We start from the raw sequence: 72,089 nt of genomic DNA, 5'->3' as shown, positions 1-72,089 counted from the left end.
ACAGTTTGTTTCTGTTCTGAGGTGCTTGGTTCAGGCCTCTAAGCTCATTTGTCTTTAATCAGTGCCTGTAAAAACCTACAGTTTTAAGGGAGCCATTATTCATAGAGAATGCTTTTCTTTTTTGTAGAAGGCTGAAAATTGCAACAGCAGCCATACAGCTCTCAGCATGTACAAAACTGAAATATATTGCAGGTTTCTTGGTAAAGTAACTGGGTTTGGGGGGCTTTTTTTGGTTGTGTTTTCACACGAATGCACACAAGAGGTACAACTCTTGAAGGATATATTGCTAAAATAACTCTGAAAGCCAAGGGGCAGTATTCATTTAGACTCTGTCTATCAACTAATATTTTGACCAGTGTAAATTATAGTCTTCTACTTTTTGCACTGTTTTGGTAACTTTTTAGAATTAATTCAGTGGATTTAAAGGAGACCTCTAGCATTCAACTAAAAACTTGAAGGCAGGTGAAATCTAAGCTCTAAGGAATTACATATTGGTTGTAAGTAGTTTATTATGACACCTCAAAAGCTGTGTTTGGATGAACTTAGTGGAGCTATTAATTACTTTCTGTACTTATTACTATTAATATAATTGCTATAAGCCTTGGAATTAAAAATGTAAATAAGGTATTAAGCTGCCTGAGTATTTAAAAGGTTTAAGGGAAAAAAGGCTTATGAGACTGTTTAGTGTTTAAGTGACCTCCAAAGGACAGACAATAGAGTAGACCATCAAATTGAAACATTCATTGCAAAATAAACTGACTTGTTATTGTCACATATTAACACATTGCATATCTACCAAATTGTGATTACATGTCTGGAAGCTGTAAAAAAATGATTAATTTCTCCATATTTTCATTATAATGGAACTATATCCACACAGAACAGGGTGATTTGTTGGTGGGTGGGTACCTTGAGTTCTTTTAGACTGCAGAGTAAAAGCACATTGAGAAAGACAGGAGAGACTGCACAGCAGAGGCTGTGGATTTGGAAAGGGTAGAATGCATTAAGAAAAGGCGGCTAAATCTATAAAGGCAAAAGCTTTGGTTAGGTCCACATCACATTAAATTTTGTTGCCAGCCTAGTATATTTTCCATACTGAATATATTTTTTAAATCTGTACTTTTATTCATAAACTAAGAGCTATCCATATAAACTGAAGCCATTCCTCTTGCAATGGCCGCGCTTCAGAAACACCCCATCCCAAAACTGGAGGGAAGCATTGCACAGCCCAGCTAGATTAAAGCAGATTAAAAAACGTGTCTGTCAAGCAGAAAAACATTTGGAAATAAATTTCAGGGTAGTTCAGTAACAGCTGCAGGAATCCCTGGATGAATTTATGACCGTTTATGCAAATCCAGCTAATGGTGCGACAGTGAACATCCAGTGAGGACACTGGCACTGGCTCGTGGTGTTCCTCTCAGGAATGTGCCACCTGCTCCCTGGCTGTGGGCTGGGAACTTGTGTGCCCTCAGCACGCCCCCACCTCTCTGCAAAGGCACCACGCAGGTCCCTTGGCATAAACCTGACGTGGGGTGGGGACGAGGTGGCCTTTTCAGCCGTCAAGTTGAGGAATGGTCATGTTGAGAGGGCATTGTGCAAAAGCTCACAGCTCTGCAGGGACTAGAATTCCTTGTCAGATAGCCAGTTCTTTCCATTTCACAAGCACTGGAATCTGTCTACAGAAGTTGTTATAGTTCTGTGGATGAATGCCTTGCTCACTTTAACTGGAAATTCTAGTAAACCATAGATTTAAAAAGCCTCTTGCCTTGACTTTTAAGTAGAAAGATGACAGTCTAACTTCAGATTCTTAATCTGAGTGGAAAAGATTAAGAGATTTCAGATATTACTCAGCTTTTCAATTTGCAAATCAATTCTTACTCAATATGTTCAAATATACAATTGTTTAATAAGTTATTAAATTGTGATTTTAAATAGAGCTGGAATGTTTATTAATTGCCACACTTGCAGCATTTGAATTATTTTTATCAGTATATTAAAAGACAAGGAAACATTCAGAGGAAAAATGGAAATATTTTTTCTGGGAATTATGTGCTTGTGTTGAGAAAACAGAATGCAATCTGAAAACAGAGAAGACCAGGGCTGAAGTAAATTCCCTGACAAAGACCTAAAGAAGTCAGAGGCAATATGGTTATCTTTCAAAAAGCAAAATATAGCCTCTTATTGAATCTGATGCATAATATAAAGCCTAGAAGATTCCTCTAGTGCCTGGATGATTGCGGTTCTCAGCAGCCATAAGACAGACAGGTCTTTGTCTCTTGATCTCGTTAAGGACACTCCAGGTTTTGCTCAGCCCTTGAGAAAGGAAATGTTTTAGACTGCTCTGCTGTGATTGTTTTATTGCCTGCAAGGAAAGTTGTTTACCTGGGATTATATCTTAGGCAATCATATAAGGATGTGACACAAGATACAAAAAATGTTGCAGACTTGGAGTTAAAATCTGATCATGCAAATAAATTGAGGCATGCGGAGAAATATGTGGAGAAGGTTTCACATTTGGAAGACCCAGGCTTAGCTATGAATTTCTTTTATCTCTGGATTTTTTTCATCAACCAGGCTTTTAAAACTCTTTTCATGTGCTTCTTTGGTGCATAAATAACAACAAGACAACATCAACCATCTGTTGCACATTAAGAATTTTAATTTTAATGCATCCGGTGATGCCCTGTTTAATGGTTTTTTTTGACTGAGTTGCCAGTATCAGCAGGATGAGCTTGATAATTGACAAGGGCACGTAATTGTTTGTCACAGGTGGAAATGTACCACTTAGTACTGTGTACACTGAGAATAGAGTCTTCAGAGATGGTGGGGTTTGATCTCCAAAAATGCAAATAATTTTGGCTTTGAGGGATGAAATTTGGACTGAGGCACTGTCAAGGGCTAGCTGAAGGAGGGGAAAAAAGGTCCATTGAAGAAAATGAAATCTGAGCTGTAATCTAGCTATAGATTTCTGGCAACATATCTCTTCTGCAGACCCAGTTTTCAGCAGCAGCTTTGACAAAAGACAGTGAGCAGTGATGGAAACTCAAGAGCAGAGCAGGTGCCTCCAAGAAAGTGTCAGTGCCGTCATCCAAAAGCAGTAACCAGGAACCTGTGTCTGATGACAGTAGAAAAGGCAGTATGGGGAAAAAAAGTCTCTTCAGCACTGGAATTGCTTTTAAACATGATGTTTGGCTTGTTCCACAAGGACAAAGGGGAAATATGCATCATTGCTCATATCCCAAGCTGAACAGAAATGGGAAATTCTGCTACTTTTTGAAGGGAAAGTGCAGGCTTTCAACTCCAGTACAGCAAAGCAAAAGAGTAACTCTGGGGGTTTTTTCTCACCTTTACAAAAGGAAACTTGAAAGAACAATAAAGTAGTTTCCTTAGAAATAAACTGGCACCAATTTTTGCAGCCACCTATTAAAATAGGTCTTTAATCTAAGAGAATCAGACATGTGCCAAGCTCTTCCACATTCAATACACTTCAAAATGTTCAAATGGCTAAAGGGCACCATGATCTTCAAGATTTTCACCACAGATGGTTCACCTGTGGAAAACATTTCTCATTACTACTTGAAATTTCCCCTCACACATCAAGGTGGTATCTTTACAGTGGAATTCAGGAGCTACAAATTACAAGGGGAGACAGGAAATGTCCAAAGATGCCAAGGCAGCATTTGTTCTGAAGCTGGGAATAAGATATATGACCTTCCTGTCATCTCCAGGAATGATAGATAAGTGAAGTGGGCTAATGGAGCGACACAGAAGTGCAGTGTGAGCTATTCATCCAGAAAAATGTTATCTGCATTTTAATGTTATGGGTGGTAGCCACCTTGGAAGCTGGTTTAAGAAAATAACTTTTGGAGTTTTGCTACTTCACTGTAATGGATGACAATGCAATAAAGTCTGACCCGTTACAATATCAGGTAGTGACACTTCCATGAAGTTGGGCCAATACAGCCTGCAAGTTTCTCTGAGCTTTTGCTTTTCTTCGTTTTTTTGTGCCGCTCTCTGGTTAATTATATATGTACGACAGGTTCCTTACTGGGAGCCTGCTTCCCAGTTTAGCAGGTTTTGCTCAGGGTAAACATGCCACTTTTACTCTTCTCCATCCCCCATAAGCTTAACAATGGTGAGAAAGCTGCTCCAAAGAGAATCCCGCAGCACACCCTGAATGTCACCGTTAGTCTGGAAGTTCATTTATCAACTAAATATTTCAGCTGAAATAATAACATTTTCCTCTCTTGAATACTCTGAAACAGGCTCTTTAGCTTAGCTTTTCCCACAAGACTGCAACCACCTTGACACATTATGGTCAAAGTCTTGGCTAGTTTGACCCTGCCTTGCTGAAGCTGCTGAAAGTGAACCTTATGTTGGCATTAAAAGTCTGCAGGTAGCTCAGAGAGCAAACAACACAGCAGCTCTCCTGGATCATTAATAAGCCACGTACAAATTTCCTTCTATTTCCATCCTTGATGTGGTAAATGTCACCACCCAGACTGGAATTTCTTGTGCTGGGACATGGACATGAATGAGGGTCTGCAGGGCATTTCCAGGTGCCTGAGCCAAGAGACTTTTTTCTGTGCTAAATGTAAGCCAGAGCTGTGCACAACTCACCATACACAGAGCTCAGGCACAACTCCTTCAGATTATTGCCCTGTTGCAACTCTTAGTGTTTCTGCCCTGCCCACATGAGGTTCTGCTCTGAACTGTGTAAGTTCTTACAATTTGTTAGAGTCCTGTACTTTTGATGGCAACCTAATTAATTATTTTCCGTGGGGCATCTTTTTTGGCTGAAGCCTGTGAATTTGTTTGTCTTAGTTTATCACCTCACTGATTTATTTATATATACTTCTTAATCTTAATTTGCAAAAGAATTTTAGAAAAAGTATTTTCTTCCTACTGGAATGGGCCTCCAACAATTACTTTTATCTAAGAATTTTGTGAACAGTGGAGAAAGGAAAAATTCTTTCTTTTAAACTGTAAAATGCCATAAGTGGCCTCATTTCTATAAAAGCTGTCAAAGTTTTGTGAATCATGAAGAAATTAGCAAGACTCCAACCTGTTTGTAGATGTCTTGTGTGGATCATTGCATACATTATTTTTAATAGCCAATTTTACCACTGTTGACTCAATCAGCACAAGAATTATACTTCTGAAAGCTAAGACAACTTGGACACATTTTCCAAATTTCTTTCCAACATATTGGAAGGAAAGCAAACTGCTGTGTTTACTGAAGAGGACAGCTTTCCTGTGAGAGTTTATTTTTATTCCTCTTCTTACCCAGTTACAGGGAAAGATCCTATAATTATCGACTATCTTTTAGTGGTGATTTACTTGGCGAAGATTGATTAGCACAATCAGTCACTCTAAAGCAATTTTCATCACCAAATATTAGATGGTTTCTTCTCCTGCTTGATTAGCAGTCCTGCTGCAGGTTACATTGTAGATGTAATTCTATAAACATGGCTTGCAAAGTGTTTTTATATAAAAAATCCTCATCTAAATATAGAAATTCTTAAATATTTATGGGTACTAATTGTGTGCATGCACATGTGTACATATGACTGTGTATCTGTGTATATGCATATGAAGAAAATCTGAAAATTATTGTATTCTAAATATGGAGTTAAATATTTGTATTCAGAGATTAATCTTCCACATGTGTATATGAATAGTATTTTTGTTTGATCTTATCAACCTGCCCCAGCATAATCTGGGTAAAAGAAATTAAACAACCCAAACTTATATATGCGTAGCAGAAAGTAATTCAGATTTGTCCTTAAAAACCCAGCTAGCTTAATACATTTTGGCTTAGGAAATGTGTTGTGCTGCTTTTGTTTGGAGTAGAGTTCTCCACCCCTTATTCTATACCATTTATGTCATACTCACGTCCCATGCTATCCAACAATTTAAAGGCATATCCAATACAATCTCCACCCCTGATTATTTTGGATCAGGCTATGGGGTTTAACATTGAACTTCCTCCCCTCGCTCTTAGCCTTCCTGCTATAGCAATTTCATAACACTCCACTCAAACCATGAATTATTCTCACACAGGTTTCATGTAAAACCAGCCCATATCGTTCAAACTGATTTGTTTCCTGTGTTTTTTGGTTTTGCTTTCTATCTACAATGTTTACTTGTTGGGCTATTCTGCTTTAAGCTTTCAGCTTTAAAGGCTGCACAGTTTGTGTCTGTTTTCTAGGGCTGACTAGGGTGAACTGCTGCTCCAGCTGAAGAAATCACATATAATTCCCATCACAAAATCTTCCTCAGATTGAAAAGAAAGCAGAAGGAACTGTGTTCAAATACAGATTCAGCAGAGCTGCTAAAGTGTCTGCAAGTCCAGGTACTGCAAGGCAATGTCCATGGTACAGATCTAATAATGCATCTTACTCTCAGAGCCATGTAAATAATACATTTGCCTATAAAAATGTTATATTATGCATTAAGAAGCCACATTTTATGAGCATCTGAACAACAATTGATTTTGTGTTTTGGTGCAGTTTCCTCTGCTGTGCAAACAGAAGGGCGAGTGAACTGCAGGTACCTGCGCAGGAGGCACAGAACATCTATCCAATGGGGGATTCATGGCCTTGAGCAACTTCCTAACCAGGGGCTGATCTAGAAGAAGGAAAGAGACTTCTACTGCCAGACCATGGCCTGGGGCAGCAGCCTTCCCTCAGCAAGGAGCCGTGGTTGTGCTGAGAAAGGAGAGGCTGAATGTGAAGCCAGAGTAGGGGACGCAGGACTTGGGAGAGGGACGAGTTCCATGGTAGCTGCAGCAGGGCCCTGTCTCCCACCTGTGCTGGCAGCCAACATAAGGAGGTCCCAGTCTCCTTCTCCTGAGATCAGATTGTTTCCTGATTTCCCCAGAACTGATTTTCCTGCTGAGCAAATTCAGTCTTTTACTTTGTCTTGACTTCCCTTTCAGTGCCTTGACTTACTGCTCAGTTCTGTTGGAACTAGCTACTCAGTTCCAACAGTGGATACAGGATTTCAGACCAAAATTTTATATGAAACAGAAATGAAAGCTTTTTGAAGCTTCAGTGTAGTTTCTCAATTTTCAAATGGGACAAGTCTCCCAGTCCATAGTTATGCAGAAGGGAAAATATCTGTATCTATATCTCTCTGTATATATCCTACTCTCCTATAATTCATAAAGGCAGATAAACCCAGGAAGAAAATATTTCAAAAATAATTCTATCTTTCTTTAAAAATCAAAACTGAGGAAGGTTGCTGTTTTTTCCTTGAGTTGCTAAATTTATAGCCCTGTTTTCAGTGAAAACTTAGCTCTATTTATATCTCTTATTTTTCTGTGAACTCATGTTGTATCTAATGTAAGAGTTAATGGAGTTAATTACAATAACTGAGAAAATTAGGTTTCCATGCAAAATCACATAATTGATATCTTATAAAATACTGGGGGAAAAAAAATCATATTTTGTGAATATATCTATATTTGTATAAACATCCAGTACCAGAGGAAAGTGTGTAAAAATTATTCCCTCTGTTCCAAGGACAAAAACTGCGTGTTCACATAGGAGTCCAAGTCTGAATTCTTGCTTACCAAGTAGAAAAAAAAGAATAACTAACCAGGCTAGTACACAGAATTCATTTTTCTAAGCACGATACCTGGCTGTAAAATTATACATACAAAAGACTGAGGAAAGAAAAGCAGATATCTAATATTCTAGAAATGTAACTCCGTTGTATTACTGTAACACAAAGAAAACCCAGTGAGAGAATTATCACGGAGAAATAGTTTTATTCTGTTTAATTCTATCACTCTTCCTGACAGACAGGCTTTAAGTCACTAAAGTTGAACACAAGTTAACAAAAAGATTAGAAGAACTTCTTGAGTCTCCAATACTTCATTTCTTTCGACTTCTAAATGCACAGGATATGAGGAAATATCACTTTTATAATGTACGTTTTACAATGTAGGAGATGCCAGTAACAGAAATTGTCAGCTGTCATGGGTTCAGCACCACTGGAAACTAAACTATAGCCGCTTGCTCAACCACCTTCTCTTCCTCTGAGCCCACTGGAATGGGGAGGAGAATCAAAGTAAAACTTTTACCTTAAAATAAGAAGAGTTTAATAATCATAAACAAAGTAAAATACAGTAATAATGGTAAATGATAATAAGAATTATGAAAAAAGGGTAAAATGCATGATGTACAATACAGCTGCTCACCACTCACTGGCCAATGCCAAATCAGGTCCCATTTACGCTGATCACGATGTCACATGGTCTGGAACATCCCTTTGACCAGCAGGGTCACCTGTCCCAGCTGTGACTCCTCCAAATTCCCATTCACCCCCAACTTCCTCACCAGTGTGACAGTGTGAAAAGCCACAAAGGCCTTGGCTCTGTGCAAGCCCTGCTCAGCAATAACAAAAATATCTCTGCACTATCAATGCTGTGCTCAGCACAAATCCAAAACGCTGCCCTATACCAGCCACTGGGAGGAAAATTCAATCTACCCTAGCCAAACTAGCATATTAATTTCCAACTGTAACCTCTTTGCAGATTTTTTTTTTTTGCAAACTCTCACTTTTAGAAGTAGTGATGGCAGCAGGCAGCATGCAGCATGGTAAGGGCTTTCAGTTAGGCCATATTCCATTTTGGAATCATCTAATCAGCTCTATACCACTAGAACTATACACATACCATAAATTTACGTGACAAATTTAGCTGAAAGCGGTGAATTCATATAGAAGGACTGCAAAAGTTTTTAATTAGCCAAATGAGAGATGCTGAGATTATTTCAAGCAGTATTTGTGGCAAATCACTACATTCTAGTTGAACAAAAATGAGGAAAACTCACTGATCTGTAATGATTCCTGTTTTCTTGCAAAAGCTTTGATTACTGAGCTGGAGAAGATCTCTCAGATCATGCAGTACGACCTCCTGTGCGGAGCACAATGTTCCTGTACAGAAAGCCAACAAGAAATGTACCTAACTTATTTCTGAACACCATTAGTGAAAGTGACTCAGGTTCATCAGTAGAAAGCATTTTTCCATCCTCTAATTGCTTGTCTGCTAAGAAATGTTTTCTTTTATCTAATTCTGACCTTTATTTTTAAACAGTTAATTCCGATTTGATTTCTAAAAAGAAAGCAAGCAGTTATTCCTTTAGCTTTCTCTTCAGATGTTAGATACTGGTAAATAGCTTCAAAGACTATTAAGTAATGCCAACTTAATGCTCCAGCTCCATGATATATGATAATCACCTTTGTCATGGCTGAGATTTAATTGAGCCAAAAAAAAGCAATCTGGATCAGTATTTGCTTTAAAAAAAAAAAAAAAAAAAAAATCTCCCAAGTACTCAAAATGAAAATATTAGACATAGGAACCAAACTTTTATAAATTATGCATTTTCTGCTGAAGTGAGGAATACCTGTAGTTTTTGTTAGATCTGAGTGGGTACTTTGAAAATACTCGGGCAGACCAAATATTAGAAATCTCGATTATGTATTTGCACTGACGAACACACAACTAAATTAGATTTATTAGCACAAAATCCTGTGATAAGCCATCAAATTCATTTGCATTTGCCCTGTAACTAGTAGAATTCACAAAAGCAGGAATTAGAAAATGCATAACCAACCTCTAATTCAAGTCCCAAGCTGTGTCTTTGAAATGTGTGTTGTAACATGCAAATTAAAAAGATATCAAATCAGGAAATAATAAGTATCTTTTATGACTGGTTTTCATTGTGATACGACTTTTGCAGGAAACCTTTTAAATGATAGGCAGGAAATGAAGGTTTTTCTGCTGTAGAACACTACAAATTCCCATCTCAGTAAGTAATTAAGAGCATTGCCTGATGTCAACTGCCAGTGTGGTTGTTTCTACTCTGCTCGGCTCTCCTTTTAGGTCCCAGGCTTATATCACACTATTTTCTCTAAACTCATTATAGTTAGGACTAAAATGTGCCTATAAGTCACAACATTTTCCTAGGGACCATCTGGTGTCCAAAGTCAAGGGAATGTTGGCTGCTTTGCCTGACCTAACAGGCTGTTAATCTTAAATGTATTACTCTTCATTTAGTGGAGGAGAAAATAAAGTCAAGAATATCTTCTTTGGTTTCAAAGAAAAACAGTTTTTTTTTTAAAGAAGGAAACATTTGAAATAAATGTCAGAAAACTTGGTGATAATATCTAATCCTGTAGAGCTGAGATTGAGAGCTTAAGAAGCTTGTTTCTAATTTTCAGATGAAGGATAATTATTACACAGCAAAAAAGAAAAAAAAAAAAAAAAAAAAACCACACAGTAAATGCTGCAACATGAGAACTGAGAAAACAGACAAGTGATTACAGAGAAACAGCCCTTTTGTTTTGGTCACAGTTGGATTTATCAAACAGATCTTCCTTTCCCAGGAGTGAAAGTCCTGCCTGCTGCAATGAGGGGTTCAATCCTGCAGCCCATGTGCTGCTGGATGTGCTCCAGGAGCCGCCTTCCCAGAGCTGGGCTGTGTTTGCCCCAGAGCCCTGGGCTGGAGCTTGTACGTGAGGGGCACCTCTCCGAGGAGATGTGCTGCTGTATTCCTGCTGTGGCAAAATGCTCTGTCCCTCCAACAAAGAGCTGTCACCAGCAAGTGCAAAGTGGATTTCTGCTTCCTTCACACGTGTGAGCCTCACCAGGGACTGCAGCCACAGCCACCAGCTCCAGCATCTGCATCTCCTCCTCCCTGCATGGCTGGCGGGGGATGTCTTCACCCAGCAATATTTTTGGGCCAGTTTTCCCCTTTCCCTTCAACACAAACCTAACTCATAATTATAAAGCTGCCCAGAGGGTTGGTAGAGATTTTTTTCCTGCACTCTCTAAGGAGATTCCAAATGTGTAGACGGTGCTCAGAGCAAATTCTTTTTATCCTCATTCTACGGGGAAATAAATAGAGCACTTGCCTGCCAGTGCTAGTATTCACATAATCAGACATGGTTCCTTTCTTTGTATTTATTTTTATACAGTGAAAATAAATAAATTCTTTTTCCAGGACAGATTAATTTTATTTTAGTTTTCTGTGGTTGTTGTTTTGGTTTTGGGGGTTTTTTTTTTGAGAGAGAGAAAGTATCATATCTCAAATTGGAAGATGTACACTTAAATACATTATAACACTGGAAATAATACAGCAACCACTAATCCATCAAGAAGTCTGGGGATTGTTCTTAAGGACAAATAATAAAACCCTGTTTTACTGGTGATGATGCCAGCTCTAGACAGACAGTGACAGTTGAGCATCGATGATGGATGAAAGCAATTTCTGTATGTGTATACATAAGCTGTAGTAAAGCCACCAGGATTTGGGTGTTCTTTCCCGTGATTTTAATTGGGGTTTTGCCATTAAAATTAGCAGACTTAGACCCCTAATCATGATGAGTCTGATTGTACTTAACTACAAGAAGCATTGAAAAAAATAATATTCTTAAGCCTCTCCAACTGTGTAAATATCCGACACACAAACAAATGTTTTTAAAGTGAGTTACACAGAGACCTTCCAAACTTCTGCTAAGTGGTTGTTTTTAATTAACTAGAAGAAGTGTGAAGCTGCAAAAAGATTTAGAACATTAAAATCTTGAAAAGAGATGCATTAATGAACTTATTATTGGTAGTATGTATGAGTACCTCTGGTACGTAAGAATATATGCGTACTCTCTTACCTGCACAAAATTACTGCCATTAAATAAAAGTCCTGATGCACCAATGTTGTGACCCTCTTTACCTGTGATCGAAGTACTTTTTGCTATTCCTCCGGCATGCTGGATTCCACATGGGGAAAAACACTTAGAAAGGATTCTGATCTGAGAGCCACAATTGTTTTAGAGACTGACTCTTAGCAGAAATGATGATTAATTTTTGCTATGCCGAGTATCACAGCTAAGCACTGCAATCTATTTCTTCATTGTAACCATTTGATAGCAATCTATGCACAATGTTCAGGTCTAAAATCATTAGTTCAACTATTATAAAATAACTTTGGCTGACAGACAAAGTCTGGTAGAAGATAACAATACCAGGATCCCTGCTAATAGTTGTACTTCCTGGGGCTAAACTTATCTGAGTGGGACTAGAGTACCAAGGTGGTTACAAGAAGATATAATAATGATTCATTTAAGGGACTGAAGTTCCTCTCAGTTTGTGCTGTGGGATGTGCTTTCCATCCCACACCTTTTAAATGCACAGGGAGAGTAGCTACTCAATGATAATCCCACTTGCAAGAAAACCGAAGTTTACTTTCATTCCAACAGCTTTTTTAGTGAGCCTAAGATATCTGATCTTGTTTTAGAAGTTCCATAAAAATGCACAAAGTTACAAAATTAATTGTCAGTTGTGAAAATTTCTGCCATTTATATCCATGCCCATATAATTGGATTTGTATATCTTGAGCTATATCAAGGTTAATAGAATTATACTAAGTCTCATTGCCTATGGATGCAATTACAAAAAAACCTGACATGTAGGTAGACAGGCACTTTTAGCACATCCTGCTGCTGGGTAGATGTTGCTCTCTTAGAACCTCCCTGCTGAAGTGCAGACATTAATTTTTACCAATGCTTAAATTAAATGTTGGATTCTGAACTGCAATGAAGTAAATTGAAAGGAATAGTGGGCATCAATGCTATTTAAATTATTTCTATATTATGAATACATCTGGGGCATTAACCAAGACAGAAGAACCTAAATTTCTGACTCTTTTCTTCCTCCACTGAAGATGTGTGGCAAACATATGTATTTACAGGCAGTTTATAAGCATATTACAAATATGTTGTATTTTATATGCATACGCACACATACATTAAAAAGTAAAGTAAAACCATGAAATATGAATTTTTCCATTTATTTGCACTGTTTTCTACAACAAGTATGTGAAAAGGTGATCAAAAAACCCACTGTAATTTAAAATAAATTATAAGGCAGTTCCCTCATCTAAATGAATGCCTGTATTTCTGGAAAAAAATAGATTGCCTTTTTAAAAGGATGAAGGTACCTTCTGCTGTGACTAATCTTATCCAACCATCTGAGAAAGGCATAGCAGGAAGGAATTTATTGAGTGTAATTATTCAGTATGCAGGTAGCAGTAAATAGCAAACACATGCTTCTTAGGGCATAGAGTCAATAGAAGAAATACTTATTTACTGAGCGCTTTTGCAAGTCTGTTTTCAGAGCAGAGTCAACATTCAGCTCTTAGGAAGGGCACATCATTAGCTGCTGTGGAAAGACTTTGGACTAACAAATTAGCATTAGTTCTTGTCCCTGTATCATCAGTCTTGAATATAGCAGAATATGGATGATATAGAGATCTCATTTTATGAAATATAAGAACCCACAGTTTCTTAAACAAGTTGTTACAGCAATAAAAACAATTCTAATTAAAAGCTCTTGCTGCATTATCTTCCTCTCTGGCTATATAGGATGTATATAATTTCAATTACAATATTTTGTAATCTATCAATTCATCATCTTCTAGATGGCTATTGTCAGAAGCTTTATGACCTAGAGATATAGGATGGCTAAAAATGTCATTTAGACTTCATAGTCCCTCTGAAAGGAAATAAAGTATTCATTACATTGATCTCTTCAGCATATAGCAAGGGAGCCTAAATATGCCTTCCAAAAATGCGGCATATGCAGTTAATAGTAATTTTCCTCTCTTCTTATTGTTCTGCTCCTTTTTAGCCTTCTCTGGCTGCTTCAAAAAGAGAGATGAGTCTTCTGGTAAGAGGCTAGTCCTTATTTCTTGGCCTCATTCTCATAAGATAAGAAGTTACTGGAAATAGTCTGTAGTTCTTGTTCCCCTGAGAAAGAAACTTCTTATTTTTGTAAAAGGTTCCTTCCTGTCTCTCACTCTATCAATGTCTGTCAATCCTAAATTATCTTCCAAGGACTTGAACACTCTTTAATTTTATAATTTCCTAATTTCATTTTAGTTCTACAAACATTTTTACCTTTTCTTTTAGTTCCTCAGTTATGCAAATGGAATAAAGTAATTTTCCATTTTTAATAAATATTTTAAAGTATATTTTATTTCTTAGTATTAAAATGCTGTCCTAAGCACCTTTATTATAGAAATCATGGAAGTTAAAGTAAAGACAATGCTGATAGCATCACCTTTCTTTTTTCACTTCTTTCAAACCCTTGAAAGATTTGCACATACATCACTTGGATATTTTGCTTTATACTGTCTTGTAGATTCTTCAGGGGATATGTGAAGAATGAAGCCATTTACATGGCTGATAATCTTATAGACAATGCCACATTGCCTAGTATTCTGAAAGCTTGACAAAAAAAAAATTAATTTGTTAATGGGCTGGTGAATAGTCGCACTGGGGTTTTACATATTTTCTTCCTTGTGTGCTGGTATTTTTGACAGTGGTTAACAGCTGCTCAGATTGCAATTTTATATTTTAAATCAAATTTAATCATCTTTACCTAAATACAGACTCATTTTTGTCATTCTTCTTTGTTGCTGGTACCATGTAAAGAAATATGGAATAATCCCCCAGTAACAGCATTTCATTCACAACAGTTCCATGGGTTTCTAGGTGACCCGGATGTGTTATTGCACAATATTTCATCTCCTTCATTCTGCCTCTTTTGCATGACATATCTATTATTTAAAATATAGGCTGGTGTCTTCCCATATCTTTTGCAGTTTTCAATGTCTTTCCTCCCATAAATATTCTTTGCCCTCCCACTTTATGGCTTTTCATTGCCACGATATGAGCTTAGTCCCATTGCTTCTCTCAGTTCTGTCATCCTCATATTTACAGCCTTGTTGTTATCAGATGTGGTATCTCCTCTGATGGTCCCATATACAATCCAGCGCTGCATTTTTATGTTGTTCTGGTTTATTTTATACTTTCAATTGAATTACAGCTTTCACTAGTATTAGACTTTGACAACTTAGGATCCCTTTCATCTATTATCTGCCCTAGCCCATATCCTCCTTAAAGCCGTATACTCACAGTTTGATCTCACTGTGAACTGCATTTAAAAAAAATCCATGTGTTTTTTTGACCAGTCCATTCTCATTTGAACATTACATTTTTAATATGATATGCCTATTAAGTGAGCACTAATTTTTGCATCTTTATGAGTAATCCATATTTTCCGTGTTAGTGACAGAAAACATGAAGACTATCAGGTGTCCAAATCTTTGAATTCAGTAAAGTCTGTGTGTATCTGAGTTTCCACAACTGACTACTCCTTACCACTGGGATAGGGATTACAAATCCCATTGTACTGCAGGGACATTTCTGCAGTTTCACGTTAGCACTTCAACCTTGCTCCCACTTCTTGCACAGTCTGAATACCTCCTTGAACATATTACTTGAACATATTAATTATTTTCATCATTTTGAAGGTATTTCTGGTGCTCTTTTTTTTTTTTTTTTTTTTTTCATTTTTACAATTTCTGCACAGTATCCTTGACATTTAGTCCCCACCCACCTTCAGATTCCACTCCAGTCTTCTTAATTTTCATTGCATTTCTCGCTATTACCTCCCCAACATTTCATCAGCTTTCCTTACAGCTAGCAGTGCAAAGGGATTTGGAAGGTTATTATATTTTTTAATTTCTCAGCAGTCTCTTTCCAAAGGAGAACCACATATTTCTGAAGCATGGGAAAAAGGCAGAGTTCCCAGACACCTGAGTAGGAAAGGTCAGCCTGATCCAGGAGCTTTCACAAAATCTTATTACACTCCTGCTACGCTACACATTAAGTTGTTTTCTAAAGTTCCCAAATGCAAATATAACAGCTACCAAACGCAAGAACAAATCCATATGGCTCATTAGTACAAAAAATAAACCAATGCATAGAGCTAAAGTCAGAGTCAACATTTCAAAGGGATGTGAGATAGAAAGACTGTTGAATATTGGACAGAAATTATTGTCTCCAAATTGCATGTCTATTTCTAATTCTCACTACAGTCCTTTGTGTCCTCCCCACATTGGGAAATATTATTCTTGCCATAGAATCCATCCATTTTAATTAAGTAGTCAATTTGTAAAAACCAACACATTTTGCTACTACATTTTGAAATTCACATTATTCTTGCTTCTTTCTTGGAGTGGGAAGAAGAGAAAAATTCACTATGACAAACCCAAATTTGCATATTTTTGAAATCAAGGACATGGAGTCACTCCAAGTCATTATGGAGGTGCTAGTTTGTCATGTCCACATGCACTTGTTCATACACAGCACCATCTGATGCTTTTGTGTGAAACAGAAATATTGGCGTTGAGTTAAAGTTGACACAAAATTCAGCAAGTTTTGAAAATAATTATGGCACAGACAGTTTGGATCTGATCCCAGCCTTCAAGGATGTCACACAATTTCCATAAAGCTGAAACTTATTAAAAAAAGCAAAAAAACCACCACCCCAAAAAAACAACCCCGTAAATTTAAAACCTTGTGTGGTCATACACAACAAAACAGCATAGCTCGTTAAAAATAGCAAGGAATGGAGATTTATGGGAAAATACTTTGAAATTAATTTCTGTTTTCTTTGGTAATAGTCAGGCCAAAATCTTCAGCATTTAAAAGTTTCTGCTCCCTGCTAGCTTTCTTCTGGCAGCCTGTGAGGCTGGTTCCAGCCCTGTTCTCCTGGCAGATGGAGCACAAGGAAGGAAACATCTGCCTCCGTCTGCCGGGGCACTGAAGACATGTCTAACCTAAAGTATGTGAGGACTCCTTGCAGAGTGGGAATTGGTGCTATAAAGCACAGAAAGAGGCTAGACAGTATCTTCTTCTCTACCAAAACAAAGTGAGTTGCTATAAATAAGAAGGCGACCCAACAGTGATGTAAAATCACTGGCATTCCCACAGAGAATTCCCTGTCAGGCACGCTATTTCAGTGGGGAGGCAGAGTAGTGGGATAGGTGTAATGTAGGCTGAAAAGAAGACCCAACTCTTCCAACCAACTCCCATCTCACACCCTTACTTCAAAGTGGTGGGAATCAATTTGCTTTCAGTATCGTGTCTCTGTTTCCCGCTGGGTTTTGGATCCCAAATGTTATTTTCAGAGAGCTAGACGTGATGTAACAAGGCCCTGGAGTCTTTTCTTCTCAGCCCCTGGACCTGCACTGCCAACCTGCAGCTGCCTTCAGGCAGAGGCATGCCCTCAGCTTTTGGCTCTCCAGCTTCCTGATGCTCCTTGTGCATTCAGGCTGCATCAGTTTGTGAATCAGTCCCTTCATTCTTCACACCAGTGGGGCTCTTCAGACAGATGAATCCCACTCAAAACAGAGAGGCAATTTCCAACCCACGTTTTGGAGACACGGGTATGAGCAGTGTGAAAGGTCTACAATGGTTCATCTCCAAATGAGCAGCATGCCACAGACATCTATTCTGTGTGTTTCTCACAGCCAAGGCTCCAGCAGCAGGGCAACACCAGCCACACCGCCGCCAGCAGCTGGCTGCCATCCCACTGCAGTCCCATATGAACAGAAAGCTGTGGGGATTATATAAGTTTCTGTAAGTGATAAACAAGAAAGGAAAACCTTGGCGTGACCCTGCACTCCTGAAACTGAAAAGGAAGTTGAAATTTTTAATATTTATTTATTTATTTATTTATTTATTTATCAGCAACACCAATACATAAATGTTTTCCCCTGTGACAGGATAAGAGGGGAGAAAGGGGAATGAAGTGATACTGCAGAAGAGTATGGGTTATTTATTACCAGTGCTCGTTCTAAAACTAGTGTGCATTCCTAATGTATTCATCTACTCAACTCAGCAAGAGACTGGGGTATGCAAAGAATCTGGGACTGGGTTTAATTTTCACGCTAGTCAAAGTGATTTTTCTTCAATCTATCATATACTGTATTTGACATATGACTTTTCCCTTAATCAGTAATTGACTGGTACATGCTTTGTGCTCCAGTGAAGGTAGATTTAATACACTGGACATCAGAATGACCTATTTTTGTCTTTTGAATGACAAATTTAATTTTTGTAAGATGTACTGTACTACTGTTTCAACTAATTTCACATTCCTCACCAGCTCTTCGGTCCATCATTTCATAAATAATGTTTTACTTCAAGTGAACAAGGATCCTGAAAACATCAAAGGTGCCTTGACATCTCTCAACAGATCATGACAGCCTCTTTCATTCTCCATATTTCTTAATGTGGAGACATCCAGTAAAGGAAAACACAGGACCGTGGTACACAGACTTAGGAAAAGTGAGTCACTGTTTTTTCAGTGATATTTAGAGTGGAATTTCACTGTCCAGATTATGTGGACTAAGGGATTGAGCAATTTACCTGGCCAGCTAGTGGAGAGACGCACATGTCAAAGGAAAATGTAAGTCACCTTCAACAAGAGAGTTTTAATTTATTTTCGTAGTCTAAAACTGATTTTTTGAGTCAAAATAATTTTTATGGTTTCATTCTGAATCTTGGTTTTGTGTGTATTTTTTTTCCTTATGAAAACACAGCATTTTGATGAAAAAAAAACTACTTAAAATGGATCTAGAGAAAAGTCCTAATAAATAGCCATTATTTTCTCAATCCTCTAGAAATTGATCACCTTATTTGCTTTGCATTTGATTCTGTTAAGAAATGAAATTTTTGAGAATTCTCAGTCTAAAACTTTCTTGGCTGTATTTCTGATTTCAAGCTTCCCTTCACTTTTATTTTCACTACTTCTTGTATGACTGACAGAAGCCAAATGAAACTCTTTTACTGGCAGCCTTAATATGAATAACAAAGCAACTGGAGCTGTGAAGCACCACTTCTTGGCTAAAAACAAGTGGTGAGTGTACAGTGTGGAGGAGGGAGCAGGAGGAAAGGGAACTTCTAGGTCTCAATTTTCTTTTTCTTAAATGTTAAACATGCATGAAGTTATTCTGATAGAAGATGATATTACAAGAAATGGGCATAAAATGCTCTGTAGAATCTCAGGGTATCCAAAAAAATGACAGACAGGGTTTAAACAACCACCCCAGCCAGGTGACTGTCCTTTCCCTCATTTTGGAGAAAGATCTGAGCAACTGCTTGAAAGCAGCACAAAGACTATGACTGAAATCCTGACATATTATAATAATACAATAGCCTTGCTAGATTAGTAATAGGATTACCCTCAACAATCAGCCTTCCTCATCTACATTTCTACTAAGGGCAATACAGAAAGAGAGGAAATGCAAGAGGACAAAAAGACTGGAGATTAGAGAGAGAGAGAGAACTGCAGGACTGATGCTGGAGAACAGGCCTGGTGCCTTTCTCAAATGCCAATTGGACCACAGGAAGGTAAAAAAGAAGCCTGAGGGAGCACAGAACTGGGATGGGTCACATCTGGAATAGCAGCAAAACTTCCAGGCTTGGCTGTCCTTCTAGCAGGAGAGCTAGAACCACAGGATGGATGCTGGGGGGAAGGTTTTCTAGGTGACCTTCATGTTAACCAAAGTAATCAAAGAGCACAGCAATATATCCCATTTTTGCTGAGTTTTGTCATTAATTTTAATTAGATTAGCTCTAACATTGAAGTTAGAAGCATTCTCTTAATGCAGCAGAATAAAATGAACCAGCTTGCCCTCTTTAAATACTTTGTCATTTAAAGTGGAGTACTAGGAGAAAAAAAAAAACAACAAAACAACAAAAACACAAAACAAAACAAAAACGAATGTCACATTACAAATGCAACGAAAAAACAGCAACATCAATTCAGCCAATGAAAAATACATTTCTGTTGATGCTCGAGGGCATACGAAAAGTGTTAAAATATATGAGTGAGGAAATGCACTCAGTCAGATGTACAAATGACAACGATTTGAGGAAAGATTCAAAACATTGTGAAAGAAATTCCAACAGGCATCAACAAGCAGAACAAATATACTTTCCCAGATATGATGTCTGGGAGGTTGCACAGTAGCTCATTTGGCTATATAGGGTGACAATATATCAGGAGATAATGTTCCTACAATCCCAGCCTTTGCAGAAAAGGAAAGAAAAAAGAAAAGAAATGAAAAGGATATTAAAATTTGTAGCAATGATGCTCCTCTTCTTAGTTTTAGATGAATCAGTCACATTGAATTTTCTGTTTGTCACTAGCTTAAATATATATTTCCTCTTGGTATGAGTGTACCACCTGGTGCAAAGAGCAGTTTCTACTCACCTTTTTTATTTTCTTTGATATGTCATATTCTGTTTCATCACAGTTTTCAAAACACATTTTGTTTACTTGCATGGACATAACACTATTTTCCATTCCTACTAAGATAAACTTTTCACATGCTTTTTCAGTATCTGCCTCATTTTTTTCATAGTGACTGTGCACTTTGTGTCACAGCCAGTACTAAACCACTCAAGGTTTTCTTCTGTCACGTAGTGACAAGGTTCACCATGGATAAGGGAAATGTAGCAGCTCTTGGTGGTGCTGTACTTCCCAGTTTGGGTGCTATTTGGCTTTAGAGTCTGATTTAAAACCAAGCATGTTAGCAGCAGTGACCTCAGCCCATGCATAATTCAGACCCTACCCCACTTCAGAGAAAACCAACTGAACTGTTGCCTCAGTCCTGCTGATATTATCACAGGGTCTAGCGCTAAGATAGTATGAGGGATAGAGGTCCCACAGAAACCAACATCTTGCTTCATCTTGCTTGCTTGGATCCTTCTTTAAAGGTTGCAAGGCTGGAACCTTCTCATGGGATCTCTGTCACACAGCTTTTCCTATTGAGTTTGACAAAAAATTGATATCAGAGGCAGCTGTGAGACTGGGCTTTGCTTGCTACTGCTCTCCTGTAAGAGCCTTGTTCATGATAGAATTTATGCATGATTTCCTTACGCAGTGTCCATCATATTCAGGCCAATTCCTTCAGCTCTTTGACTTGGAAGTACCCTTGACAAGGAATGTGGTTGTTGCAGTTGTGACTTAGGATGGCATGAAGAGCAACTCTCCACAAATTTGCAGGTGGCACTGATCCAGAGGAGGAGCAGCAGCCAGTGTACTGGAGGGCAGGACTGGGATTCTGAAGGAGATGCAGTAATGGTCTGGCAGGAACTTCACAAAGGTCAAGGTTGCAAATGCAAACCTTGCACCTTGGAGAGAATTATACTACACACCAGTACAGGCTGGGGTATGAACAGCTGGGAGGTAGCTCTGAATAAAAAGGACCTGGTGATCAAGACCGGCAGCGAGGTGAACAAACACCACCAATGTGCCCTTGCAGTGAAGAGAGGTAACAGCATCCTGGGTTGCTTTGGTAAAAGCACAACCAGCGGGTCCAGGAGGGTGATTCACCACTTGTATTCAGGATTTGTAAGACCATTTCCCGAGTGCTCTATCCAGCATTTTGGCTGCCCAGTGCAGGAAAGGTACAGCCATGCTGAGTGCGTCTTGCAGATGGCAGTGAGGATGGTCAGAGCACTCTATATAAGAGAAGCTGAGAGAGGTGGGATAGGCGAGCCTGGAGAATTAAAGGCTCAAGAACATCTTACTCTTTCTTGACCTGAAGACACAAAAATGGCGGTGCCAGACACATGAACTGGTACAACAGTAGTAGTAGTAGTAGTAGCAGCTCACTTTTATAACATCTTTATGTGTCTTTGAAAAATAGTACTCATTGGAAATGCTTTAAATTAGAATTGTTCAGTTTCAAGTTATATGCAGAATAATATATTGTACTTCAAAAGATATTGTTGCTCCAAAGTGTGCCACTTAGAAGTGTGGGAATGACAAGATTTAGACGGATTTAATTCAGCTGTTTCTACATGTGCTCTGACTAACATAAATGGTGGTATACTAATTAATACATGAGCATGAGTGATGTTTCCCGAGGATCCCTGCCTCTCCAAGGAAATGAAGCAGGCAGACAGTAGGTCTTAGAACCTTTACTATGTATTCATGGCATTTTTTCTCTATACTGACTTTTTATCAAATACAATGGTATTAATTCTCTTGAAATACTTTGATGGTTTTTGTGACTTTAGTGTACAGCTTCTCATAAACAGTAATGAACATCTCTGTTAGATTTAGAGATGGTGCATTTTTTCCTGTTTTCACGTACAGACTTCTCGGGATTCATTGGAACTTCCCACTAATAGTAAGAGTGGGCAGTGCTTTGCACCTCCTATTTGGAAATATTCAACAAGCTTTTAATACCTTACATGTTAGAAACATCCTTACAACTGACATAATTTTCCAGTTTGAGCTCTGAACATGAAACCAGGTAAGTCATTCAGACATTTCAAAGCATTACTTATTTGTACAGATGAAAGGCACATAGTGTGAAATTGCACTGAACCACAAGTTATGTCATCAGCAAAGGTCAGGTCTTCCTGGGGACGCAGAGGAGATCCTTATCACTTGAACTAATAGTTTCAGTGCCTGTACCTTCTCTGGACTGACCGCCCAGGGAGCCAGGGCAGACTTTTGCAGTTGATTTCACATCCATTCACCATAGGAAAAGAGATAGTAACAATACTTAAGTCAAAGAGAAATTTCTGAGGCAATGGTGCTTGTTACTTTGTTATGAGCTCTGCTACTTCGGCTGTCTTGCTGTCTTCTCCCATTTTGCCTCTATTCACTTAATCTTTCTTGTACATTTGTACCATCTCTTTCCAGCCTTCTTTCCAGCCCTCCTTGCCCTTTGTGAAGCCCAGGCTTTCCTAACCCTTGAACCCCCCCAGTGCTGGATGGTGCCTTAGGACAAGTGATCCCATCATGTTGGCCGTTTTTAATAAGCTCTGTGAGCAGAGTGTCTTTGAGGCGGGTTGATACGTCCCTGTTCCTTTTCATTCGCAGAGTGGGCTCCAGCAGCCTCTCTGAGGTACACTGGGAAGAGACGGTGGAGGCTGGAGCCTGCCCAGGCATCCACTTGCTGATACATTGTTCATTCAGACAGAGAGGCTGTAAATGGATGCAACACACTCACCACAGATGAATTCTTTGGACACTGTAAGATACCAAAGCTTCTCTCAAGCACAGCACACTGTAATGAGGTGTGCAGGCTGTGCTTGGGTTTTCTGGCAGGGGGCTATATGTTAACCTTCTGCTTCTCACTGGGAAAAATCAGGTGGTGCTGCTTTTTTTTTTTTTTTTTTTTTTTTTTTTTCTTTTTTTCTTTTTTTCTTTTTTTAATGGTGAAAATGTCTGTTTTTCAGGCTACATATGAATGAACTTTGGCTAAAATTGTTAAACAAAAAAAATCAACATGAGGCAGGTATCTTTTAGAGGCAACTCCAGCCCAAACAGCAAAGGTTTCATAAAGTAAAAACTGAGTTCTTGCTGCCAGAAAGTACTGGCAACATTAACTATAGGTGCCAGTGTTAATCCTATATACAATATCATAAGTTTTCACATATTCTAGCAAACAGTTTACTTTCTCTCTCCTTTTTTTTTTTTTTTTTTTTTTTTTTTTTTTTTTTTTTTTTTTAAATACGAGATCAGAACTATGATTCTGCACTTCATGTGGTTTTGAAGTCTTTACCTTGGCACGTCTATGTTCTTTATCAATTATTGATTTAACTATTTTCTTTTTTTTTTTTTTTTTCCCCTCAATTATTTTCGCTATGTTCTTCCAATGCTTAAACGCTTTATGTTTGGGATGCAACAGCAATATGAGCCAAACAAAATAATTGGTTAACATATTAGTGTCTGATACATTCCTACTGAAGTAAGACCACACACTAAAAAGCATCAAAAAGCCAACAAACTCCACAAAATTCCACCCTCAAATTTCTAATTTCTTTCCAACAGCTCCAACAGCAGCAACAGCTCAAGGAAATGCATTTCTTTTTCAGGATTAGTGACAAACTGGTGGTAGCTGAATTCACAGATACCTATGGCCAAGAGCCCGATAGAAATACACCAAACTCCTTACATACACGTGCTATGGTATCAGGGCGCTGAGCTTTGGTGGTTATGCTTCCAGTAGAGGAGACATCTAAATGAAAAGGAGAAATTGTTGCAATATGCTGTAAGTGTTCTCTAACTTAACACCACTGGGAAGCCAGGACTAGACATCGTATGCTCTCTCCTACGAGTAGCTCTAAGAGCAAAGCTGTTTGTGCTCTGAGAATTTTGTCACATAAATAATATCTTTTCTTTCTGTTTCAGCCTTAAACTGTGAACAGAATGAAATTCAACTTGAAAGGAAGTTGTGCAAACCACTAGGGTTTAATCCTGCACCTTTTTAAATTAATGTGAACATTCCTATAGTTAGAAAGGTAAAAAACCAAAACAAAACAAAAAACCCACAAACAACAAAAACAAAACCAAAACATCTCTAAATACTATTAATAGGGATCTAATAATTAGCAGTTATGGAAAAGATTTCCCATGTTTCTTCACTAGATAATGGTTTTCTGGCTTAATTTTTCTCTTCCCACTCTATAAGTCTCCCTCAAATACAAGTAGCAACATTCACTTTAAAATCTGCAGGTTGAATCTTCCTGCTCTTCTTTTCTTAATAAACCTTTATGGACATTACACTCTACCTTTGTGCCTGCCTGTGTTTCTATCTTGAGGAGGAGCTGGTTCAGACAGTGAATTATACTAGTACCTTGTTTAATAACTAACCTAAACATTTGCCCTTGACATTCTCAGCACCTCAGTGCTAATTAAACAAAATAAACAGAGACTAAATGGAAATCGGGCGAAGTACTTATCTTTCCTCAAAGATTTAATTTGGGATCAGCAACGTCGCTGAAGGGAGAGGGAAGCGCGAATCGCAGGTAAGTCCACACACGAATAATGAAACGCTGAATTATTTTTTTTAAACCCTCCACTAATAACTTGTGATTTAAAGGTCACTCCAGAAGAAGAATCAAGGTCAGGCACGGCTAATCCTGCATCCGAGGCGGCCTTTCCCTTTCCTTTCGCCCGGTTCCTGGCCGTGGCGATGCCGCGGCGGGGCCGGGGCTGCGGGCCCGGGAGCCCCTCACAGCCCGGCCGCACCCGCGGGGCCGCGGGGGCACAGCCGGCGCCTCTCCGGCTCCCGGCGCGGCCGAGGCCCCCGGAGGGCCGGGGAGGCCGCTCCGGGGCAGCGGGGATGAACGCGAGGCGATGGGAGAGGCTTCGGGCGCCGCCTGCAGCCGCTGAAAGTTCCCCAAAGTCGCCCCCGGCGGGGCGGAGCGGGGCCGGCCGGGCCGCGCCCCCGCCCCTTCCCCGCGGAGCGCGGCCCGGCCTCCCCCGGCAGGGGCGGGCACGGGGAGGAGCGCGCCGGGCCGGGCCGGGCCGGGCGGCGCCGGAGGAGCTGCTGCACCTGATACACCGGGGCGGGAGCGTGGCGGAGGAGGGCGGGAGGGAGCGGCGCTGCCGCCGCCTGCGAACGCCTCTCGCCGCCGTTAGACAGCGCTGGTCTCGCCGCTTCTCCCTCCGCCCGCCCCTTCTGCGCGGAGCTGGGCTCTCGCTCCTGTTCCCCTCGGGGCCGGCGGCAGCGCGTCCTCCTCGTCTCCCCTGGGCCCCATGGCTTCGGCCGGCAGCGGCATGGAGGAGGTGCGCGTCTCGGTGCTGACCCCGCTGAAGCTGGTGGGGCTGGTGTGCATCTTTCTGGCGCTGTGCCTGGACCTGGGAGCCGTGCTGAGCCCCGCCTGGGTGACGGCGGACCACCAGTACTACCTGTCCCTCTGGGAGTCCTGCCGCAAGCCGGGCAACTTGGACAGCTGGCTCTGCGAGTCGACGCTGCACAGCGGTGAGATTCGGCTGCCCCCGCTGCCCCCGGCCCCCTCTGCCGCCGGCCCTCGCTGTTCTCCCCCTTCCTCGTCCGCCTCCCGCTGCCTTGGCCGCACCCCGGGCACTGAGAATTCGTCCCCTCGCCGTGCCTTGGCTGACCCACCAGCATCCCTCGAGCAGTCTCTCCTTTACCCTCGTCTCTTTCGGGACTGTATCCCAGCCCCTTCCCGGGGCCAGACCCCCGGACCGGAGCTGTGCTCGGGGCCGTGCCCCACTGCGCCCGCTGCTTCCCCGCCTCGCCCGCTGCCGCCCGGCTCCCCGCGCCGGCTGCCGCTGGGAAGAGTCCCTTGCACCTTTGTCCGCCCTTCCCTTCGCTCTTCACCCGTCCCCGTCCTCCCGCCAGCCTCCCCGACACCGTATCTCGCCGCGGTCGGGCTGGGGCGGAGGCGGGCGGCGCTCCCAGAGAGGGGCAGCGCCGAGCGTCCGCGCTCGGATCGTGCCCGGGGTGCGGGAGGTGTGAGGCTTCAGTGAGCGGAGCGGGTCACTGGCTTCCTATGTGCCGTGGTATTTATTGTCACAGAAGACCCCGAGTTTGAACTAGTTTTGATTTTTTTTTTCTTTTTTTTTTTTCCGTGTGGCGGCTTCCATATAAAGTCAGAAACTGCTCGGGATCGGGTATCCGATAATTGCCCTCCGCCCCCATCTGAGAAGTCTCTGGTTTTGGAAAGTTGGGGCTTTCTAAACCGGTTGCTACTTTGTCCGGAGTGGGGACGCCTGGGCTCGGACTCTCTCCATCACGCCGGGTGTGCTTGTGTTTGTCTTTCTCTAGCACGTACTGATCTCCCCATCGTCTTTCACGCTCCTTTGCCTTCATGCCACACTCCCCGTTGTGATTTCTTGATGTTCATTCATTCTTCACCTTTTTAGGTCTTTTGATCACAGATTGTTATTTTTTTAAAACGGCCTTTCACTATTGCCTGGAGTACTTCCAAAACGGGTTGTGAATTTTAAAAACAAGCTGCCTGTTGATTTTTTTTCAGTAAATTCTTTTGTAGTACGATAATTGTTTTGGTTTTCATGGGTGGTTTTATTTACTTTATGCCTGATAGCAACTTCTGGAGCCCCAGTAGAAACACTGACAAATGCAGCCAGCCTCCCCTCGCATCGTTTTCATCCCCATTCCTGTCCACATACACACACACACACATACACACACTTGAATTGATAAATCATCTGTTTGAATTGCTGTGCTCTTTGGTTGGCTAAATCAGGGATGAGTGTTTTGGGAAGGAAAGCAAAGGACTGACTACATTCTCGGTGTGTTTGCTTTTCCTCTATTCTCTGAAGTCCTTGTATAGGTTCTGGGAAATAACTGATCTCAGTTTGAGTTGGAATTACACAGGTTCCTTTGCTGCTGTGCTGCCTTTTTTTTTTTTTTTTTTTTTTTTCCTGTCGTGTGCAGTAATATTTGAGGGTTTATATGTTGTTTCGGATTTTGTTTTTAATAACGTGAAATGAATTGTAAAGAAATGCTGGTTCCAGTCAGTTACCAGGGTATCTGCACAAAGTTTGAAGTGCTTTCTTTTCCTTCCCTGGTAAAAATGGAAATTTATGTAGGAATGTCAGCTTCTACGTGTCTCCTTAGCAACGTGAATCCTTTGCCCCTTCTCCCTGTCTCCTGAAATAGTATCCCCTTGATTACAGGAAGACTTTTCAGATGGCTTGAATGAGAACCTGTTTCAGATCCCCCCCAACTCCACACACTTTACTGTGTACCCCCCTCAATCCATCTCCCCGTCACGCATGCGTGTGTACACACACATACACACAAAAGTGGGACGGGAGGAGAAGCAGGACAGCTTATGGAACAGCATAAAAGGACACAAATCTCTCTTGTTCCTCTGTTGGTCACCTGTCTGTCTGTGGGGACGTGGAAGATGAATGGGTGAGGATGGATAGAAATGAGATGGAGTTTTCATTGGATGCTGTGTGTTGAAAATGTGATCTGTCCTCTGCTGGTGCCTTCTGTCATGTGCACAAATTCCTGCCTATCCAGTTTTATTCAAGTTCCTTCAATGAGCTTTATCCATTTTCCTCAAATACTTTCCAGTTTAGTAGAGCCAAGTTTCACAAACTGCTGTGGAAGAAGTGAATGATTGTTTTACTTGAGGTGACTGGGACAAACCCTTCACTTTCCTCATGTTCAGCACAGAGTACTGCATTCTGACCAGACCTGAAATATGAGAAACTGCACTGTTTTCCTCTTGCCTTCTGCTAGTGTGGTACAACTGCTATTAAAGCCCATAGGAGGGCCCCCACTGAGTTCCTCAGGTTGGATTGGGCATGTATTTGAGACCATTTTGTGTGCTGGCATTAATATTTTAAGTGCACTTTCCTCCTACATTGTAAATCCAGCAAGCAGTATTTTGGAGATAGTGGAGAGCTCCCACAGGGAAAGCTCTTTTAGCTTGATACTGGTGCAGGCAGCTTTGCAGCTAGCTGTGAGAAGCAGCAGCACACACAGGAAAAAAGGCATCTTCACTCATGGTTTTAAGAGATTTGCTTCATCATCCCTTGAAGGAGAGCACCTCAAGTGGCACCATCAAGGGCAAGCTCATACTAGAAGCTGTTAAAGCATATTCGAGGTTTAATTAAAAACTTTTGTTATAATTAGATGTAGGACCCCTGACTGCTGTCAGAAGGGCAACTTGGTAGTGGAGAGCAGAAGGAAATGCACAGAGCATGGTTGCACTGCCTGTTGTAGCAGGGAATAATCTCATTTTACATTGAGCAGTGCTAGTGTTTGGAGCATGTTTTCATATTCGTTCTTTCACTGTTCCAATGGCATTTTTGTAACTTGCAGGCTATTGTTTGCTCACACACTACTTTTAAACTTGTGTGAGTACTTCACAATAATTGTGATTCAAGTATGTAAAATAATGAGTCAAATTAAGTTTTTGACATCTGGGAATTATAAAATATCTCATCTTAATTTGCTTTTCTGTTTTTTGGAGTCTTTAGAGTCTGTGTTAATCTCTCACTAGCAGCAACTTCAGGAGAGGAAAAACTAACAAAGTTGCCTGTGTGGAAAGCATAGTTATAAAAACTTGTAATTCGGAAATGCAGGTGCAAAGCTCTGTAGTTTCACCAACTGTCTGGGCATATACCTGTTTTCTGTGATCAAAGCTTACCCTGGCTAATGCACAAGTTGACTTTAGACCAACTGTATTTTAAATTTGTGTCTCTTTAAACAAGTTTAATTTTTTAGACCTCTTTGTGAAATTCATTACATCTAGGTTTGTGATGGTTCATTTACAGATTTATCAAGAGTTGTATATGAAAATTTATTCCTGTCACACCATTAAAATTAAATGCATCCTGTGTAGAGCTGCCTGGTGTATCTATACCTGCACAGGTACTTGTCCTCTTCCTGCAGATTAGCAGTAAATTTGAATTTGTGCAACAGAATGCAGTCATTATAGCTCTTTACATCAAAGATACATAAATGTAATGTAGAAGAAATAAAGGGCTCCATAGAATCTGACCTGCAGGTGAACATTGTCTATTTTGACTTAAATGCGTGTATATGCTATTCATAGAAAACAATGGCTTCTTTTCAGCCTTTCAGTGTATTGTGAAAACAGCATAAAAAAATACATTTGAATGGTTTTGATTAACATGTATTCATTCAGGTGAATGTGGGGGCATATGGCTTTATTGCTTTACAACCTGTGGATTTCTTTATGCAACATTCAGTTTTCTTCAAGAATATCATGCTCTTTTAGAACTGTCCATGAATGCTTGAAAGATAAAACATTCTCCAGGAAATACATGCAGCAGAGTCTCTGAATGTATATTAAACTTTGTGATGAGCAAACAATGGAGGTAAGCTTAGCCTATAGCACAGTGCTAACAACTTGAGTCTAGTTCTGTGCTACCAATTTTGTTCTAATTTGTTCTTAAAATAAAAACAGCATCAGAGGCTGTTCATTCGGTAGCACTTCAAGGGGCTTAACCTTAATTACACATTAGATGCAAATATCTGAATTGACATGCCAGAATAGTCTTGGATGGTATCTCCTTGCTCAGAATCTAAGGAGCTGTTCCAAGGGGAAATTGCTAGCTCAAAAGCAGCTTCCTCATTAGAAGATCTGGATCATTGCTCAGATTTGATGTTGACATGTATTTGTAAAAAGCTCAGCAAGGCTGGTAGTTTGCTATAAAATAACAGAAGAACGAATGTAATTTTACTAACCTGAAAAAAGTGGCTCATACAATCTAAGGAGGAATTAATAAAACTTTCCTTCAGGTTTTGAATACTGTAGTGTCATTTTGTATATTAACTCTAATAATCATCCCCAGCACTTTATCTGAAGATGGATATAAAATCAAAAGCCATACTACTTCAAACTCAAACTCTGAGCAGACTGATCTAACTTTGAAGTTGAGTCTGTTTTGAAGGTTGGCCCTACTTTCCATGGGGAGCTGAACTAGGTGACTTCCGGAGGTCCTTCCCAACCTAAATTGTTCTTGTGATTCTGCAATGACTGATATTCTGTTCATGCCTGATGTCTGTCTGGCTTCTTCAGACTGTGCAGAATGCCTTGAATTGGCTTTACCCCTCACAGCAACTCCTGATAGAATATTTTAAGGTATGCTCCTTCTCTTACAAATGGACCAGTTATTTTAGCCTCAGACTTCCCAAGGCCATGGAAGCAGCAGTCTGGACCTTTTAGTATGGTGGAGGGTACCATTGCTGCCACCCTTCTCCAAGCAGTAAGAGACATGGTTAGAGCACATCTGTGATGTTTGTGTGGGTTCATCTCCTTAGGGCAAGAGCACCATGCATCTTATCAGTGATAATACTCTTAAAAAAAAAGGAGAAAAAAAAGACTTGTAGCTATAGTGGGTTGTTGCTACTGCTGTTGTTAGTTGCAATTTTAAAATCAGTAATGTATCCCATTGCTTTAATTTTTGTTTATTAAATATGATGTCCCTGGAGTTAGCAATAATGCAAGAAGTTTTAATATTTGATGAGATTTCTATATTTAGAATTGCTTAGAGTGTTGCCTCTGCTACTGATTTGTGGCCCAAGATGACCACGTAATATTCAGGGTAACAGGAGGAATGGTAAAGTCCATCCAACTGTATTGCTTTACGTATTTCATTTGTTCCACTTAAAGCCATCCTTCTGATGGGAAGTACAGTTTGAACTCTTTTGAATGCTAATTGTTTTTCTGAAGGAACAATGGAATGGGAATGTTTTTAAAGTTGCAGAAGATTTCCAGTTTTCTGGAAGAACATTGATAACTGTGGAAGAAGTTACATTGCAAAGCATGGTACCTAAGATTGCTAAAAAGTAGTAGCTTTTATAGAAGAGGTCAGAAATAGTGATCTTATTGTGAAAAGTTTGTATAATACATCTCCCACTATTCTTTCCTAACGGCAGAGTTTCTAAGAGCTCCAGGTTTTTGAGAAGTTCTCAAAGTTGTGCATGTGCAGTTGTTTGAGGGTTTTTATTATTTTTATTGAATGAATGAATATCCAATAATTAAAATGACATAGTAGCAAGCTAATCTCAGAAGAATGCTGTGTATTCAATAGAGGAAATGCCTGAGTACATGCTGTACTATTCTGTGAATGAATTATAGATTACATGATTTTCTGTAATGCTGTGCTTGTCTCGAAGTCCTCTGTTGGCAAAAGCAGTGTGCAATGCATATTGCTTATAAATGGTAAAATAAAGGTCTATATAATGGCACCACTTAATTCTGTATTTGAAGCTGTGCTGTGTTCAAAGGACTTTGTGATTTTAGAAATAAAGGCGGGCCACAGAGCAGACATACGACATACCTCACCCCAACCCACACCTCTGCCGAGTGTATGTATTTCATATAAATAAGGAATGCAAGCTTTATTCTTCAGGAGAGGTGTGTGTCTGTGGGCAGATGAGCAAGCACCTGCTGCACTTCGAGTTGCTCATGCATCTGCAAGCCCCCCAGGCATTTAGACCATTCTGTTGTCTTGCTGTCTCTTTTACACAGCAGTAGAGTTGCTTACCATATTTTTACATATGTAACCAAATTATCCCCTGCACTCCCAAGGGCATCCTTGGGTGGAAGGTAAAGGGCCCTGTTTTCCCTCGTGAGGTGAGCAGTCTGCATAGTGGCTGCCCAGTTATTTCCCCAGACTATCAAGCACGTCCTTTCTGGCCTGAGGAGGGTAGTTGGGGGAGCACCTTCTGCCTGGTTTATCCTGCCAGTGGGCTGTCACCTTGCCTGGAGTAGTCAGCCTCTTTCTCTCTCATCTCAGTTATCTTCTCCTGGAGAAGAAAGCCATAGGAGGAGCCCAAGTGAGAGGGTTGCAGCTCTGTAGGGGGCTGCTGATGCCTTTTTCCCTCAAAGGTGAGAGAGCCCCGAGTCTGGGCTGCCCCCCAGTAATGGTCAGCATTCTTGTGCATCAGGGGAAAGGTGCATAAACAGCAGCAGAGCATTGGAAGGGACCAGGTCGGTAAGAGGCTCTCTGAAGCAAGACTCAGATTTGGATTCCCTTGTACCTGTTTGTTCATGGACATCATAAATCTTTTTGCAGCTTGTGTCTAGCAGATGGAGGAGGGCACTTACAACCTACCCTAGCAGTCAAGAAACCCCACTGGGAAAAGGGAGCAGAGGTGTGAGGTTAGAGTCTGGGGGCAGAGCTGGGAAGCAAAGACCTTGCAGCTTCTGAGAGACTCTCTAGCCCCCGGTGTATGTCAGCTAAGGAGGCACCTGCCTTTCCTCCTTCACTGCCCTCGTTACCCATTAGCATTCTGCACCTCTGTAAGACACAGGGGCTGCACCAGAAAGCTGGTTTTTTGGATGTCTCTCTGCTTGTTCTCTTTTTCTTTGACTCATTCTGGGTGACTCTCCACTTGGCATCAGGAACACTAAATCATCCTACAAGCTTCTTGTACAGTAAATGCAGAATGACTGATGCTTTATGTGGAGCCTTTGAATTACCCTTAGGAGGCACTTAGGGATTTTGACACCCAGCATAAAATGCTTAAATTTCTCTTTGGGTGTTGTCAGTGTCCTGGTGAATTGGAACTATGGGAAAGTCTTCCTGGTAATCTCATGGGTGTAGTGCAGCACTTGGGTTATCGAGGGCTTTGTCCCACATGCTCCTGTGTGTGGATGAAGACAGATTTCTTAGGGAAAATGTCATGTCCACAAACAGCTTCTTTTTAACATATCTGTGAATTAACATAGCTATTCCATTTGTTTAAATTTATGGCTTTTAGAAGGCGGCCTTGGTGTAAAGTGAGTTCTCTCTTAAGGAAATTATGCTTTCAGCCAGAGCTGGCTGGTTCCTGTAGCTCTGGTAATGCTTTTTAAGTGTCTGAGTGACTTGAGTAGCCACATGCAGAAATAATTTTCCTACTTCAGAAAAATCTTACTCTCAATCCATAAAATAAAAAGAATATATAAAGGCCAGAGTACATCTGTGCAGCAGCCAGCACTAGTAAACATACTCTGCTAATCAACAAGCAGAGAATACTTATTTATTTTCATTTTTGTACAAGGCTGCACTGTAAAAAGCTGTGGCTGGAATAATTTATGGAGGTTTGGTATGGACCTTGCCAGAAAGCACTTCTGCCTGCAGTGTTCAGAAGTGTCCATTGGATCCCAAAGGACTGTACTTGCAGGCTGGCTGTGCAGGAGTGTGGACCCAGTAACTTGCAGGCACTGGGCTTCCCAGCTTTACCCAATATCCCCTTCACCCAGGGCAGAATTCTTCTGAGCAGCTCTTTGGAAACCATCATTCTGCCTCGGGTTGAGGCTCCAAAGGTGACCTCTGAGGAGTAATGTGATGTGAGAACTTAAGCTCCTGCTGTTCCTCAGCTTTTTTACAGAACTCAGTGGACCTTCGCCTTCCTCAGAGGCCTCTGCTCATGATCCTGCTGAAGAAAGAAGAAATCTCATTGATCATGCAACCAGGTTTAGGAACTGGAGTTTGCCTTTATGTTTTTATATATACGCTACACTTCTCAAACTTTTGTTGGCTGTTTGATATCTAAGTTTGAATGTGAAGCAATTAGGAATATCTCTATCATATTTATTTGATTTTCATGATACTTAGTGGGTTATATTTAATTTCTTATATGTGGGTGCATCAAGTTTCTCCACTTCACACATTCTTTCAAAATCATTATTCTTGATTTTAAATGCTATATTGTAAATTCTTAAGAGCATTTATTGTCTGAGGGCAGGTACTTCCTAAGTGGAAGCATTGCAATGAAGCAGAAAAACTTACTTGAGTGTTGTGTTTTTGTTTCTTCCAAGGATTTTGTTTAGTGCCAGAAGGTCAGGCAGTGCCTTCATCGTGTACAAGCTGCATGTGTTTGGTACTTCAGGCGTTATGAGAAGACTTGATGAACAGCCATTGTATGGAAGAAAGGAATATCTGATTGTTTCTCTAAGAAGTTAATTCAGTTCACATGCACTGTCTGAAAGAGCCCTATGCACAAATGCTTCACATACTGCACAGTATGTTTCTATGCCCACCACTTCTACTTCTTTTACATGGTAGAATGCCATGTTGAAAAATATATTTCATTTTGGGGCACCTTACTGAAAACATGACATCTATACTAGCCTTTTGCATTCATCTTCCTTTGTTATAAAAAGGACCTAGTTTTTAAAATATGCATTTCAGGACTTAGTTATGTTTTCTTCTTCTTTTATGTCTTTCCCTGGTTTTTTTTTTCTAGTAGTGAGGTATTATTTTTACCAAGAAATCGAGGAAATTGCACCGCTCTTAATTAAAAAAATACTGTACAGCTTAAAGCCTTGGGTCATTTCTTTTGGGGAAAGAAGGGAGGAGAGTTAGAAATGTCAATGTACAGTTGACACTGGACCTCTGGGTTACTACGAAACAGGCAGAATTTCCAAACAATAAGGAGACCAGAAAGGCATTGAACTGTTATATGAGGAACTAACTGAAAAGAAACAGTATCATGTTTTGGGGGCTTTTTGTTGTTTTTTTGGTTGTTTTGTTTTTTTACCTGACCATGGTAATTTTAATATTTTTTTTCACCAAATATGTATTGAAAATACTTATTAAGTGCCTAGGTTCATATTTATATATATTCCCAAACTAATGGGCAGACTGTTATAGTTAAAAATATGCAAACACTGTAATTGCTGTCAGAACTGCAGTATATATTTCTCATGGTTGTAGACATAGGGATGCTTCTTGGGGATTTTCAGACCTAAAAATAGGGTACATTAAGTGAGCCTTTTCTTAAGAAATCTCTCGAGTTGCTTAACAATTGTCAAAAATGTCTTAATTCTAGTTTGGATGGGAAAGGCGGCACTATTAGCGTAGTTCTTAATGTATTGCTAAAATCATGGAACACTGAAAGAATCTAGTTATCTAAACCTACTAGTAAACCTACTATTATTTCCAACTAAGGAAATAATATTTGGGCATGACTTTAGGTCACAGCGATTTCTAAAGTCTAAAAGTTTATTAACATTTCTATGAGTTTTACTGGGTTTGTTTGTTTGTTTGTTTGTTTTTTACCAGTTCCTAATAGTTTTCTTAAAAAATGTATGTGTAGTTTAAAAAACACCCAAACTGTAATGATGTACAGTGAAAAAGACTGATGTCAGGTGTAACCAATTGTGTTTTGAATGCAGAAAAGTAATAATTATCATCCATAAGGCCCCATTTTACTTGTGTTTTTAAATATTTCTATCTCTGTGAGAACAAGCAGTCTTACTGAACTGCTGAGTCTCCTGAACTTACAGTTCTTATTAGTGATTTATTTGCAAGATTGGTGCATGCCTAGAAGAGGTATGAGCATATTTTGGATACTTTAAGGTAGGTTTATGATGTTTATGTTCTGTGTACCAGTAGCACTGTGTAACAGAACAATCTCCTGATGCCATTTGGGTGCTGTGTGCTGTAAATCACTCCTGGGTAGTCTGAGAAGCACCACAGATCTTTATTGTAGAAGAACTGTGTTTGCTGTATGTTTATATTCTAGCTATCTGATTTACAGGGTGCTCTGCCTTCAGAGGTAGTGGTTCCATTTTCTTTGGATCTTTCTTTTATTTTGTGTAAATTCCAATGGCCTGGATTAAAATAAATAAATAAATAACTTGCTATTAGGTAGGTGACCCATGCAGAAGATTTTGCATTCTTGATCCACCGTAAGCTTTATTTTGTCACCAGATCAAATGGCTTTCGGAATTGAAAGTTAACATTTTTCCAGGGTGACAAGGTTTAAACGTGGTTACTATGGTAGCCAGTGTAGGAAAGTTTGGTCCTGTTTTCTTTGTGCACTAATGTCTGACCTTCACCATGTTCTTCAACCAAAGTCCCTGCAGCTCAAGGCAAAGGCTGGTAGCGTTGTATGCTCCTGTGAAAGGGACTAAAACAAATAGGCAATTCCAGATGTGGCCCAGAGCACAACATTCAATACCTGGTCCCCAGCTGGTAGCGAGGAACAGTGAGAGCCTTGGTTTTGTCCTGCTGTCAGCATCACTGAGTAGGTTGTCTTACTCAAGAAATTAATTTTGTTTATCCAAGCCAGTTCTTTTTCAGTTGGGAGTGTAGGTGTCTCCCAACACTCATTTGTCCTTTTACCTCCCACATCAGTACTTTAGTAAGGTAGTTTGTTCATTTTTTAACCTTTCTAAAATCTGTATTATGTTTATTTGTCCTGGAAGTTAAACTGTATGCTAACCTCACATGTCATCTTTGCCTAATTTATTATCAGTTGTTTGGTGGTTTTTCCAGTGTGGTTTTGGAAAGCAGTAGGATGCTCAACCTTTTTTCCATTTAGCTGCTACTTCAGTGTGGTACACATTCTCTTTGCATTAGAGTTTGGCACCTGATCAATGCAAAGATAGCATTTAATATTTTATTATTTGTGGTGACTTTCACAAAAATTTAGTTTCTGAGTTTTCCTGTCTGGTCCTTTGATTTATTTCATTAATTTTATGTGTCTTTTAACTTTGATGTGATAATGGATTTATGTGGCTGATCTTCGTATCTGTGTAATTTTCTAGTGCCAGGATTCCTTTCATATCATTCCAAAGTGATCCATTCTGTTTATTTATTTCTGTTTTTTATATCTGTAGTGCACTCTGATATTGGAAAAATGCTTTCTACATCATCGGTACACTCACCTCTTGGTGTTTCTGAAGGCTCACGTTAATATTAAAAACCACTTGGCGAAACATCTCTGTCCTGTACTAAAATCATATTTCCATCCCAATAATGATGGTCTAGCAGTGGGACACACAGCAAATTGACATTAGAGATTGCATGCTGATGACAGAATGAAAGATTGTTCCCAGCCTTGGTGTTTAGTCCAGTAAGAAAACAAGGAGTGAAATAGCTTGGAAGGTTGAGTACTTAGTAATTAAATTATTAGTAAAGGACATGCCTGGATTTCTGCAAAGAATGAAAATAGATGTGTGTACTTGGACAAATACATCACTTTCTTTTCAAGCAATGCTCTTACAGCTCTTCTACCCACTTTCTTCTTTTAATCTCCTTCATCCTTTTTCATGTAATATATGAAGGCTTTTTGGTGATAATAGCTGCCAGCATTCCATTCCCAAACTCCACAGCTGCACTGTCTGTATCTTCAGCAGTTTAGATTCCTCTTGAAACTGGATCCATTGTTTATTTAAAACAGTGCTTTTTGCTCATTCCCAAAAGAGGATGTTCATTGTTGTTGTTGTTGTCTCAGTAACCTTAAGATATCTAATTTAATTTGTAAATAATAATCTTATTTTCTTTGAGCTGTGTAATGCATTTGGGCATTTTATTCTGATTATCACATGACTGCTAGTATTTTCAAAGTAGTGAGATGCAAAGGATCCATAGTTCCTTTTCCCATGAGCTGAATTTATATCATCTTCATTGAACTAGTAAATAGTAGTGATAAGCAGTAAATAGTGGTCTGATTATTTTTCTTGATGCCTGCTACTGGAGAGAAGAAAGATCTTAGATATTCTTTTGGGAAAAGAGACAGCCCAAAGCCTGTGCCTTTCTAAAATCCCACAGAACCTCTTAAGTTAGATCTTAAATGTTGTATACATGCATCATGGCCATCAGCTTACAAATGGATTTTGATTTATGTGATATAGGACTGCAAACAAGTTGTTTATAACTGCATCCATTATATATGAGAATACCTAGAAAATACCCTGGGCCAAGTGCAGAGGTTGCTTTGGGGGGAAGAAAAACTGATGCTTGAAGACAACAGACATTTTATAATGAGCTTGAGATTTGACTGGGTCTGTAGCTAATGATTGTTACTGCCTTTAGAAAATCTTGGCTTCCAGCTATCTTTTAGTGTCGGGGGAAAAAAAAATAAATTATATATATATATATATATATATATATATATTTTTTTTTTTTTAAACCTTTGAGCATCTCTTCAGTTTTTTACTCATACTGTGTGGCCTTGGTACTTCCCAAGGGACAGGTGTGCATGATGAGGCCCCGTGCATTTCCCTTGCTGTGTCATCCTGATCAGCTCAAGCAGAGGTTTGACTTTCACTCTCTTTTGTGAGAAAGTCACAGCAGACTGAGGGTCAGCTAACACAACACCAGCTAATCCCCAGTCAGCCTCAATTTTTCATTCTAATTTAGATAAAAACCAGGGGACCAAATTACTCAGTTTTACTTGAGACGAAATCCCAACGAGGCCAACTAAGGCTTGAGTAAGCGTGGGAAGTTGTGGCACTTTGCTTCTGAGTTACATCTGTTTTATGAAGGTGATTCACTAATTAGGGGAAAAGAAAGTCAAGGCACAGCTGTTTATTTACCTGAGCCTTGATGCAGCCTCTGTGTTCCTCATATTCTGTTGTTTCTGTCAGGCCTCTGGGCTTGTTTTACTGAAATTGTATTATTATTTTTTTCCCCCTCTTTGTTTTTTTTTCCCCTAGACTGGCAGATAGCTACTCTGGCTCTGCTGCTGGGTGGTGCTGCCATTATTCTCATAGCTTTCCTGGTTGGGCTGATCTCCATCTGCGTGGGATCTCGGAGGCGGTTCTACAGACCAGTTGCAGTCATGCTCTTTGCTGCAGGTAAGCACTGGCATCATTAAAAAGATTTCCTGAGAGCAGATGAACTTTCATGGAGGGAGATTCGCCTTGTTCTGCTTATTAATTCAGAGGTGTTTGGTTATTTCTGGGTTAACTCCAATGAGGTTTCTCAGGCTATAAGTTCTGCACAGCATTAATCATTTTTGCAGTTGCACTATTATTAGTTCATAAGCAATTATTTATTTGCATTATATTTATTGTTTTGTGAAGTATGTGTGGCAGGGGATAAATCTCAAAATACAATTTTTAATCTGTGACTTTGTGCTGTTTGATGTCCCCATTTTTATTCTCATGCAAAGCCATTTTTATTTTAATGTTCTCTCTTTTGCAATTTTAAAACAGGGAAATTAATACCCAAAGGTGAACCCTGGAAGCTCTACATGTGAAAATAAATAGGATTATCTTGCAAGGTGTTTATATATGCCCCTGTGCCATAAGGAATTAATTTCGTTGTGTCATCTTGCTTGGTTATTAATTTAACAAGCTGTCACAGCGTAGTCCCTGTTTGGTTTTAAAACCACAAAAATGGAACAGTTTATATAAACTATCGCAAAATCTTAAGGGAGACCTAAGAATCTGAATTGTCTGTAAGACTAATCCAGCGAGGTACAATTACAATATCAAATCATCCCCTTTTATATATTCTGATGCTTTGGGGCTTCGTCAGCATGGATGTTTCAGATTCTCCTGAGACTCACCAGCCGTGGTTTGCCTTCATCCTGTCACTCACATCTGCACTGGAGCCAGCAGCTTAAGCCCCTTCTGATAGCCCATAATGAAGAGGATGACAGAACCTTCGGGATGTATTAAAAAAAGCCACTTAGGAGGATATGAGAGGATGAGAGTGTGGAGTTGGAGGGAGTTTGGGATGTGGCACAACTCCGGCAAGGCTCCTGCTGCCCCCTGCTGATAACATTGCCTTGATGGAACCGAGCCCTTCAGGATGCACTTTTATGTGCTCAAGACATATTGCTAGATTACATTTCCTTTGCTTTTAGGAAATTAAAGCAACCGAGAATCAGATTCCCTGAGTGGAAATCATCTGGTTTTGTTCCATAACAGAAGCATTGTTTGCTTGGTTAAATTAACAAAGGTACTGGTGCCATTGTTTTAAAATTTAGTGTTAAATGTGTGGTTTAAAAGGTATGCTGGGCAGTTAACTTTGAAGGAAATGGAGCTATTTAATTTTTGTAGTGGTTTCTTGCTTGGCTTTTGGCTTCATTTGTCATAACATTGTGTGGTAACTCGGTAATTATTCAGCCATACGTGCCTGTCTTGCTGTGTTGCTAATTTTATAGTTAAGTTTGTACTAAAAAAAGAAATGGCTTTCCACAAGAAAAGATTGCCTCAAATCCTACTGTGTCTTCATGTGCTTCCCTCTGCGTAAAATTGTTTCTAGTCTTTACTACAAAAGGTTGATAGTGAGGGGGGTTAATGCTTACTTGAATCTAGGAGGAAATGAATTGGGTTCTTTAGCTCATGATGGTCTTCACATCTTCCCTTTGCCTCTGTGAGTGTGCATGTGCATTTTGAACAGCCATAACCTGAAGCGTATAAGAAGAGAGATGATGAGGCCAAGACAACCTGCCCCATTCTTCTTCATTAGCTAGAAAATCTGAGAGAATTCTTTCAGGATTCAACACTGACATTGTTAAAAGATGTTTCCTACATATTTTATCTTTGATGTCAGCAATTTGATGAGATGAATATGGATGGCATATCTTAAAAGAATTACGGAACGAATCCCCCTCTGAAGAGGGGAAAGCTAAGATTTTAGCAGTTTGTGCCTTATGCTGCTTTCCATGGATTCAGGCCTTCATCTGTGGATTTCACAAATCTTTCAGGGTAAACACCACCCTGACCTGCCACCCTGAATGTGCTGGCAAGACCTAATATTCTGTGTAACTCTGGCTGGGAGTCCATCAGCTGCCTCTGGAAAAAGGGCACAAAATGAATTGCCCAGAAGCACTTAATGATGTGTGGGTGTTGGGTAGAAAAGGTTTCTGTATGGAAGAAAGGACAAAATGGAAAAGTTATTTCTAGGTGCTTTATAGAGTCCAAACAGTTGGCTCCAGGCTATTTTTTCCTTCAAGTTTTGATTTTTTTTTCCTCAGCTTCAGGATTCAGTTAACAACTCTGTAGGTGAGGGAGAAGATTGACTGGCTAGGACTGGAAGAGATGAGAAAGAAAGGGACCAAAAAAACTAAAATTCAACCTAGATGCTGAGAATAGGCCAGCAAGTAATGAAAAGATGCGAATGTGTTTTCATAGAGCTGACATTACCTATTTTAATGTTGAAAGGTCGAGGAATGCCTCAGGTTATGGAAAAATATGGAGGAGACCGGGAGGCAGTTGCAGGAAATCTGGCATGGAGCCACTTGTCTCGTGTGGCTCTTTGGTCTAGTGGAGGTCTCCAGCTCATGGATCTGGGGTGTCTTAGAGCTCATGAACCAAACTAGTGCTGAAAACTCTGAAAGTGCAGGCTCACAAAAATGTCAGTGAAGGAGTTTCATGATACGTTTACCGTTTAAATAAGTGCTAACCAAGTGTAATTTAGGGGCAGAAAGAGAAAGTGTGCTTGCTGAAAGCCCATAAAAGAAACAGAAGAAAAAAATACGCTTGCCTTTTGGTGCTGTGTTTTAACAAATGTGACAATGTTTGGAAGAATAACCTGTTGACATTAGCCAGTTTTTAACACATTTTACAAGATGCTTTTGCGTGCCAGCTAGGGAAGACAGTGGCTAAGTGAAAATATTATAGGTAAGAGAGTAACATAAAATGGTGGGAGATAATAATTGGAGAATACTTAAGGAGGTATGTTTTAATTCTGACAGAGAGAGCACAGTCCAGCTGGATTGCATCCTTAGTTCTGTGCTATTACCTATTTTCATAATGATGTGGAAGACAGAATCATAGATTACTTGTCAAATTTTACAGTGGAAGTAGAAAAAATTGCAGATACATTGAAAGCCAGAATTTGATTTTGTGAAGTTGATGGAATGGTCTGAAAAAGTAGGACTGACTTCAGTAGATTGCAGTGCAGGTTGCTACAGGGCAGCAAGAGTCATAATACCAAAGAAATACTGTTGGGGAAAATACTCTGTAGGTTATGTACTCCAAGCTCCTTGTTGAGGCAGGATGGTCACTAACACTGACAGCTTTTTCTGGTCCAGTTTTGAAGAAATTCAACCATGAAGAGGTTGCAATCTTTCCAAGCATGTTGTCTTGGGCCCATACTGCCCTCCTTATGATACTCTTTTCTTTGTTGATGTTCATCCTGAATCTCTGAGATTAGTGTCCACTCTCATCACTGCCAGCTTGCCTGGCGCTACAAAGAGGAATTTTTTTTTTTTTTTTTTTCCCCCCCGATCATTGTTGCAGCTGCATTTTCAGGTAATCTTTGAAACACTCAGCACTTATTAATGAAAGGCTCTACTCATCTGAAATGACCAGGAGGTAGAGAACAGAAGTACAGAACTTACTAGCTACCCTCAGCATTTTCATAACTACAGATCAATTAGAAAACCACATCATAAGTGGGGTGTTTTTGATTCAAAACTTACAGTCAAACATTTAAACAAAGAAAAAAAAAAAAGACTGAAATTAAATTTTCTACTTTCAAAGCATTTGTTATGATTTCTACGTGTTTAATATGATGAGTATATATAATTGCTTATATTTCATGTGAGTGGAATAAAACTAGTATTCCTGTTCCCATATTGCAAGCATCGTAGTGCTTCATAAAAACGTGCCTACATTTGAAGTGAACAATCAAGTCTGAGATGATTAGTCTTTTCTGAATAGCATTTGAGTAGCAGATTTTTAAAGATTTCCTTTGCAGCCTGTTTTTTTTCTACAGGAAAAGACTTGTGGTTCTGAACAAAGACAGTGCCCACTTCCCTTAAGCAGGGTAGCATAGCGTGGAGTTCCTTTAAATTCATTAGAAACAGATCAGTAGTTGCAGGCATTGCTTTCAACATCTTTTGGGGTCATGCTGGTCATTTTTCATAACTTTGCTGACTGCTGTTTCTAGCTTACACAGCTCCCTTCCTGCTCTACAGGGAAAAAACAATGACAGAAGGCAAAATTAGTGCAAAGTGATGACAGTGCTATGTAGGGTGGCTGCTCCCACCAGCCACTTGCTGCCAGCACTTCCTTTGAGTTCTACAATAGCATATCGGGACCAAGAGTAGGAAAAGCTGGAACCCTCACTATGGAAATGTCAAAAAAACCCCTCTTGTGTGTGTTGCTGCTTTAGCAACATGTTTCTCTTCCAAGAGAATCACTTTCTTTTTGGTTGTGTTTTGACAAGTCCAATCTGTAGGTTAAAATTAAGCATACTTCATATGTTACACTGGGGAAGGTGGAGACTTTATTTGCACTTGACACAGACACACACGGAGCAGTTTCTGCATTGACTCAGCGGAGATGCGGCATCCCCAGTGCAGGAAGCCACTAAAGAAAAACTTACATATTTCCATACATTTTCAGAAATCCTTTCCGACCTTCAATGGTCTTAAAGATGAGTCTGAAAGCTGAGCATGTGTTGAGGTGCTTTTGGATATAAAGATGTTCTCATTATACAGAACTGGAATGCATAATCTTTTCATAAGACTAGGTGTTTTTCCCAGTGTATCCTGCCAGTTTCTCAAATGTTGCACAGTATTTTGTGACAAAAAATTATATTCAAATGGAATAACATTAAGTAACACTTCAATAACTGTAGAATTAAAAAAAAAAAAAAAAAAAAAAAAGAAGTCCTGTGGATTTTGATATCCATATCAGACAATCCGCTGTGCCAGCATTACTCAGGTTGTCAATCTCAGGTAAGGGTCCAAAGACTACTCTGTAGGTTAAGGTGGGATGAGCTGAAATTTAAAGTGAGTTATACAATTTTATCACTGAGGTTCCAATGAACATGGGACATGATCTCCCCATACTAGTCCTGTCCTCAGGACAGGTGAGCATTTGTCTTCAGGGCTAATGAAAGGGGCCAGCTGGACAAGGGCATGTGTGGGAGTGAAATGGCCAATGTGTATCTATGGATTTCAGAGGCAGTGCTATAGGAAGTAATGATTTTGAAGCTTGTTAATGTCTTGGATTTGATCTATTTTATTATCTTCTTTCATCACACCATATTTCTGACCCACCCCCTAAATTCATAACAGTTTGCTGGTTTGAGGTTTAGTGACTGATCAAGTTTTATAGATTCCTTGGTATTCTGTGCAAGAATGTCATTAATTCTGATTACAGAACACAGTAATGCATATGAAATATGTGATTCGCTGAGTCTCTACTGAGCACAAGTATATATCACCTATGACAATGAATTATTTCTAGGCTAAGTAAATTATTTGATTCTCAGCTACATTTCTTAATATGTATTCTCGCGTCTCGTTTTGACTTATTTATAATGGCAATAGAAGAAGTTTTGCTGTTATGGAAGGAGTAATGACTGCAAACTGAAATATAAAGGAGTGACAGAAAAGAATTTTGGAAATACTACTCTCACTGTTTATTTTGTGGATGTTTAAGGATCATCATTATATCATAGCAATAATATTTGTTCATCAACGAGGGAGCCTGGAAGAGCTGCTCCGTTCTCTGTGAATGAAATGAAGGTGATTTAAAAAGAGCAGGACTTACAAGCTAAAAATCACCAAAAGCATTTTAAATGTGAATTTCAGTTATTTGATATTTTCTTTGTTTTAGGGAAGCAAAATAAGCTTTCTCCTGATGGTTTTTTTTTTGTTTGTTTGTTTTTCTCTTTCAGTTGTTCTCCAGGTCTGCAGCTTAGTCCTTTACCCAATCAAGTTCATTGAAACGGTCAGCTTGAAAATATACCATGAATTCAACTGGGGCTATGGCCTGGCATGGGGTGCAACTATATTTTCATTTGGAGGTGCCATTCTTTATTGCCTGAACCCTAAGAACTATGAAGACTATTACTAGAATCATTTAATGAAAAAATTAAAAAAAGGATTACCCCGTCTTTTCTAGCTCACAGTTTTTTTAGAACACTTGTGGAGCACCAACAGTCTGCTCTGTTGATAAAATAGCCTTTGCCTTTTGGGTGTGAACACTGTAACCAGCTTTTACAACCATTTAGAAGAACTGCAAACACTAGGATTGCTGATCTTACATAGGCAGATGCTGCAAGCTGCTGATACATAAACTTCATTTCCTGACAACAAGCAAAAGGATCTACGTGACAGCGATCATTGTGAGAAAACTAGTTGGAATGAGAATGCAATGCCAGCATCTGCTATTGCCTTCAGGGGAGCAGCTGGTGTGGGCTCCATTTAGAAGTTTCCCTGTGTCATAGAGGATTCAGATGTCTGATAAGCAGGCAGTGGCATCTTGTACAATAGGCTGAGTTGGCCCCTTGTTACTTGCTCAAAAGCGCTCTTAAGGAATTAGTTGCAAGGGACTGTGTTGAGGGCAGTGAATGTAACTGGTTAATGACTTGTCTAATATCTGCATTCAACAGTCTGCTGGGTGAATAATTAAAAAAAACAAAAACCCAAACAAGCCACCAACCCACACAGGATTTCATGAATTAGTAATCGACATCACCGTGCCAGCTGTAGCAGATTGTTGAAGGAAGTCCAAACCCAGAGACATGTGCTTCTGACTGTGTCGTTGGAAGTTGTCTCAGCTCTCAGTGTTTTGCTGGAGGGATGAAGATAAATGGGAATAGAAAAAGACCTGGTCTGTCCCTGAGACATCTGAAATGTATGAATGAATTGCAGTTGTCCTGAGTACCCCTTTAACCTGCAAATACTGTCATGAAAAGAATGCATATGGAACAAGTTCGGTTATATTTTTGAAAGGTATTTGTTAGTTATAAATGAATATATATAATGCAAATATATATGCAGAGGGAGAGAAATGATTCATCTTAAAATTGAAATATGAGCTGTGATGCAGTGGTTAAAATGCTAACTTTGTACACATTCTTGAAAGTCTTGGATTGATACCCCCAATTTTGATTGGTGTTACAAAATAAACACACAATGGTTTGTCTTCTGTATATGCCCTTGTACAGACTCTGTGTTACGGGAAATGCTTAAAAGTTCACATCAAGTTAAGGTAGAACTGGACAAAAATAACTTCTTGCTATTCCATGCTTCATGCTATTTCCATGCTATTTCTTGCTAAAAATTCTTTTCTAAGGGTGTTGCAAATTAAAAAACTGCCATTTTTTAAAAATCTGGTTAGGTTGTGAGTGTCCCTGATCATCAAGAATAAAGCTGAAACCCCATCATGTCCATATTAAAACATTACCACTTCAGGAGGTAATCTGTTTTTAAAAGATGAGTTTCTAATGAACTTTTTAATGATTATATACAACTGATTACTCCTTGCTTACTATGTTTCCCACTTAAAACATGCAGAGACTGTACTCGTGAAATGAAACCCAAGATAAAATAAGGAGACCCTTTACATGAATTTAATCCGCATCACTTTTATTTTTGCTTACAATTTGCTTATCTGGATATTTTCAATTAATTATAAGCATATTTTTATACAATTGTAATCTTTAGAAATAACTATTTTTTTTAATGGAGAAATTTAAAATGTATTCTGTGTGGACCTCTGCACAAGCAGATATGCTGGGGTTGCACATCCACCTCTACACAAATGGTTCTGCTGGTTCCACGGAAAAGGCTCCTGAATTACCGGGCGTTAGGATGGCATTTCTGGTGTCATCTGCAGGGTGCTGAGGGTCTGCAGTGAGCAGAGGACCACGGGGCTGCCTTTGGGAGGTCATTGTACAAGTACTGCTGGCTTGTGCAGGTGGTTTATAGAGCTCTGGGATGCTCCGGAGTTCAGTCTGTACTACCGTGGCAGAATATTCCCAATCGGCAGTCTTTGCAGAACCAGTGGTGATTAATTAGATTAGATGGAGCAAAATGACAGCTTGACATGGAGGGGACTGCGTGGCAATGCCTGGAGAACAAAAGGGATGGGAATAAAACTTGTATCCAGTTACTTCACAGGCATTAAGAGAGCATTTGTAACTCTGCTTTATTTCCTGGGACTGACTTAAGGTGGATATTCAGTTTAAAGTTAACTCAGTAAATTTCTGAACAGCTGTGTAGTTCTGCTTTTACTTAGCAGCATGGAGAACATTGTAGTTTGGCATGGGAATTAGATGAGTGCAGAGAAGCCCACTGTGATAAGATGTCTGTATCTTTCTAAGATGGTGCGTTGGGGCTGGCATTGTGTGGCACTTTGTGCTGACGAGAAGATACAATGCTGAACCCATATCTAATTTTCAAATTGTTTTTCTTTATGTAGAGTTTGAGCAAAAGCGACTGCCAGGCCTAAGGCAAATGCAAATGAATTGTGTGTCCTCTGCAAGTCACTGGCTGTTAATATGAAAGGTGTTCAGGCAAAACAATTTACAAATGTGAATGCCTAAATACAAGGTTCTTGATTCACAGCTGAGTCAGAGATCTGATTTTCAGTCCCAACATCTGCTTTTCCACTTGAAGGTGCTGCAGTCTACTAGGACCTACCTGAGACTCCTCAGGATCTTTGTGTTTGGGCATCTCGTATGTGCATTTAGGTACCTACCTTTCACTTAAGTTGCTACTGCAGTGTCTTTTTTTCCTCTTTACCATTGCAAATTTTGGCAAGCATTCTCTTTGCAGAACAAAACTAAAAGTAAATGCAACTCTGTGCTGATTCTTGGGGGTTTTTTAGCCACAAAAAAGATGCAAGTCTGTGTCCTGAGTGTACGTACGACAAATTAATAATTTTGTATGTTGTGCTTGTGTCATGTCACCATTATTTCGGTTGTTTGACTTTATCTCACTGGCAGAATGATTCTCTCCCACAACAAATGCATTTTTTTTCTTCCAAATATATATGAATAAATATATATATAGCAAACTTGCAAGCAGGGCTAGTTATTTGTATTTTTTAAGCTTAAAGTATACCGTCCGGTGCTGACAAATACCCAGCACCTCTTCTGGATTTCTTGCACAACTTCGTTTAGCTTTTGTAAATTTAAAAAACAAATATAGAGAGACCTATGTGTTTGAAATATAAATGATATATATGGATTAGCATGTAACTGTATATTATTAAACATGCAATGAACTGACTGGTAAGTGAAGTCTAATCTTATGGCTAGCAATGTAATTTATTCAGACTGTATTTTTGTACAGCGCAGTGCACACTAACCTATTGCCTCTGTGTCCTCTATAATGCCTAAAACTGTGCCTAGAAATTTCATTTATGTCTTTCAAAGAAAAGAAAAAAGATGACTAAATGCTTCATGTTGTTGATAGTATTGGTTTTTCTGATGTTGTTCTTTATTTATTTTTGAGAAGTGTATGGTATGTTTATTAAATGAATCCATCAAAATATGGTTCGTTTTAAATGGTCATTGTTAGCAAGGAAAGACTGATTTCGATTTTTTTTTTTTAAATCTACACTTCTAAGTTTGCAGTTTTAATACCATTTCTTCATTTCACGATTTATGTAGCTTACATTAAGTTTTATGTGAAAAAGTAACTGAAATAAAAAAAAAAAAAAAAAATTGTTAACACTGAGAAAATGTGCCTGTTTTGCTCTGAGTAGAAGATGTATACAGCTCAGGTGGCATGGTTACCTGAGAAGGAATGGGCTCCTTAGGCTAATGATTATTCCTGGTATTCAGTTAATGCCATGCTAAAGGAGTCCTGTCAAAATGCACAGAGGGGGAGATGGAGGAGTGTCATTGGCAGGTTCCTGTATCTCACCTGGCCATAAAGCAGTAGCACAGCATGAGTTTCTGGGTGTCACAGAGCCCACACTGCCTTTATAAAGATGCAAGTATTGTAACATCTGAAAACCAAATGCTTTAAATGTAAATAACAAGGCCGTGCATTGAAAGGGGAATCTAATGAGCACCTTGTTCCAGTGGAGGAATTTATTCATTATATACATGAATGGTTTACGTGGTTTCTTTTTTGAATTTCCAATAACTAATAATTTTGTCTATTTTGAAAAGCCGTGTTGCTCTTCATTGTGGGGAAAAAAAAAAGAAAAAAAAGAAAAAAAAGAAAAAAAAGAAAAAAAAAAAAGCTTTGGATCTGAAACATGGTGCTGCCAAAAAGGAAAAGCAGGTTTAAAGCACTAAAGAAATGATACTGTACTTTTTCTCCTATTGGGTCGTGCATCCACTGCATCGCTGGATATCCCCCAAGTGGGTGGGCAGCAACCTGAGACTGCCACGAGAAATCAAGAGGAGAATGGGAGGTAAAAGCCTTGCTTGGCTTCAGCAGACGAGTGCTGAGTGAGTACAGGCACAAGGATGGGGAGCACAGGGTGGAAACCAACTCACAGAAAAGGAACTCGGAGCAGGGAGCAAGCATGATGGGGATGGACAAGGATGGGAGGTGTCTTGAAGCTTTTCTTTCGAAATGCATTGTGAGAGGTTGTTCATAGGGAACATCCTCTGGAATTGAGGGATCAAGTCTGGGGTAATAGCGTATTTCTTGAAATCTGCATTAAAATTCTTATAGTTTAAGGGGGACATTATCCAAGGGTTTGACCTTGTTTTAACGCCCAAATTTTAGGTCATTTGTGTTCCTACATGTCGGCACAAGGTCTTGCAGCCTCCTCCCTCTTTCCAATGAGAGGAGAAGTAAAAATTCAGCACTTCTTTTTCAAAGCTGCTGAATACTGGTATAACTTAACCCACCTGGAGTGAGAGAATATTGGGACAGGCAGCTGAACTGGTTTGGGTATAGCAGTGTCCTCTCACGCCTCCAGGCGTGCAGGCTAGCTCAGTTCTGCACTGCTACTACGAGGATCGGTCGGGGTCACAGGCAGGGCGAGTAACCTCCTCCCGGTGGGTTCTTGGTTCCCCACACCGGCGAGTGGACCCGATGGAATTGCGACTGCAGCGACGGAAAAAGAGTCGTCTCTCTTTAGGCAGGGTAGAAGGTAGTTTATTAAGGGGAGTCTGGCAAGGAGCTCCGCCTCAGACCACTGCTGCCCAGAGAGAGCAGAGATCAAAGCTTTGCGGCCACTTATAAACGGGGGAGGGTTGACAACGGGTCAGCCAACCAGGGAACACGGGGTTGGTAACAGGGGTGTCAACCTTTGAACCACTAACAAATCACAGGAGGGTAGGAGGGGATTCCCCGGGCACCAGCCTACCACTCGACACCTCTCCTGGATCTTTCCAGAATCCAGGGAAGGGTCTTGAAGTGACAGACAGGGCGACCATGAGGAGAGGAGGGAAACTGACAGGGACAGGTGCAGGGAAGGAATGATTGACATAAAACGTCTGGTTAAACAACCAACTTATAAGGGGAAAACTATTACAAAACACAGGGGGGTACAGTGGACTGAACCATTACAAAAATAACTTAAAAATCTTACAAAAATAACTTAAAAACTCAATAAAACAACTCTCACACCACTACATTTGGGTACCTGATTGTGGTTACTTTGTGGTACCATGTATGTTGTGTCACACTAAAGGGTCTGTAAAACGGGGCAGCAGGGAGAGTTGTCTTTTTACCGGCACTCTAATTCTCTACTGGAAGGAGACTGCCCTTCCCTGCAGTCATCCAGACATGGATAAGAGTTTGGAGTTCAGGGTACAGTGAACAGAGGGAGCACAAGTCAGGGTTAAACAGGGAGCCCACTGTCTCAGGTCAAGGTGAGACATACCTGAGAGAAGTAAGTGACCTGCCTGCCTGTAGAGCTAAGCCTCAAGGGTGACAAATACACGCAAAAGATCTTTGTTTCAATCCCCTGAGAGGAACCAGGTGGCAAAGCAGCTTTGGAGGCTTTTGTCAGCTCAAACCCTTAATGCATTCCCACTGCACGTGAGCTTCCCATGGTGCTTGTGCCCTTGCAGGTGCCTTTGGTCGATGTGGACCTGATGAGCATCTCTCTGCACTGTACTGTGCACAGCTGATAAAACCCTGTGCTGAAGGAAGCTGTGGCCCACTGTGCTGTGGCACGGAAGGACATGGAGGGCTCTGGGGTGCTCCTCAGTCCTGCCACGGATCAAGATCCCACAGGTCAAGATTAGATGCAGACAGCTGTGTCTCTTGGTGAATATGAAACCATCTGTAACTGAGATGAATTGTAACGGTACCATGAGGCACAGAAGAATTTCTGCAGTGGCAGACAAGCCTTGGTATATAACAATGATGAATGGATTCATAAATGCCCTCCTCAATATGAGGAGTACTTTCTGACTCAGAGCTGCTGTGGGCTTAAAATAAATACCTTTGTCTTCAGGTTGGTCTCACAGGAGGCAGAATCAGAGCCATTTTCTTAACGTTTTTTTCATTGAGAGCAAGTCAAGTTTTTTCCTCAGGAAATTTAATAATATTGGAATTATTTAAAATACTTAAATATATTCAGGTTGTGAAACTCCATCTCTTTTAAAATAATTTCTTGGCTGGTACATCATCTGTTTTAGGTTTTGGTTTCTTTTTTTTTTCCTTTCTACTACTTATCTATTTTTCACATCAATCAGAAAATGAAAGCTGAAATGTTCGGAAGTTAAGAGAATAGGAGGGCAAGGCTGAACATTATACTTATTTTGGAATGACAGGAGTGCGGGGGGGATTAATTTCAGCTCTATCAGCAGATAGCTCTGTAATAAAAAATGTCTGAAAAAAAGGTGAAATGAATAGCAGCTGAGAAAAAAAGACCTCTCTTCCCTAAACACACTTTGTTTCTATCTGTTCCTATTTCTTCCCTTGATGCTACAAGAAAAGAAGAATTTATTTCAGGATTTGTCCTGGTTGTCTTTTGAAGTAAGTGTGCTTGGTGCAAAGCTGTATTATGTATAACAAAGTAGTTGTTAAACTAATATCAAGAATGTCTAATGGAAATGTTTAGAATACCTAATTTCCAAGGCCTAATTGGAAACAACTTAAATTATTACATCAATAAAATTTGCTTGAGGGAAAGCCAAAAGGGATTCATGTAATGAAATAGAAGGTTCTAGCTGGAGAAAAATATTTTCACTGTGGAACATTTGAAAAGCTTTGCAGATGTTGGATTAAAAGAAACACTGTTGAATTTTTCTGAACCTTTTAACACATGGCCATTTGAACATAAGATGTCACACAGCTCACAAAGGAACATGCAAAGATATTCTGAGAAGCATAAGTGTGAACAGATTGTGCTCCATTTGTTTGAAAACAACCCTTACCTGATGGAAGTGCAGTGCCATTATACTCCCTTCCAAACATCTTGCAGTTCTAACACAGCTTATTTTTATGGCTGTTTTTAAAGCTCTAAGAGTGCGACAACATGGTGGTTTAGACCTCAGGTTTTAAAATGTCTTGGGTTCTTTTGGGAACTGAAGATGCAAACCCAGACTTCCCTCAGCTCCTGCCTTCATCCTGGCAAAGTGGATTTGATGCTTTTTGCTCTTTGAAGCAAAACCCCCAAGAGCTGGGCTGTTTCGAGTCTGTACAAAAGCAGATGTGGGAGGGGGTTGGGATGGAGCCATTCCAATTTTCTCACAAATTGCCCCTCTGTCCCTGCAGTAACTGGCAGCCCTGTGCATGTCTGTGGGACACGACTCTCCTGGAGATCTTTGGCCAGCAGCTCTCCCAGATTGTCGGGTTTTTCCCTGCTTGAGTCAGTGAAGATTTGCGCACGTTAAATGTGAATTGGTAAAGGTGTAACCAGCTGTTCTGGTGGTGGCTGACCAAGTCCAAACCCCATTTAAAAATGATGAAATTGTCACTGGGCAATTCCCAGGGGCACTATGTGTCTGTAAGAAATGACCTACACTCACACTCTTCAGTTGATGAAGCTTTATACACATGAAAAAATTTCTGACGAAATAAAATATTTAAAAATATTGGCAGAGAAGGATATTTAACTCTCATGTCATAGACTTACTCTACATACAGAGAGATTGAATATCATTGAACTTATCTACATGCTTTCAAATGTATAAACTTTAAAAAAAAATCAGAATATGTATCAGTGGAGAGTACAGAAATGCCATTCTAGAATGTTCTTCACACTATTAGTTTTTAGCAGAGCTTAGCAGAACATAAAAGCATCTTAATAAGAAATTAGCAACAGGAAGGAAGAAAATGAGAACTTCACAAACAATGAGCAAGCGTAAAAGTGTCATTGTTCATGGGCTACACACCTTTTTCCACAAAGTGGCACTTGGAGATGAATGTTTTCTCAGATTTGGGGTTTAATGAGGAATTTTTTTTTTTTTTTTTTTTTTTTTTTTTTTTTTTTTTTTTTTTTTTTTTTGAGAAATCTGAATAGATACAGTTTATTTGCTTACAGTTAAGCTTTTCACACCTCTGGTTCACTTTTGTGGGTCTCATGCAGCTGAAGCTCCTGAGAATAGTTACACTAGTTCTTTCCAAGATCCCTTTCTTAGTTCTGCAGCAAAAGTTTACCAAAAAAAAAAAGAAAAAAAGTCAGATCAGCAGCCTCTGCCTCCCAACAGAGTCACAAATCTGGGGAATTCAGAGCAGGGTTCTCTAGAAGCTGCTAATTGCCTGCCAATCATCTGGGACACCAGCAGTTCACACGTTTTTGCTATCGACCTAGCAGATTAATAGTATAACCCAAACAAAGGAACAAAGGCTAAACTGTTCAGTTGGGAAGGGTACTGTGTGGTCTTTTCAGGCCAAGATTAACAGAGAAACAGAGAAATGGTGTTCTTTGTAAAACTAAAGCTGCAGTGACCTTAACTCTGGCAAACAGACTGAATGAGTTCAGCACTCTTTGCCAACAAAACCTGAAACAGCAGTGCTTTAAAAAAGGAGAAAACAAAGAGAAAACAAAAAACAAAACAAAACCCCCAAACCCTATGTTGAAAAGTCTTACCAAGCAAAATGAGGTAAAATTAAAAATAAATTGGTTTCACTTTTAGGAGTCAGCATCATGGCTAAAATGATTCACAAAGCAGTGCTAGAAACTGTTGACCATTATGCTGAATATATTTATAGTATCTGTGAGAGTCTATTTTCAGTATAAACACCAGCACTGTTAAAAAAAAGTGTTTAAATTTTCCTCTGGTATCTTTGGGACTTGTATTCTTGGATTGAGGTCAATCAGAATAAGGGTACTATTATTACTGAAATTAATATTTTTTTTAGCTACTGGTATATTCATCATAGCTAGGCATTCCATCTAAGACTAAGACTCTTTTGTGCTAGAATCAGACCAAGACCAAAGGAGAGCCCCTGAAAATTTCCAGTCCCTCTTTACTATGGAGTTTCCAGCCAAATTCATAATTGAGATGGCAGTGAGATTCATTCTCTAAGTAGCGCAGTGCTGGTCGAAGAGAGAAGGGTGACTTGTGTGAGGAATGGCTGCTCCAAAAAGTGATTTAGCCACCTTTATTGACATTTACTTGGTATTAATTAGTTACCATCTGGAGGAAAAATTCCTTTCAAGCTAAAAGAGAGAATATAGAAAATGAGCCTCTGGTCCCTCCTGACTTCTTGAGGCAGATTTTGTTTTCAAGGCTGCATCGCCATATTTTCCTTTGGCTTCTTGTTCCTTGCCCACAACCTCTGTTGCTCCAATACAATACTCTTCCAGGACTGCACGGTAAATTCGAATAATTTCAGTGAAGTGGTTGGGAAGTGAGTGTTCTCAGCTGTGACCATTGCAGCAGCAAAGGGGAGAACAGGGAAGGGGAAGGGGAAGGGGAAGGGGAAGGGGAAGGGGAAGGGGAAGGGGAAGGGGAAGGGGAAGGGGAAGGGGAAGGGGAAGGGTGCCCTGTCCCTGCACCACTGCAGAGACAATGCACCCCATGTCACACCCGCAGCCTCTCTGTCCTGACCCCTCACTTAAGACAACAGGTATTCCTTCACTGCTGCTGTTGCAACTCCCAGATAATTAATATCTGTTTCCTACGGCAGATGAAACGAAAGATCTGGGAAATGTTAAAAAAGCAAAAACCAGAGGGTCTGAAACAAGAATCAGATATTCTGATACAGTCTGACCCAACAGGTCACTAGGTACTCTCCCTAAAGGTTCACTTTGTATGGAAAACCGTCATTTTTCCTACTGACATGCTATTGCATCAGTGGCCTCAACAAACTGTAGAGTGGATGAAAATGTGGTAAATAGCTTATATTTCAAAATAGTTAGTTAATAATTCTTGCAGCTTTTGGTCTGAAAAATGCAAGTCAGATAGCCATCCTGAATGTTTGGCTTTGAATTTTTAAGATAATTTAAATTATCTGTGTGGTTCATAGTGCCATCATTCCCTGATTCAAAATTAAGAAGAAAGAATTTCTCAATTTCAGCCCTGTGGGTGGATTCAATTTTTGTTTTCTGTGAATATTCTGTAATACTAATTTGAAATTTTTCACTGGTAGAGATAAACTGAATTCAGTAAGCTCATTCACTTGCCTATTTTCATCAGTTACAAGGTATCCGCTCTTCTTTAGTGAAGAATGCAATTAGTACTCTTTCATCCTGTAGTAATAAAAAAAAAAGGGAACTTTCAGCCTGGAATCAGAGCCAGGAGACTTTCAACTGCAGTCAAAAAAACTAAAGTAAGGGCATATAGTAAATGCAGGTAGGAGAATATCTCAGACCTCAGAAAATCAATTGAGAAGTAATGAACATTGATGAACATATAAAACTTGCAGAAAGTCTCATTTATTCATTGTGAGCTTCAATAAAGGACATCTCATTTGTTTGCTACAGAACTGGAACAGGATGGATTACATGACATAGTGAATATTTTGCTTTGTGTTTTATTGATCTGAGTGGAAAATACAGATTGCACTGTAGAGTATGAACTGGATACAAAACCACTGAAGTCAATAAAAAGATTTCTTTTGGTTCTGGGGGTTTAAAACAGCTAACATCTGTGAAGGGTAAGTTGCGCAGTCCATGTAAATTGGTTACACACTTCTGCAACAAAATGAAGAATATTCTCTCTCTGGCCCAAATGAACTGTAGCTATTCCCTGCCCTTTTCTTCTATGAACCTAATCACATAGAACAAAACTACAATCTTTAATTTCAGAGATGCATGCATGTATCCTCCTACCTTGAATTCCATGGCTGCCTGCAGTACGTGGACTGGAAAAAAAGAAATCTGGGGCAGAAATAGATGCTAGATAAAAATTTTGTCCACCATCTTAGAATGACACTTCCCAGATATTGGTGTAACCCTAAAATCAACCTTAAATGCTAATCTGAATTATGTCAAAATGGGTTGTGCCTGGACTAAGAGCACTTGGGATATAGTTGAAAAAAAGAAAAAACAACATGGTATTGGGGAGACCAATCACTGTATGCTGGAAAAGAGACAAGGCTCATCAGAAGGGCTATCTTTTGTCCCTATGACTGAATCTGGTTAGAACATCCCCAACAGGCAGGAATTTATTTTCTCAGCCATCTCCCCCAGTGTTTGAAAACTCTAAAGGTAAGCCTAACACTGAGGAAAATCGAGACTTCCCAGGCTAAAGTGCAGACAATGAGGAATGGATGCTATCTGCAGAGACATTGATTTTAAATATATGTGTTCTATTACTTTTTTCTTCCACTGATATTTTGAGGTAGATGCTTTTTCCAGAGCAAATGCACATTAGGTAATATTTTGAAGAGCTACTGAACTTCACTTTCAGTTGCATCTGATTCTTAAAGCAACTTGAATCAAAATTGCAAATTCTTCTTTGTAATACTAACACAAAGACCATGAGATAGCTCTTTTCCTCTTTCAACTGTTGGGGTTCTTTTTCTCCATTTTAATTTCAAGGTATTGGAAAATTCTTTGTACCCCTGAGCAGCAGGACAAATTTGTCTTCATACTTGAAGGGGCACAAAGACTGTGGAATTCAGGTCCTACGTGGTACAATGGGTCCTGAAATACCAGTAAGATTAGACAGATAATGATATTGTGTGCAAGTGACAAATTTATTCACAAAACAAACAAACAAACAAAAAATCACAAAGATGTTCTCTGTCTTCTGATTTTGACAACTGCAGTTGGTCTTTAGGTACCCATGATGAAATGTTCTAACTAAAGGTGTCCATATGCATATTTTTTAAAAAAATATAGGCGTTAGAAATCTCTCACCATGCTATTTAGTCTTTGCTGAGAATTGGTAAGTCCTGCTGAGCTTTGCTTCAGTTTTGCTATAAGTCATAAGTGATGTGTAATTTGTTTTAGAAACTGATGAGCTCTCAGATACGTGCTGGTTTTGGAAGGAGTGTAAATTAAGGTGTCTGATGAACATGCGGCTACTTGTGCCTCTTCTGCTGTATAAGTCAGTAGCAGAAATGCTCTTCTGGCAACAATAGAAAGTGCTGAATGGGTTTGTAATGTTTGCTTAATGACAAGGGGAGAGAGGAGGAAGGTTTGGACTACTGCAGGGAAGAGGATGCTTTTGGCAAGAGGAGTGATTGCATTTCAGAGCTGGTTTTCAGCAGGACTGTGGGCGGCGCAGGCAAAGCTTTTCACAGGAAACTGGGCAATATCCTCTATTCAGACTCTGATGCTGCTCCCCTTGCCAGGGCTGCGAAGAAATTAGATATATGATCAGATTTATACAATCTGTCAGAGAATCACATTTTATCTCTTTCTTTTCTCCACACAAAAGCCCTTTGTCTCTGCTGGTTTGTACCTCTCTTCCAGTGCACTGCCATCAGTCCTGAGTGGGGGGAGCTGAGCTCTGGGCGTGTTGGATGCTGGGCAGCCTCATCAGACAACAGGAGAGCCAAGGAAAGCTCCTCACCTCAAGACTTCCTTTGGGTTTCAAACATGAGCACTTGCAAATGACAGAAAATCAATCACCTTAATTCTCAGTGTAAGCTACAGTCTGACCTAAATTTCCTTTGTCTTTGATGTATCTACAACAGTGATAGAGAACAGACCAAACCTTTAATTCTCTTTTTTGCTTTTCAATACTTCTTGAGTATTCCAATGTGCCATAGACTGCATCTTTTGGTATTTACTTTTTAGATTTCCCACTACTATGACATACAATGAATTTCTTGCACTCGAAGTCTTGAAACAAGTCAAATCCTGCTGCTTCTTATCATGTTCCATAAGTGTCAGATGAGAAGGCAGCCTACCCTCTTCTTAGTTATGGATCCAATAGTAACAGTTAAGAGAAGTGGGAAAGATTAAATTTGACCCCACATGTTGTGGATATCTAGTCAGATCAAATACCAAGATAATAGCAGCTTCTCAGAGTATCTATTCTTGGTGTAGTCTGCACACTAATGTTCTCGGAAAGGTAAAGAAAATTGTTTTCTGCATAGATTTTTCTGGGGCTAGAGTGATTTATCCACTTTTCTTTCAAAAGACTGTGAGGGTGGTCTTGAGGATGTCTGTGAGGATGGTCTTGAACCACCCTCAAAAGACCACTAATGAACAATGTGAACAATAGAGTAAAAACAAGGAAAGCAGAGAAAGCAAAGGATATTACTATTATTATTATTACTATTATTATTATCAATATTTTTTATTACAAATAATACCTCTTATTACCCTTTATAACAGTGATGAAGACTACCAGAGTTTATTACAGATCTTTAGTACAGAACCCATCCACACCCTTCACAGAAAATTATCATATCTAAAATGTATAAAATCTTTTATATCTGCATCTTTTCTCAGCATAGAGCAACCGTATCTTTCAGACAACAGGGACACCACAGGGATTCTTGATTTCATTCCATACATTCACATCTTGGGAATGAGATTAAATGGACTAGGTAAAACATTAATTTCCATGAGTTTGTTACTTAATTACTATCCCAAACTGCTGCAAGATCATCAAGCATGACGAGGAATAGGAAGAAAAAGAAGTTGTCTTCTGTATTTTACATTCAGCAGCAGCCACACTGTGTTTATCTACAGTAAAAATGCTTGTGCATCTGCTTTCTTCCCAAGGCTTCAATGCATACTAATTACTTTCTCATGTATATTAACTAGGATTTTATAACTTTGGTGCTTTGTGCACTGTTTCAAGTCTTTATCCCATAGCATTTCTCCTATCTTACTGGCTTAGAGCTGGGAATATTTTTTTCGTGAAAACCTGGTGCAAATTCCTTTTCGTGCATGGGCAGAGTCTCTAAGTTTACTGCCACAGCACAGTACAAAGACCATGGTGTTTAGGGGAGCCTTATGTTTCCTGGGAGAAGCGAAATACCAGAGTACAGCATGCTGAGGTGAATTGCCTTGGTTTAGGATGTTTCCTTTGTCTCCAACCACAGACTGGACAGGTCCCTCTGAGTGCCAAGGGATTCATTACAAGCTCCCACACTGATGGTTAACCTTTAATGTCTCATATATTGAGTACACAGTACAGACTCTACAGGTATTTGAGTGATAATACAGTTCTAAGCTTCATCCTCATTGTCCTGGTTCCACTTCCCACCATTCTTTGTCTCTGCCTTGCTCTAACTGAATTCCTAGTAGTACATCATCTTTTTTGAAACAATTCAGCAGTCTTCCATGTATCACCCTGATATTTATTGAGATGTTGGCCTGCATTTTTTGTATCAATAAATTTAAGTGAGAAATGTATTTTTTTTTCCTGTTGTTCATAGACAGAGAAACCAAGCATACCAAGTCATTATTAAAGTCAGCAGTTTCCTCTTCTGTCTCCTCATTTAGCCAGCACTGGAAATACCATTTTTTATATCACTGCTTGGCCTAAATAATATGTAATTCACAATTGGTATTAATACTGCATCTGGCCATTACACCTTGCTTTGCTTCAGTAGTTCTTCCATGGTCCAAGGGTTGCCTTTATTAGCAGATCAGCCTGAGGACAGAGCCTGCTGGAGAACTGCAAATAGGATTCCCAATCCCCTCCTAACTGTTCTGACATATTATCCAATCTTTGCAAGCCCATAAAACTTTAAATGAGAACGACCTACAAATTTAACTTTACAATACAGTCACACTTTGCTGATTTTGAACTTTCTCCCCATACACATACAATTCAAATAGATCCAGTTTTTAATTTATTGTGGGAATCAGAGGGTGAGGATAATATATTCACGGTAATGCATTCAAAGCACTTATCATTGCTAGCTAAGAGCTGCAGGCTTTCCTTAAAGAGCTTTTCACATTACCTGGTGTAGTGAAAGGGTTGTGGCTACACATGCATGTGGCAGGGCCAGTCACCCCTTTGAAAGGCAGAGTCAAACCCCATGGATTCTGTTTTAAAACAGCTACACTCAGTTTATGGGCACCCTTGACTGGTTGGCTGATTCAGCATACAAAGCCTAAAATGAGACTGGACTCTGGAAATTCTACAGAAGTATATGGTGGGGACTTGCCATATGTGCAATATCCTGTGGCATTTCTTCCACTTTGCTTTTGCATTACTTTCATTCCTACCTTAATTTTCTAGTCCTACACCCTGGCCATAGTAGTCACAGAATGACACCTACAATAATCTGCCACTAAATTGCCTTCTTCTCGGGTAATTTGAGAGACCTGTGGATTTTCAGAAGTTTCTTTACCTTTGCAAAATTATGTCCATCTCCTGAAGAGGAAAGAACACCCAAAAGTTTAGGGTTACACTAAAGATTCAGGGAGCATATGTGGAATTCCAAGATTTCCTCAAAACTCTTTGTGTGGTTCTGTGAGCATCTCTGGATCTTTTCACATCTGCCTTCCTCATTCTTGTGATGGGGTGATGGTTTGGTACCTTTTTAATTAATTACTTTAGGAGGCACCAGTAAGAGGATACACACATGATCAGATAAGCATAGTAATGGAGGCCCAATGATCATTTTAGCAGACAGAGCCCATTTCTAAGGGTAACACAAACCAGAATTTCAGAAAACAGTTCTGTAGACAGTTTAGGTAGAAACGCAAAAGTGCTGATACACTGAGATATACCTCATGTACCTCTTTTGTTTGCTGAATCCAGAGCTAGGATCACAGAATCATGGTCATCATGGGGTTTGGAGGGGCTTCTGGAAGCCTACTGGTCCAGTCCTTATACATAAAAGAGTCAGCTAGATGAGGCTGCCCTGCTGAAATCTGAGTAACTTCAAGGATGGAGTTCTGGATCTCTGTTCCAGTGTCTGACCACCCATTTTCCTTGTGTCTGGTTTCCTGTATTCCAACGTGTCCATGGTGTCCTGCATCTTTCCACTGTTCATCTTTGAGATTAGTCTGTCTTCACATCCTGCAATTAATTAGTTTTAGACTGCAGTAAGTCCCTTGACCTGTCTTCCATCTTCTAGCAAACTCACATCTCTCAGCCTATCCCCTCTGCCAAGTGCTCCATCCCCTGGCCCCCCCTGGCTGGCCTGTGCTGGACTTGCTCTGGGATGTCCATGTCTTTCCTGCACTCGGGAGCCCAAAACTGCACAGAGCTCCAGTTGTGCTCTCACAAGTGTTGAGCAGAGGTGAAGGACCACCCTCCTGGACCTCCTGGTTGTACTTCCACTAGCCCAGAGTGCTGTTGGTCTTCAAGGACCCGTTTCTGGGTATCATGTTGAATTTGTCCACCAGGACTCAAAGGCTTTCTTAAGCAAAGATGCTCCCTGATCAGTCATTCCTATCCTGTATCTTGTGTATTGGGCTGCCCCATCCCAGGTGCAGGGATTTTCTCTTGATTTTGTTGAACTTGGTGAGATTCTACCTTGCTGAGGTCCTTCTGAATTGAAGCCCTGCTCCCCACTGTATTTTACTGTTCTCCCCAGTTTGGTGTCATCTGCAAACTTGCTGAGAGCGCCTTTCGTCCTATAATCCAGGTAATTAATAAAACTACTGGACATTTTTGGTTCCAGTTCTGGCTCCTGAAGAATTAGTTTGTCTGGTTACTAGCCACTAGATGGACTGTGAAGTCTGGAGATGAACGTTTGAGCTGGGCTGTCCAGCTAATTTTCAAGCCTATTTACTGTCTGTTTTTCTAGTCTATATCTCTCTAATTTTGCTCTAGGGCTGTTATAGGAAAATACATCACAGACCTTAATAAATCCAAGATAAACAACATCCACAGTTCTGCCATTATCCATGCTACCAGTCATCCCAGCTGGTAGATGGGAATCAGGTTGGTAAAGTATGATTCAGTCCCAATGGCTGCTTGTTTCCACACACCTTCTTGATATGCCTGGAAGTAAACAAAAAATTAAGCTTTATGCCTCAATTTTAGTGAAATCTGAGAAACCAGTACCAAAGTGACAAAATCTGGCTAAACACTGGCAGAGCAAATCTACTGAGCTGTTTCAGAGTAGAACTGTATTTTGCTTTGTGGTGGAAGGTGTCCTATAGCTACAGATGTAACTGAAGGATTTGGCAACAACTCCAGTACGAATAATTTTAGGCTACTTATACACACACAGAGCCAAAATCATACCATCAAGTGCTCTGAACAGATTGCATTAGCTGAGATCTGATACCTTGTATTCAAAGCTCATAATATTTGTATAGCTATTGAATTTTCTGAAGTGTAAGGATTGCAAGTAATTTAATTTGTAATTGTAGTCCATTCTTAATCTTAACTGCTCTCTTAGGCTGTTATATTTAAATTCATATTCAAGAACTTCATGTTCCTTATATGAATGTTTCTTCTAATTAAACAGGATAAATGCTTGCTACTGTGAGTTAAATTCTGAACCAAACAGAAATTGGATTGTGTTATCTCTGGGTGAATGTCTTTTGAGATAATTCCTGTTTGTGCTGCCTCATTAAAGTTGTCTAGTACATATTTAGTTGCTAAAAAAAATAAAAAAAAAGAAGACCTTATAAGTATTCCACTTGGTAGGGTTTTCTCACCTTGTTTATAATTATCTGTACTTTTAAAATGTCAGTGTTATAAGGTTAATAAATCCCTTTTTCTGCAGCAAGTATATTTGAAGGAAACTGAGGGGAAGAAAAACCCTTCCTTTCCCTCTAAGTCGCTAAGGTGGCACAGGCTGCTGCTGCACCTTATCAAAAGTACTGAGAACACCTTATTAATTCCTTCAGCTTTTGCACAGCATGACTTATGCTATGGATTGTATTTATGTGTAAGCTATTTTTTAAGGCCAGTTCACAACAATTCAGTGGGATTTATTTCTGTATGTATGATTGTTACCTAGGAAATAGCAGCAAACGGTCTCTGTTCTTTCATGAGAACAGCATGTGTTGTTAAGGAGCAATTGTTTAGTTTTGCTATTAGAAAATAACTTCCCCCCCCCCCCCCCCCCCCCCCCCCAATATATTTCTAGACTTTTTCTTACATAAAAATAACTGCTGCTACTTCTCTAAGCACCTCCAGGTAGAAAACCTTAGAAAAAGAAATGCAGGCATGAAGCATCTATATGTTTCAAATGTCTGTTAATGCAAAGTGTTAGCTGATGTGATGGTCTGCTCCTGTAGGAGGGTGAATCTTCCTCATTTCCAAAGAATTAACAACAGTTCCTAGATCTGCTCAGGTAGGTCTGTTAATATGGGACATTCTTTCTGTAGGTACCCATTATCAAAAATTTGGGATTACAGTTTTTCATAAGGTATAAAAGCTTATAATTCCACCTGAAGAGATCTGAAGAAACACCATTCTTTAAAAAGTGACATATGGCTTTCCATGAAAACCTCTGACTGACATCAAGCTGAGTATCAAATACAGCTCAAGAGTATTAGGACCAGTCACTGTGAAAACTCTTTGTTGTGTTGTAAAACGTTTTATAGAAGTGGTGATATATACAGAAGGGCTGCTGTTGATGTAATAGCCAGGAAAAACACTCTGGCTTGACAAACCATTAGCAAAGCTCTAGTGTGGACAGATCCTCTAATGAGCTGAAAATGAAAACACCTGGCCATTATTCATGAAGAGTTTCTCAATGCATCAAGTAAAGTTTTACACAGATGCCTCACTAAATACAAGCTTTCTTTATATTTATGTCTGTTGCCAGAGGTCCTGTGGCCATCCTGCAGGCAGAGACATCACAGCTACATCAGGAACACTTCCATGTACTGCTGGAAGGATGGGGGATGTCCGGGCAACCAGATCAAAACCACAAACAAAACTGGGCAGCTGCTAATGAAGCAACCTGGCAAAGTATTCTATATAAATTTATTTAAATGCCTAATCTGCAGGGTTTGTTTTTTTTTTTTTTTTTTTTTTTTTTTTTAGTTTTGTTGTGTTTTAAGGTGAACAGAATGACATAGATGTAGAGGAAAATTTGCTAGCTACTATAAATACCCATTGTGAGCATCTTTATGGGTGACTTCTATTTATACTCTATTACATATCCCCCCTGTGCTTTTCTCCACTGTAGTGCTTACAATGCCTCCAGCATGCTCTGTGTCACCTCTGTTGAAGGAAATGTGTTGATTTTGGTCTTCCAGTAAGTTCTCTGAGTAGGACAGACCCTGCTTCCCTGACACAGTATCTTGCTTCTGGCTTCCCTAAAAGCACCAATGGGTCCCTTCCAACTCAGAATGTTCTGTGGTTCTGGGATTCTGATAAAGCTTTCATTGTTCCAAACAAGATCCCCAGGCAGATTTGGTTTTTAAGGGCACATTTTCTTTTTGACAGCTTTTATTTTTCGCCTTTGCTATGTGGTCGCTGGGATAAAATTTTGTTCTTAAGACACTTATTTGGATCTATAGAAGCCAGATCCAATCTTATGCAGTCTTTCAAAATGCTGAACAAACACCATTGTCTGAGGGAAATGCACTTGCTTGCTTTTTCCTCCTTTTAATTCCCAAATGGGGGAGTTGATGTTAAAGGACTGCAACTGGTGACTGTGAACACAATAAAGTAAACTCAGCTTTTCATCTTCCTTTTTCCTTAACTCTTCTTTTCCAATACTATTTTTTTCTGCCTCACTCTGTTAAAAAATATTTATTTTCTTGCATGCCCTTGAATATTTTGATAGTACAGTTATCCTGCAAAATGTATACACCTAATGGGACTTAAGAGAGGATAAGGATATGTATTATGGAATTGTGGTGTAGGTTTTTTGTGTCTTGTCTGATTAAGTGAGTTATTTGACCCTAATGAATGTTTGTTCATCAATTACGCTAGAATTATGACTTATTATAAAGTAATGCATCATAATGAATTATCTTGATCTTTGCTACTTGAGAATTTTTTGGTTTATGAGCGATTCATGATGACTTCTCAGGGTTTTCTATGCAGTACAGTTCACTTAATTAGGTTACCAATCTCTCAGTCTGCTACAGTGCAGTGCGGTGCCCTTAGAAGCTAAGCTGCATTTCAGCATATAAAAATCAATTGATACTTAATAATGGGTTTGCCTGCATGTTGGAGTACTCTGCAGGTACAGAGTGGTATTATAAAATATAATTCTGGTTGTGTGGACCCCCATTTGTCTGAGTCATTCTTTTCCTCTTGCTCCGCTGTGGCCATTAAAGAAATCAATCCTAATTCAGGGTAGATCCTAAAGCATATTGTGCAAACCCTTTTTAAACTGGCTCTTAAAACAGAAGGTGATGCGCAGCATATCAACACAATGGTGTCCTCCAAGCCAGTGGCAGTTGTGATACCCAATAGGCATTTTTTTCCTTCCAGTCATGTGTGTTGGTTCTTCTGCACTTACAGCAATAATGAAAAAAAGATTCCCCCCCAAAATCACATTTCCATTGGGAATCCCTTTTTCAACACTGATTGCCTTTGATTTTTATCCAGAAATTCTTGCAAAATTCACTGTGTTGATTATCAGTCTTGTCATTCTTCTGCAAAGCTTAATGGGCAATTACTTAAAGAGCTTGCCTAATTATGGATACCTGCCTCACCTCCCTGAGTATTGCTTTAAAATTAAACATAGTGATTTCCCCTTTTGTTCTAGTTTTTCTTTAGCCTTTGCAAAGTGTTGTGTTCCTCTGAGGAATGGTTTTTCCCCTCAGAGTCCCCCTGAAACCTGTGCTATGTAGTTCAACCCTTTTTCCCTATCATACCTACTCCTGACCCTATTGGCTCAGGGCCAATATCTTTCCTTGGCCCAAAACTAGATATACCCCTGCTTCTTCCTGGTTCTCTCTCTCCTCAGGCTCCTGGAACATCACATCGAGAATAAAGCTTGGACGGAAGCTGGGGGTGAGAGCCACTCTTTTGAAATCTCTATTCTGTCTCTCTGAAATATATTTCCCTAAAACCCCTGAATAACTGAGCTAGCGAGAGCCGGGGGGTGGCTAGAGGGAAGTATATTTTCAGCAAAGTAACCCATGAAGTTTTTGATTCATTGGTTTAATCCTTGACTTTTCTGAAGTGTGTCATAGTTTCTGTCTGGATGGTTCAACTCTTCTGATACTTTCAGTTTATTGTTGTCCTGCATGACAGTTTTGGGGGTTGATGCTGTTTCACTTTAAACTAATTCCATAAAATTCAACTAGATTTTCATTGGGGTCTTAACTTGTGTAGTTTGTTTGTTTGTTTGTTTGTTTGTTTGTTTCAGCATACCAGACATTTAAAAGCTGATTTCAAGCTTCTTGAAGGTTTCTGACAAGGTGCAGGACCACCTTGTTCTGCAGCAAGAAATCCTGGGCTGCAAACAGACGCAATCCCTGCCTGCTTTGAGCAGGTCATAGTCATGTATTTGTCTCTCATGTGATAGCTTAGCTCTGCTTTCTGTCCACAGCTGAATCCTCCCATTTAGGGTAGCTTTAGACATACAATTCACTACAATTCAGACACCAACAACTGTTAGAAGACTTCACCCCCACACCCAGAGGCCCCTGAAAAGTTATTTGGAAAAAGAGGTCCAAATAACAGTGTAAATTCATCCCCCAGAAATATCTGTCCACAGTCTTAAAAGAAACACGATTAATACGGGAAGATATGGATACAGTGTTAGAATACATCACAAAAATATTTTTGATCCCTGCCTGACATTACTGGATTGTTTTGGCTAATTGGTTAGTGCAAAATTTATATGGAAAAGTCTGCACACATGTACAAAATCAGATTTTATCAAACCAGAAAAGAGACATCTCTGGACATGAAAGGATTTACTTGTGTCAAAAACAAAAGCTTGACATATTCTGTAGCAGGAAAGTCTGTTGGATTTCTCATTTTACTATCCTAGACCTGAGTTACACAATTAAAAAAAATGCAAAGCCCATGTTTTGAGATTTTTGCTTTTGTCTTGTAACAAATGATATAATAGAAGCATCTTTGTCCATTTTAAAGGATTTTTAAATCTCATATAAATTCTAGGTATGGAAGGCCAAATGCTACATCTGAGTACCTAGGGAATAATTGGCTATACAAGAATCCATGTGTTATCCATGGTTAAAACCCTCCATAATTCTTAATTATATTAAATTCTTCCAATTTAATTTAGAAAATAAGTTACTTATATTGCAGTATTTGTATCCTTTGCTATTCTGTCTTCAGCCTCAGCATTATGGAGGAAAGAAATAATAAAAAAAATCAAATTACCATTTGTTCTGAGATTATTCATTATTTTTCTATAACATAATAAATATTAAAGGGGATATCCCTACTTTGTCTTACTCTTACCCAGAAATACAAATACAACATGAGGAAACAAGGAAAGACACTGCTGTTAACCCTTTTGTATTCTTGGCTGCAGTAGAATGTATTTCATTTTAAATGGGAGAGTAAAAGCCATCTAAAAGTATCTTCAAGGGACATTGTCCGTAGATGTTAATTTGCAGATGTTGTTTATAGCTCTGGAAGTAAGCAGTAACTTTGGCTCTTACTTGTTTATCTGTTGTGGAAACAACCCTGTGTTGTCAGCACTGTTTGCAGCACAAATCCAAAACACAACCCCATACTGGCTACTGTAAAGAAAATTAACTCCATCCCAGCTAAAACCAAAACATTATTTCAAGCAGGATGTTTTTTTCTCTATGAAAAAAAAAAAAAAAAAAAAAAAAAAAAAAAAAAAAAAAAAAAAAGGGGCCAGTACCCGTTGTAATTGCTGCACTATTTCTTCTCAGGGAAGAGATGTGTTGAGCCACTGTTAAATAATTCTCTTAGGCCTAAAACCATCCAAACCAACTTTCATCTGCTGCAGATACTTCCCTTTTATTTACCTGCCCTGCTTATGTCATTAGGGGTACAAAACAAGAGCAAGACTGGCAACCCAGTCTAGTGAGAGTGAAAGAAAAGAGAATTTCTCCCCATCTTTGCATTAGACTTCTGTCACAGCACTGAATTATTCAAATTATAACATGCGAAGTTCCATTATTTAGTAACAAGAGATATTTCAGTTTTACTCTTCCCCAGTCACTGCATTTTTCAAACAATTACTGTTGGCTGTTGTTGGTACAGAGCTTGGATTTATTAGAAATGTTGAAAAATCACTAGTAAATTTTGGAAGTTTGGCTAACATGATTTAGATGTTGACATGGATTTGACGGGAGACATATTACACATATTATTCCAAAAGTGACACGTTATTCCAAAGCTAGGAGTCGGTTTTGTGGTTTGGGATCTGACTTGGCACAAGATCTGTTCTCACCTGCTAAGCACACAGCCTTCTTGTAGCCAGGCCAACATAATAGTAGTAATGTTGGCTGGATCTGAGCTGACCAAATACTGTGAAGAAAAACAAAAGAAGCAGCTGGTGACACTGTGTGACAGGCCTGAGACGGCCAATTCTGCAGGACCCCAACAAGCATCACTGTGAGGTGCTGTCACCAGGGACCTGCTGTTGCTGTGTCCCAGGATGTCTCCCTAATTCGCCGCTTCTTGTCTGCCTGAGGTTGTCTGGAGGCAGAAATGTCAGACGTGTTGCCCTTTATCTCCCCCCTGTTTTGGCACATCACCTGTTCCCCAGGGGAGTGTGGTTATTTTGACTTTATGTAAATGGAGAACACTGGATCTGTTTGGCTGCTGCAGCTGAGTGCTGCCTCTCACCCTAAAATGTGCAGTGTCAGTGCCACAAAGTGCTGCCAATTCCCACCATCATTTCTTTGCCTTATCTATCATTTGCATGTCTTTGCATGTCTGCAAGGGCCACTGACTGGTGCCAGGTTTTTGATAGCAGCTGTCCTTGTGTTCAGCTTTCTGTTGAACAAAATACCTGCCAGTGTCAGCCCAGACATCTTTGCTTCTCTAATTTAAATGCACTAAATATGGCATGGAAACTACCTTAGTGCAGATAATTTGATGTTTTCTTTATGAGACTATTAAAAAGGTTATTAACACAGGCACTTTGTTAGGAAAACCAGCAGAAAACCAGACTGCATTTTGATTTTTCCCCTCTCTGTATCAGTCATACAATGGGTTTTCTGGCAACTAATGGTTCATGGTAAAGATGTAGCTGGGGTCCATAATTCATATAATAGTTGTTCTTTAATTGGCAGGCTGTTTAATTGGCTTCTCTGATGACATTTTTTCTGTGGTGTTCTGTTTTTGGGAGGCTCAGAAAGTGATGTTGGTATGAAGGACAATGAGGAGGAGGAATACTTCATCCCCTGGTCCCTTTCAATGGAGGTTTTTTTAATATGCTTCAAATTTGCTACACCTCCATTTCTAACAGTGTTTTGGGAAAATAGCATGGCCCATTTTTTTGCAATAAGAAATCATCAGGCTTTTGATTTGGAAAGTTATTCCATCATCAAAAGACACTTACTTTCAAAATTATCAGGTTTTGGTACAAATCAGCTACCTTTTTGAAACAAGAAATATATGTGGAGCTCATGTCTGGGAAAGAAAATTAGCCTTGATAATTACTTATTAACTAATCTTCTCAAGATTTGTATTTTTCTCATAGTACTTAGCATGGTTTTGTTCACGTTTATTGAAAATTTCCCTTTGTTAGAAAAATAAACTATAATTTATCATTGTATTGACAAAGGTGTAAGTACTTAATTGCCAAATTGTTGATTCCTGTGCTAGTTGTGCTCTTGAAACAAATGTCATATTTTAAGGAATCAATTGAGCTTTTAATGAACAAAAGTTCTCCTGAGCTTCACTTAAATGTGAAGTAATGTTTCTCAAGGGCCCCATTCTCAGGCAATACCTACTAAAGTTGAATTAGTTATGCTGTATGAAGATTTTTGGTTCTGCAATATTTTCATAAAGAAATCTCAGGAAATAAAAAAATGCTGTATGGGAATTGCTCGAATTAACTGACTAAAATCCATTGACTGGCTCCAGGGTGCCCATTTTTCCATACTGCAAACAAGATCTTATTCTTTCAACCTGGCCTATAATTTGGCATAGGTGGAAAGCTTTAATTGCTCCATCAATTTTACTGTTTGCTTTAGGTATTTCTTGCCTCTTTTCTTAGGTTTTGTAATTTTCAAATTTCTCATTCTTGTAATGATTCAGTAATCTCTGTCCCAATGACTTTTAAGTAAAACATGTTTGAAAACAATGCAGCTGAAAAGCATTTCTTTTTGGTTCTGTACAACTACGCTCATTTAGCACACTCGTGTGTTGCTGAAAGTTTCCCTGATTTCTGTGGATGTTTTTCTTTTCTTTTATCCTTTTTACACAATTGTGAAGTTCCAGTCTCTCTTAGAAAAGTATCATCATCTATAAACAACTTCCGCAGACATTTCTTGGCCAGTTGTAGCTCTGAAATCAGAGATTGTCTGAGGCGCTGGAAACAGGAGTTATGGTAACCAGTGCTGGATAAATTGAGACATTGACTGTGCCTTAAGTTATCAAACTCCCACAACTATTTCTCACCAAATAAAAACTTCAATATAATTACTTTGAGCTCTGGAGAAAATACTTACAAATGTTTTTGTTTAACCTCAAAGGAAATTACTACCTTAATGCCTCTATGCTAAATTTAAGAGAAAACTGGTGAAGAATGGACCTTGTTAAAAAGCTTTAACTAAAGATCTGTTCCATTATTGGTTACAGGAAAAATGTTGTGAAGCTAAGGGAAGAAGCCTATAAATCTGTTTCACCAGAAGAAAGAAAAACATTTAAGCATTTTGAAATTGGAGGTTTCATATTCCATGGTGTTGGAATGTGTATTTTCTTGAATACTGGGTTCATCTGAGAAACCAGCTTCTGAGCATTAGGGAGGCCTCTGAGTCAGGATGTGTGAAGTTTTATCGATGTCCAAGACAAAAAAGAGTAGCTCCACAAACAAACTTCATAGTGTGAGCTAGAGTGTGCTCTTGGGTTTTCATTTAACCAGCAGCAGTGAACAGATCCTGCTCCCCTCCCTCACCTGTGGAAGTGGCTAATTTCACAGCTACCAAAACCCATCATGTAGACTGGTGGAAAGGACCATCGACTCTCTGACCACAGATTAAAAAGTAATTGTGAGCCTTTCTTTCTGCTCTCCTGCAATACAGTCATCCAGCAGAAGTGAATCCTGGGCAGAAATCTCATTCTAGCAATATTCCTCCTTTTATGTGTCTTGCCCTGCTGTGAACTCCTTCTGATCTCAGTGCAGGGCTGCTGGTATTCTGCTTGAGATGTCATGGGACAAACTTGTTCTCTCCCTGTGACAGTGGCATACTGTGAGATTTATGCATTCCCTCTAGGTAAAGGATTAACTTATGCAACAGATGTGATTATACAATACAACATTAATTTAGAAGCGAGGCTCCACTCCACTGCTGAGGGCAAAAAAACTGAAGCAGGTTGTAGGAGATCCTGCCCATTTATTCCAGCTGAGAATTCTACCAGAAGGGTGCTGAAGTGGCCTGGTTGTCTGGGTCAGTTTGAGAAGATTGTGGTGTTTCTCTGTTAGATCTGACATTTGCCCACTTCCTCTGCTGTTGTGCTGCATTATCTCATGCCAGCTGTTTCTCAAACTCTTTTGCACTTCAAGTTAACCCTACACCAATATATTAATGAATACCTAGAATCCTCTTCATGCTAAGCACACATCCACCATGATACCAGAGGGGTTGGAAATTATATTCCTTCCACAATGCTGTAGAGAACAGGTACTGAGGTTGTGAAATAAGTGTGGTAATTCATAAGTGTCTGTGAAATGAAAAATCACAGAGCAGAGAGAGAATATCTCAAGTACTCAGCATTTGGTGTAGTGCTTTTTATTATCCTCAAAGGCAGGCTGAAGATCATTTCAACACTATCATAATTTTCACACACAAAACATTAATAAAAAATTGGCTCCTAGTTTTGTGTTTTACTAAAAGCAGCTACTACTTCCCCTTATCCCCTCCAGTACTTGTATTAATAAAGTTAATTTTTGACTCTAGCAATAACCAGAAGGATTTAAAAATTACTTCAAGACCACATTTGTGAAATTCTTAGTTGCCTGAGAGATTCTGAAACAGCCACTGAAACTGCTGACCTGAAGGCTATGTTTGTAGTTTGTGTTTTTGAATCACCTGGGCTGGTTATGTCTGGTAGAAAGCAAGGCTAATGGAGATGCTCTGTCTCCAGTACTCAGTGAATGATATCCAGAGGCAGCTAAACATCACAGGTCATCTGTAAAGACAAGTGTGAGATCATAAAAAGATAGGTACTTCCA

The 72,089-nt window shown here is 39.6% G+C and overlaps 1 protein-coding gene across 1 annotated transcript; it reads left to right on the top strand.

Annotated features, from left to right (window-relative positions):
* The first annotated feature begins 25,176 nt into the window (after positions 1 to 25,176).
* On the top strand, positions 25,177 to 48,754 carry TMEM47 (transmembrane protein 47). Its single transcript, XM_040055326.2, has 3 exons — positions 25,177 to 25,652; positions 38,584 to 38,724; positions 44,516 to 48,754. The coding sequence occupies exons 1-3, from the start codon at positions 25,427 to 25,429 to the stop codon at positions 44,692 to 44,694; spliced, it is 546 nt and encodes a 181-aa protein (XP_039911260.1). The 5' UTR covers positions 25,177 to 25,426; the 3' UTR covers positions 44,695 to 48,754.
* Positions 48,755 to 72,089: the final 23,335 nt, after the last annotated feature.

This window comes from Hirundo rustica, chromosome 2, assembly GCF_015227805.2.
Source record: "Hirundo rustica isolate bHirRus1 chromosome 2, bHirRus1.pri.v3, whole genome shotgun sequence".
Lineage (NCBI taxonomy): Eukaryota > Metazoa > Chordata > Aves > Passeriformes > Hirundinidae > Hirundo > Hirundo rustica.
Note: the sequence above shows the minus strand (reverse complement) of the source record. Positions and strands in the feature narration are given on the sequence as shown.

Coding starts and splice junctions, on each gene's coding strand:
- TMEM47 (XM_040055326.2), top strand. CDS start 25,427: ATGGCTTCGGCCGGCAGCGGCATGGAGGAGGTGCGCGTCTCGGTGCTG. Junction 25,653..38,583: donor CGAGTCGACGCTGCACAGCG/GTGAGATTCGGC, acceptor TTTTTCCCCTAG/ACTGGCAGATAGCTACTCTG. Junction 38,725..44,515: donor AGTCATGCTCTTTGCTGCAG/GTAAGCACTGGC, acceptor TTTCTCTTTCAG/TTGTTCTCCAGGTCTGCAGC.